Source organism: Lemur catta, chromosome 6, assembly GCF_020740605.2.
Source record: "Lemur catta isolate mLemCat1 chromosome 6, mLemCat1.pri, whole genome shotgun sequence".
Lineage (NCBI taxonomy): Eukaryota > Metazoa > Chordata > Mammalia > Primates > Lemuridae > Lemur > Lemur catta.
In genome coordinates this window covers 73,739,944-73,812,032 of record NC_059133.1, presented here as the reverse complement: position 1 = coordinate 73,812,032, position 72,089 = coordinate 73,739,944, and the positions used below count along the sequence as shown (strand labels likewise).

General features: G+C 37.9%; 1 protein-coding gene across 1 annotated transcript; it reads left to right on the top strand.

The window, feature by feature from the left end:
• The first annotated feature begins 20,768 nt into the window (after positions 1-20,768).
• Positions 20,769-43,198, top strand: LOC123639887 (androglobin-like). Its single transcript, XM_045554099.1, has 9 exons — positions 20,769-20,899; positions 21,379-21,532; positions 25,683-25,870; positions 27,412-27,596; positions 29,060-29,259; positions 34,042-34,153; positions 38,371-38,540; positions 40,429-40,605; positions 41,355-43,198. Exons 1-9 carry the CDS (start codon positions 20,769-20,771, stop codon positions 41,469-41,471), a joined length of 1,434 nt encoding a protein of 477 aa, XP_045410055.1. The 3' UTR covers positions 41,472-43,198.
• The last annotated feature ends 28,891 nt before the right edge of the window (positions 43,199-72,089 follow it).

The following is a 72,089-nucleotide window of genomic DNA, read 5'->3' as shown; positions in this document are numbered from 1 at the left end:
AACAAAGAATGACCTTATGAGAAAAATAGTTGTGAGTTATTTCAAAAAGGGGTTATTTTGAGCCTGTGCATGTACTAGCCTTTGGGTCCTGCAGACCTGTTGTTTATTTCATGGATTTTGGTTGAAGTCATTATGGACACTGTCTCAGGTATTTGCATGAGCAGCTTTGCTGCTGGAAGGTGTCACATCCTGGGAAATGGCAAAGGTTAAGATCCTGGTGGCCTTTGCACCTTGGCCTGGGACCAGCACAGCAGAAGCAGCTGGCCTCCCAGACTGCTGTCCTGGCTCCTTGTCTCTCAAGAGGGTGCAGGTGGCCACTAGGGAGCACAGGGCACTGCAGCTCAGGCTGGCCTCTCTGGTCCTTTCCTGAGTTCTCAAATCCCTCTCGTCTGCCCCCTGCCTCATTTCCTTTCTTCTACCTGCTAAATTAAGTCATTCTCCAGTGGTCTTATTTCGCTTCTCTCTTCTCTCCCTTTTGAGCATCTAAAAAAATCATTCCTGATTTAAGACTTCTAAATGAACATCTCTGACCCTTATCATGCAATTAAGCTCAAGTACAAGTGGACAAATAACATGGATGCGCTCTCCTACTCTCAATTAAATCTGTCCAAATGGAGGTCATCATTTTCTCTCCCAAATGTACAAGCTTCCATGTTGCTCATGTTAGAGAATGTTATTACTGTCTTCCCTGTCACCTTAACTCTAAGGATCAGTCATCTGCCCTCTCCCTCTCCTTTGCCAATCGCATGCAGTTGGTTTCCTTGTTCTTTTATTAATAATTCTCCACCTTGGCTCCACACTCATTTTCTTCCCTGCCCTCCTCTAGGTGAGGCCCTCATTAACTCCAGGTAGAACCACTAAAAAAAAATCTTCCAATTCCCTTGCCTTTAGTCAAGGTTTTTCCTTATGCCATTAACTTTGCATAAAAGTACTGTTCATAATCTTCTTAGCATACCATTTGCAGGTAAGGTGTTCCTGCTTTTTTTTAAAAAAAAAAGGAAGCATGAAAGAAGGAAGGGAGGGAAGGAGTGGGGAGACAGAGACAGAGACAGAGAGAGAGAGAGAGAGAGAGAGAGAGAGCGCACCATCTAGCTCTTAGCAATAAGCTCAGCAACCGGCTTCAGCTCCCTCCTACTCTCTGTATCAGCCAGATACTAACATGCTGTTTACCATTCTTCCCTCTTCTACCTCTGCACATTTTCCCATCCTTTTCTCTATGTTTTATAGTGGCTTTCATGCCACTCCCAATTCCATCTATATCTAAAGGCCTTCTTTTCCATGAAGCCAACATTGACCTTCCAAGTTGGAAGCAATTTCTGCCCCTCTTCTGTGCTAATAATACACTTTGTCTTTAAATTCGTTATCAACCTCTTTGCTTTTGCCTTTGTATCTTAGTTATAGCATGCATTTATTCTCAGTAATTTTAAGTTATTTGAGAATAGAAACTGAATCTTGTTAATGTTTACAGTCACCCAACCAAGCACAATGTTGAACTTTTAAAATGAAATGCTCATTTAAATAATTTTAATAAAACCAAGTAAATAAAAGGTCAACATAACAACTGGCTTTAACTAATTTAAAACATTTTTTTCCAAGATTTACAAGTTGCCTCCCTACATATTTAATTTCTAAAGAGTATAACTCAGAATGCCCCTAACCCAAATTAAGTCAATTGTGTAATTCTATTCATACTCTGATTCCTGCAGGGTGTTAGCTGACACTACTTAAGAAGGCATGCTGATTGCACATTGCATAAATAAACTGCCTCCCACTACGAATAAAATCAGGTCCTTACACTGAACAGCATGCGTTAAGAAAACAATGGCAAAATTCCAGACTCTCATTTTATTGAAATTTTAACATCCCTACAGTGTACCTGCTTCCCTAAAATAATCTAATTAAAACAAATATGTGAATATGTCCGTGTGTATGTGTGTGTGTGTGTGTGTATAAACCAGATTCAGTGGGCTTTTTATTGCATCAAAGTCTGTAATGACTTTATACCTTTGTGCCACCTAAAGTTTTCCTTGAAGGTTTTTAACTCGTGTGCATTTTTTGTTGTATTACATAAACTTGCTAATTGACTTAAGAATTTTTGAAAAAATCATTTTGTCATCTTTGCAAAGTATGTGATTAATAAGTGCTTTTAAGTTTAAAAAAGTAAACTTATTAGTGTTTTATTAATAACAGGATTATAAAATATATTTTAATAAATTTATGAACCACTTTCGTTACGTATAAAGACAGTTTTGACATTTTCTGAACTCCGAATTATTCAGAATATTTAATTACCAAGAATAGATACATATGAAAGACATTATTTATAGACAAAATATGGTTCATTGCATCTGATTAGGTAACCAAATATAAAATAGAATGTAGATTTAAACTTAACTGTATATTAGGAGTTTAGGAATGGTAATATTGCTATTATGAAGTAATGTTTGCAATTTCCTGAATTTGCCTTTTAAAATTCCCAGCCTGTTTTTTTTTTCTCTTCCTTCTTTCCATCTTTTCTTCCGTCCTTCTTTCCTTCGTTTCCTTTTCCCTTCCTCCCTTTCTTTGTTTCTATTTTAAACAGGTTTATTGATAACAAAAAATTGACATGTAGTAAATTGCACATATTTAAAGGGTGCACTTTGATAAGTTTTGACATGCACCTACACACACAAAATCTTCACCATCATCAAAATAATAAAGTGACCTGTCATTCAAAAACTTTTTCTTTGCCCTTGGTGATCCCTTCCTGACCCCAGTCCCCAGCAATCCCTGTTCTGTTTTCTGTCACTTTATTAGTTTGTATTTTCTAGGCTTTATATAAATGAAGTCATAGCTATGTACAGCTTTTGTGTGGCTCCTTGCACTCATAATTATCTTATTTTTATTGATATATAACAATTATATATATTTATGGAGTACATGTGATATTTTGATACATGTATACAATGTGTAATGATCAAGTCAGGGTAATTAGGGTATCTATCATCTCAAATATTTATCTTTTCTTTTTGTAGGGAGCATTTCAAAGCTTCTCTTTCAGTTATTTTGAAATACACAATAAATTATTGTTAAATATAGTCATCCTACTGTGCTATTGAATACTAGAATATATTCCTTCTATCTAACTGTATTTTTATATCCATTAACCAGTCTCTCTTCATCTCCCTCCCCTCCTACCCTTTCCAGACTCTGTTAATCATCATTCTATGCTCTACCTTCATCAAATCAGCTCTTTTAGCTCCCACCTATGAGTGAGAACATGAGATATTTGTCTTTCTTTGCTCTGGTTATTTCACTTAACATAATATTCTCCAGTTCCATACATGTTTCTGCAAATGACAGGATTTCATTAATTTTTGTGGCTGAATAATATTCCATTCTGTATATATACCACATTTTCTTTAATCATTTATCCGTTGGTGGACATTTATGTTGCTTCTATATTTTGGCTATTGTGAACAGTACTGCAGTAAACGTGGGAGTGCAGATATCTCTTCATTATACTGATTGCTTTTCTTTTGGATATATTCCCAGAATTGCTGGATCCTATGGTAGTTCTACTTTAAATTTCCATATTGTTTTCCATAGTGGCTGGACTAATTTATATTCCTACCAACAGTGTACTAGCCTTCCTCTTTCTCTCCATCCTCGCCCCGAGCATTTCAGATTGATTAAATTTTTTAAAAATTCTACTTATCTCTTTTGTTGGCTTTTAGCTGCAGCTATTTCTTTTGTTATTTTGGAGGTTGCTTTGTAGTTAATAGTACACATTTTGAACATAACAGACTCTACCTGCTTATGACATTGTATCAATTCACATACAATATAAAAACATAATAGTATACTTATACATCACCACCAACATTTTGCTATTGTTGTCAAACATCTGATTTTATATATTATAAACTCCATATTACATTATTTATCTGTTTGTATAAGTAGTTATCTCTACTGTAAATATATTTTTAAAATAAAATAACTTGTGTATTTAGCCCTGTAGTTACTACTTCTAATTTTCTATATTTCTTTGTATAGATCTGTATTTCTGCCTGGTATCATTTTTCTTCTGCGTAAAGGACTTCCTTTATTTTTTTATTGTGTTAATATTTTCTCCTGATGAATGCTTTTGGCTTTTTTATGTCAAAAAAGTGCTTATACTCTTTTATTTTTAAAAGACATTCTCAATAGTTGTAGAATTGTAGCTTGACAGATATTTTTCTCTTTCAGTTCTTTAAAGATGTTGCCATTATCTTTTCTCTTGCATTGTTTTTAATGGGAAATTCGCTTTTTTCCATTTCTTTGTTCCTTTGCATGTAATGTTTGTTTTTTTTTTCCCCTCTAACTGCTCTTAAAATCTTTTTTACCACTGCTTTTAAGTTATTTTCTTATGTTGTAACTTGGCATGGTTTTCTTCGTGTTTCTTGAGTTTGGGTTTCATTGAAATTCTTCAATCTGTGGGTTTGTAGTTTTCATCAAAATTTTTAAAATACAGACCATAATTTCATCAAATACATTTTTTCTGTCTTTAATCCCTCCTTTTGTGATACCAGTTACACTTACTTTAGGCTGCTTGAAGCTGTCCCAGAGTTCACCAGTGCTCTGTTTATTTACAATTGTTTTTTTCTTTTGAATTATTTCTTACCTTTTTAAATTTATTAGTCTTCTTCAATTTCTAATCTATCATTAATACCCTTTGTGTATTTCTTCTCTCAGACAGTTTAGTTTCCATTTCAGGTATCCAATCAACTCTTTTGTCTTGTCTCTACTTAACATGTTGAAAACATGGAATACAGCTATAATAACTATACTAATGTGATTATGAATTTTAACATCTGTGTCAGTTATGAGTCTAATTCAATATTTTTCTCTCTCTCCAGTAGCCATATGTTCTTGTTTCTTCTCATGCCTGGTGATTTTTGATTGAATGACAGATACTGTGATATTTTGTAACCCTATAAATATTCTTGAGCTTTGTTCTAGAATATAGATTAATTGCTTAGAAATAACTTGATTCTTTCAAATTTTGCTTTTAAGATTTGTTATGTGCTACCAGAACCATGTTTAATATAGGGCAAATTATTTTCCCTGACTGAGGCAAGATGTTTCTGATTACTTTTCCCAGTTCCCATGGGACTGGTAGCAGTAGAACCAGTTGTGGCCATGTGTGAGTCCTCCAGTTCTTTTGGGTATTTATTTTTCTCCCTCTGGCTTTGGGTAACTTCCTCATGCACATGTGCTGATAAGTACTTTGTTGAATATTCGTGGGTGACTCTCTGAAGATCTCAGGAGTTCTCTCTTTGAAGCTTTCTCTACTTCAGTACACTGTCCTGCAAACTCTAGCTACCTTGGTCTCCCCCAAACACTGATATTCTCCTCTACTCAAGGAATCTTCAGAGATATGCCTGGGCCACCTCTCCCTGAATTTCAGCCTGAAAACTCTCTCAGGGCCATAAGCTGGGGCAATTAGAGGGCTCACATCATTTGTTTCTCATCATTCAAAGATCATTGTCCTTCCTCACTTGATGTCCCTGTCTTTAAAATCAGTTTTATGTATTTTGTCCAGGTTTATTGTTATATCAGGTGGGAGGGTAAATCCAGTCTCTGTGACCCTGAGATGGAAGTGATATCTCTCAGGCTTATTCTTTAAATTTGATACTTTGCTTTTAAATATTAAGAGGATAGCTTTTAAATCTATCCACAAGTAAAACATTGTAGGTATAGATACAATTTTTTTCTTCAAAATAAAATCCCAAATTGGATATAATTGCAATTATATATTATATTTAAAAAAATTTTTTATGATTTGTCAGGGGCACCTTCATACAAGAATTTTGATTGGAAGAGTGTGATTTTTCAGATCTAATGAAAATTATCTTAAATCAAATTTTCTGAATTATCATCATTACTGTGCTCATTTTAAAGTTGTATTTAAACTGCAGTGTTACTTAAGCTTCATATTTTAAACCATGAGTAAATGTTAAAAATAATATATATCTATGAATAAAATGTTATCTCTGTACATTGAGGGGTCAATGCTGACTAGAAAATCAAGTTCTAACTTCTCAGCAGAATCCTTGATGGGGAAGCTGTTTGCCTACCTTCTGTTTTTTTCAACCTAATTTTCTCCTCTCTGCCATATACTGTACTCAGGTGGTACTGAAGAACTCATAGGTCTCTCCACCTCTTCTGCTGTTTCTTGCTTTTGCACTGTCTCTTATGCTGTTCTTTTTTTCCTACTGATGCCCTTTCTCCTTTTTTAACCTGGAAAATTTCTTGTTATCTTTCAAGACATGTCAGATGCTATTTTTTTGTGGGAATTTTCTCCTAATTGCCTCAACACTGGCACAATGTCCCTATTTCTGTCACCTGGGACTACTTTCATCTCTGCACATACCTTGTTATGTTGAAGTTATCTGTCTACCTTTTTGCATTCTAAATAAACTCAACAGCAGAGGTACATGTTTATGTGTTTCTAACCCTATCATCCAGCAGAGTGCTTGTCACAAAGCAGGTGTTTAGTAAATGTTAATTAGAAATAAGTGAACTGTTGGTTGAGTGAGATTCCTTTCTCATTCTGTAATTGTATTTTTCTAAAATGTTTTATTCTCCAGATATATTGCTTGATTTGATCCCAATTTAAAAGTTTTTGCTTTCCTAATTTTCCTTCTACCTATGGGATAGTTTACAATTAGTTCTTGCCTAACATTAGACTTACCCTCTCTGTTCTTTCTTGGTTTGGAAGTTTTACATGTTATTTCTTGGAATATCCTTATTTTTTTTACATGTCTGTTTATTTTTAAATACTTTCCTACAAAGTCTACAGTTATTCAGTATCATTACTGGAAAACAAAAACAGAAACAAACTGGCATGGTAGTGTCCCTTAGAATTCCCTTTCTCATCTCTTTTATTTTTGTTTGCTAGAGTTTTAATTATAGATTTTTAAAGCATAAAGTTATTGCTATTATGTTTGCAAGAAATACTTTTAAAAATTTTAGCAAAATATTATATTGACTCATTTGCTTACCATTGCTACTTATATCCACACACTTTCATTCTGGGGTTATTTTCTGTCTTTCTGAGATAAATCCTTCAGTATTTTTTTTTTTTTTTTGACAAGAGTCTGTTATGGTAAACTCAGTTTTAATATGTTTTTATTTCATTTAAGATAAATGTTTCTATATCATTTTTGAATAAGTATTTATGTGGGTATTGATTTCAAGATTGACAGTTATTTTACCTCAGCTTTGAGGATACCACTTCCTTACTTTCTGGTGTCTACTCTTGCTGTCAATCTGATTGTTTTTCATTTTAAGGTATTTTGACACTTCTCTACATAAATTAATACATCTACATCATTGATCTACCTTTTCATTTGATACATCTAGGTTCAGATTGCCACTGCTCAGCCTGCTATTTATCCTCTGTATTGCTTGATTGGCTTTTTCCAATCTGAAGACACATCTTTTATAAATTCTAAACACTTTTCAGCCATCCTGTTTTCAAGTATACTCCCCACCCCAACATTCTAACAATTTTGTTTTTCTGGATCTCCTGTTAAGCATATGTTTGAGTTTTCCAATCTATTTACTTGTATATTTTATATTTTATAGCTCTTTATCTCTCTATGCAAATACTAGATTTTTAAAATTCTACCTCCTAAATCACTAGCTCTCTTCTTACTTCAGCTGTATTTTATGTACTCTTTATGCTATTTTATCAAGTCTTTATTTCATATCTGAAATTTTCATTACTAAAATCTTTTAAGATTTCTTTTTTCATATCTATTTTTTTTAATATTTTCCTTGTTTAATTGCAAGGTAGAAACTACCCATCCTGTATCTTCTTGAGAATTCAAAATGCACTCATTCTAAAGACTTTTTAAGTTTGTCATATTACTTCTCTTTCCTCGGGTATGAGTTCTTTCTTCTGATATATTTACTGACTGTACCTCATAGTTTTAAGTTTCTTGTTTTGCTTTGTAATTTCAGTTTCTTAGTTCATCTTTTGTAGATGCTCTAAACTCATGCATACTATTCTGTGCCATGGAGTTTGGATGGGCTTCCAGGATGTTCAGCTCCTTACCCATTGCTGAGATGCAGTTGGTATGCACTCCTGAAAAGGACAGGATAGCTGCTACAATATTGAAATATTTTCTCACCAGCTGGCAAATAGCTGCTTTTTTAAGCTTCTGAAAGAGTGTTCCACTCCTTTTAAACTCTGGCCTCTCTCTCTGGGAACCCCAGGACCTACCCATAATTCAGCTAATAAATAGTTAATGGACAAGCAGAGGGCCTCTAGCACTCTATTCCAATACCAGGATAGAGTCCTTTCTGATTAGTGGGTGCATGTACCATAAAAATTAAAATTTCTTTTTATATTACCCTATCCCCACCTTATCCCCACCCAAATCTTAATACTGGGGAGTTGGGGGCTTTTCTACTGTATAGGAAACACTAGCCCTGATACCACACCCATGATGGTGGAGGGCTGCCCTCACCCTCATTCTTTTTCTTTCACCCAGCCTTTCTGTTTCCTCAGGGAACCATGGGCAAGCGACATATTGCCTGTTATACCACAAACTGTAGGGGGGGTTATGCCAGTCTTAGAAGCTAGGTACTTATGAGTAACTCTAGCCACTTGCTCCTTCACAAAACCTATTTCTGGTCTCCTGACATTTACAAAGTAGTTATAGCTTCCTTTCCAGCATAGACTTCCAGACTTTCAAGCTTTGACTGCTGCTGCTCAAATCCATTTCCCAGTAGCTCCTTGTGGGTTACACTGTTTCAGCCCCCAACACACCACTATAGGTTCTTTCTGTAATTAGTCCACCGATATTTTTCAATGGTTTTCAGCCATGAGCATTTGCTTCCTTTATGCTTGCTCTCTTTTCTCCAGGAGCACATTCGTGTTTTATATTTGTACTCTAGGAATCAGCCTCTTGCCTCCTCCCTCCAAACACTGGCGTCCTTTGGAATACCCCATATTAAGTATTGGGAATATTCAGATTTTATGTTATACACATTTCTCATTGATTTTTATTAACTTTTTAAAAAATAATGTTTCCAACATATTTAGACTCACTGTGTGGGGAGGGAGCCTTTGGCCATATACTTTCATATTTATTTTTGAAATATTTTATACAACTTGCAATTTTAATGAATTAAATCACTTACTAGTCTACGGGTATGTTGCTATGTGAATAAAGTGTCTCTGCGAATCACTCTGATTTTTCAGTGTTGCAGGTTTAAATTTTCTAAAATTTGGGAACATTTACTTCCCAGTATTACCAGTTCCTAATTCTTCCTGCATCACTTTTGTGTTTAAAAATTATCTTGCTTTCATAATTGATGAGGACAGGAATAAGGTGCTTTGAATACTTAAAGGATCCCAACTATGCTAGAGCAGTAGGTACGTTCTGCTAGTGAACTTCAAATCCATATTGTGCTGAGAGTTTCAAAGCAACATTTTAGAGGTTCATTTTAAATCTCTCTTATATTTGACCTTGAGCTGCATTTGAGCATTGTTTATATCGCATGTGTAGCACTATAAATGATCTATCGGGCTGGTATAAGACACTGCTAATGAGACTCTTTTAAAGTAATATTGAATATAGATGGAAATAGATTTTATGCGTTACAAGGAAAGTAGGCCAATTAGAGATAAAGCTTAATAGCTTAAGGGCGGGAGCTAGAACATTTACTTACACTTGACAGAATGAACAGGGAAGAAAAACAATCTTAGCAGAGCCTTATTTTTAAAGTTATACCTTCCTTTTAAAAAATAGATTTTAAGATTTTGAGCTTCTTGAATGAGGTAATTTTATCGTGGTTTTGATGTACACAAAATCAGCATTTTTTTTATCTGTGGGCTTGTACCAATGCTCAATAAAACAAATATAATGTGCTGATTTATGCCTTGATTTTTCTATTAATAATATGAAAAAGGCTTCATTTTTCCCTGAAAACTATTCTAGTCATCCTTACCTCTTTTATACTCTTACATGCTACTTAGGAACACTCTTTAACGATGTACAAATTCTCAAATTTTCTTTTCCAGCAAGATGGTGAATTGAGATTTTAAAAGAATGATAATACCTATAAATGTCTGTATAAAGAATAAAAGCCAGGCATGGTGGGCACACACCTGTACTCTTAGCTACTTGAGAGATTGAGGTAGTAAGATCGCTCTAACCCAGGAATTCAAGGCCGGCCTGGGGAACATAGTGAGACTCTGTCTCTTAAGGCAAAAAAAAAAAGAATAAAAATTGTCAGGATTCAGAAATAAGGAGAGGACTGTGGATCAGAGTGTCATGGTTCTGAGGGAAGTCTTGTAAGTCTTATAAAACTGTAATCTTTTGTTTTAACATATATGGGACAAGGCCTTGAGTGCAAATGAGGAAAGGAAGTGCTCCAACCTTAGATAATGACTTGGTTTTCCAAGAGTTTAATTCTCTTTAAAAAGGTGAATGAGAAAAATCCACCTAAGCTCAGGAAGATTATAAGAAAGCTACCATTTTTCTCTGCCTGATGTTGGGCTGAAAAAAAGTCTTTCTGGAGAAATGGAAAAACTCTTTTCCCAGGTTTGAGATCTAGCTATATTCATTGGGGTTTCTCACAGAATAAAACTCAATATAATGTTGAAAGTATATTCTCTCAACACAGGGTTGCCTCAGGGGAAGGGGACTGGAGGAGGAGAAAACCCTGATAGGCATAAGCACATAATCAAAGAATACACAAAAGATAGGCAGAAGTCACAACAAGAGAATCAAGTATTACAAATGTAAGATAATAGAAAAATAATCTGTAAGTAATATAGCATGTATTTACTTACAATGACTAAAGATATAAGCAAGAAGATTCAAATCCAAAGAAAGGAAGTACACTCTTTAGTCAATGCTACAATATCAAATAACCCCCAAATCTCAGTGACTTAAACAACAAAGGATATTTCTCATCATACCAAAGTCTGGACAGGCAGGTGGGTATAGAGTGGTGGCTTGGAATGTGCTGAATAAGGGGTCTTGGCTCATTTCTTCTTGATGTATCACCATTTTGTGAGGTGTCTTCATAGAACTTAGCCATACACTGAGCAGGAAGAGAGTGAGAAGTATCTCACAGAATTTTTTATGAACCTTAAGGTGAATACTGTTATTTACCCACATTCTGTTGTCCAAGCCGCCATCCTGTAAAGCTAGTCAAACATCAAAAGAAATGGGAACAGGATTGGTAAGCATCTGGTCAATCTCTACCTATATACAACAATTTAGAACAGTTCCAATTAGAATTATTAGAAATATAAATAAAGACATCCATTCTTTTGTTTCACATAAATAGATGATAGATAAACGGATTTCCTACTTTGTCCAGCTACTGTTCCAATTGCTGGAGATGGAGGAAATGAACAAAAAAAATCAATGTTCCTGTCCCTGTGGAACTACACATCCTACCCATGGAGATGCACAGTAGGCACATAGACAAAGGATTAGTGAGAGCGTTGTCAGGTGCTATAGAATTGAAGCAATATGAAAAGATGCAGAGAGGTGAACGTTGCTATAATAGGTAGAATATTCAGGAAAGCAGTTCCTCCAGTCCTCACTCCCCAGAGGTGATATTCGAGAGAGACTTTAATCTTCTTGTTGCTAAATTCAACATTTAGTTGTTTTCACTTCATCTTGACCTATTAGCCACATTTGGGCCTATTGCTCATGCCCTCATTTTTTAAGAAAATTGCTTCACTTGGTTTCCAAGGTATCACCTTCTACTGTGTTTGTCCTGCCTCACTGTATTATTTTCTTATTGCTGCTGTAAGAAAATACCAGAAACTTAGTGGCCTAAAACCACACAAATTTATTGTCTTAGAATTGTAGGGGTCAGAAGTCCAACCCGGGACTGAGCTGACAATAGGTTTCAACAGGGCTGCTTTCCTTTCCGCAGGCTCTAAGGAGAGACTCCAGTTCCTTGGCTTTTCCAGCTTTTAGAACTCACCTACCTTCCTTGGCTGTGGACTCCTTTCTCGGTTTTCAAAACCAGCAAGTTTACCTTTATCCATTCTTCATTTGTCACTTTTCCCTCTCAACTCTTCTGTCTCCCTCTTCCACTTTTAAGGACCCTGGGAGTTACACTGGGCCCACCCAGATAATCCAGGATAATTTCCCCATCTCACAATACTTAATCACATCTACAAACTCCCTTTGGTCATGGAAGGTAACATGTTCATGTTTTTCGGGGACTAAGGTGTATATATATTTGGGGTGGGGAAGATTATTCTGTCTATAACATTCAATGACTACTTTTTTCTCAGTTTTCTTAGTCATTTCCTCCTTATCTCTCTGACCTTTAAATATACAGTACCAGGGCATAAATGCAGCTGTGTTGCTTATTAGAGTATTGAAATACGTTTTTATTTATTACAAGTACTTTGCCAATACCTCTGAGTCCCAGACATGTCTACCTTTTGCCCTGGGTCCCTGACCTACCCTGATGGCTTTACATCCCTGCCCCCACAACAAAAATAAAGAATAAATATCTGGCCTAGCCAGAGGCTTTGAAGACACTGACCCAGCATTGTGGTCAGGCTCTGTTCAGTTTGGTTAATCCTCCGTGCATACCAGTTGTTAGGTGTTTTGAATAGCATCCCTGGGAGTGCCTCTTTCTCAGGTAGTCATTTTCTTGGTGATTTCATCTAGTCTTCAGACTTTAAATACCATCTAAATGCCAATGACCCTCAAAATTTCACTTTTAGCCCATTTTCTTCTCATACACTTCAGAATCTTAAATCAAACTACACATTCAACACCTCTGAGGATGGATTTTGGACATTTAAAACACAACTCATGTATCCATGAACTACTGCTTTAATCCCCCTGCTGCAATTTTGCCCCATAGTGCGGTCTTCTGTCTATCAAAAAATATCGACTCTATTGACTTTGTTTACCTTATAAATATACACAGAATCTGATTATTTCTTGCCTTCCTTACAGTAACTAACTCAGTCCAAATCCACATTAGCGCTCACCTGTTATTCCGAAGCTGCCTACATTGTCTCCCTTGGCTCCTTTGGTCTTTTCTCAACATAGCATCAAGAGTGATCATCAAATTTCAGTCACATCATTTTGTGTTCCAAGCCCTCCTTTGGCATCCTGTCTCACCCACATAAAGACCAATGCCTTTGCCCTGACTTGGATCATCTCAGCAATCTTCACATCTCCTGTTATCTCTCTGCAATCATCTTCCTTTACTTCTCCTTCCACTCAGCTGACCTCCATATTATTCTTAAAGTAAGCAGGTTGCTGTTTGCCTCTGGAACACTCTTTGCTGTTGGGACCTGCTGTTTCCTGCATCTGGAGCATTCTTTTCATGGATATTCACATGGCTTGCTTCCTCACTTTCTTTCACTATTTAAATGTTACCTTATTAGAGCCATTTTCCTTAACTCCATTTATAGAAATTAAATACCTTGACTCTTCCATACCCCTGTCCTGTTTTATACTTCCTCTTGACATTTTTCACTTTCAATTACAGTCATGCACTGAGTAACGACACTTCAGTCAGGGATGAACGGCATATACGGAGGTGGTCGTTTAATAAGATAAAGTTAATTTATTATTGAAGAAAGAATTTTTTTTTTTTATAAATTTAGTGTAGCCTAAGTGTACAGTATTTATAAAGCCTACATTAGTGTACAGTAATGTCCTAGGTCTTCAGTTCACTTACCACCCGCTCACTGACTCACGTGGAGCAACTTCCAGTCCTGCAAGCTCCATTCATGGTAAGTGCCCTTATACAAGTCCCATTTTGTTTTATCTCTTATGCCATAGTTTTCCTTTACCTTCTCTATGTTTAAATATGTTTAGATATGCAAATACTTACCATTGTGTTACAATTGCCGATAGTATTCAGTCCAGTAAGTGCTGTACAGGTTTATTGACTAGGAGCAATTGGCCATACCTATAGCCTAGGGGTGTAGTAAGCTGTACCATCTAGTTTTGTGTAAGTACGCTCTGTGTCCACAGAACAATGAAATCACCTAATTGATGCATTTCTTAGAATATATCCTCATCATTAAGCAAGGAATGACTGTATACTATATATATTACTTAATTTATTCTCTTTATTTTGTTTTGAGAACCCACTAGAATATGAATTTTATAAGCCTTGAGATTTTAATCTGTTGTTTTCCCAACTGCTTATCCCAAGGTCTAGAACAGGGTTCTAGCCTCACTAGTAGTTAAAAATTTGAAAATTAAACAAGATTCTAATTTTAGACTTTACCATTTATAAAAATGAACAAAAAGTAATATCCAGGGTTCAAAGATATAAAAACTGTAATATATATATGATGAAAGTAGAAAACAGTCCCAACTTTTCTGTAGAAAATTGGTCAAAATATGTATATACTTTGGTAGAGTAAGACTCCTTATTAAAATTTATTCCAGGAAAATTGAGAATGTATGCAAAGATTTAACAACAGTAACAACCACCATAGTCTTGTTTATGAAAGTGAAAAAATTTAAAACTCAAAACCTCCATTCCAAATATAGAAGCCTCGTTAAATGAAATATGGTATATTTATACAATGAATATAATACAATCATTAAATTAGTATTCAGGCAAATATTTAGAACACGAGAAATATTAACAAATTACTAGTAAGTGAAATAAAGCAGTCTATAAAATGTATCTGTAGAATGATTTAATTTTTGAAGAAAAAAATGTATATCCTGTATATCAACCCGGGAGGTTAGATAGTTGTTAACAATGTAGTGTCTAGAGTGAGGTGGGTAGCTTTTTCTTATTTATCGGATTTGTATTTTATGGTTTTCTTTTAAAATAATGATCACATAATACTTTTATACTGGGAAAAAAATCAAAATTATATTTGTATTGATAGTCCAAAAACTATTACTATTATAAGTGCAAAGGATTTTCTTTACATGTGAATTGTGTATATTCTTATGTGTTTATGATATTTGATAATACTGTTTGTATTTAGTTTTTAATATCTTACATCGGTAAGTAGGAACTAATGCTCAAAATTTGCAGATGGAGTAATCTCCTTGGGTCATTTTAGTCTTTAGAACCCAGACGTGTGAATGCTGTCTGCCCACAGATATGACTGTATTGAAAAATGTATTTAACATGACTCTGATGATAAGATAATTAAAATTATGTCACACAATTAATCCAATATTTTATCTCAGAGATTTTAATTAAAACTAACCTTTTCTCTCTTTCCCTCTCTCTCTCCATCTCTCTCTAGTTTCTCCCTTTTTGGCAGCAGTGCACAATCCAGTTTTATTGAACAAAAGAAGGGGAAATTCCCCATCTGGCCAGAGTGGAGTGAAGCTGATATAAATGCAGAAAAGTGGGATGCAGGCAGAGGTGGAAAAGAAAAGGACAAAACAGGAAAAAGCCCTGTATTGGTAAGTAGACCTGAACGCGACTAGATTTCATTTTGGTTTTTAATCTTACAATGGAATACGATTTGTTAACATGAGAGCATACCCATTCTTCTCCACAATCTCCATTCAAAAGAGAAATCTTGTCTTTGTCTACCTGCCCTCCCCACCAGCCAATGCTTTATCTTTCCCAGCTTTAGTCCTGAGTTTTGGTGAATCACATTTGAGTAAGAGGAAAGAAAGAGCTATGATCATGGAGTCATAGTGAAACAAGGGGGAAATTAGGAGGTAGAAGAGGTTAGCCAATGGATTTTGGACAAAGCTGGGAAGCAGGCATTTAGAAGGTGGTTTAGAGAATGAAAGTCCACAGCAGACCTGTGATCTCTTACCTAGTGGTTGTAAGAAACGGAATTTTTAAAAGCGATGTTACTGTGAGGTAAAATCTATATTCCTCTTAGTATCTTTCCAAGCTATGTGGATAAAGATCTGAGCTGCTCTTTGTTTACTTTTTGTCCTGTAAACATGATATGTCCCAGAGATTGGAGCTAAGTGGAGTTCCTACATTTTCCAATTATTTTAGGTTCTTTTGCCTATTTTAAAATGTTTACTCTGACTGGATTCATTGGCTCACACCTATAATCCTAGCACTTTGGAGGCTGAGACAGGAGGATCACTTGAGGCCAGGAGTTCCAGGCCCACGTGAGCAACATAGTGAGATCCCCGTCTCTACAAAAACTTTAAAAATTAGCTGGGTGTTCTGGTGTGCACCTGTAGTCTCATCTGCTTGGGAAGCTGAGGGAGGAGGATCTCTTGAGCTTAGGAGTTTGAGGCTGCAATGACCTATGATTAGCCACTGCACTCCAGCCCGGGCAACAAAACCACACCCTGTGTCAAACAAAACAAATATAAAAAGGTTTACTCTATTGTAAAGACTTTTTTCAGCCTATGGGGCTGGGTTGCACTTAAAATATGACCTACTTATTTGGTGCAGTAATTCATTTAAAAATATTTATAGAACACAGTGTAATTTTCAAAACACAAACAAAATTGCCAGGATTGCTAGGTTGAACTCTGCTATCTCTGTTTGCATAGAGCATTCTGAAATGGTAAATATCAGCATTTAAATTTTTTTCAAAAAATATAGTGTCACAAACTGCATGATTCATATCAGTGATTTATTCACAAAAGATATTCAATAAAGGGAGCTAATTTCCAGCTCTGTTAGCACTTGAAAAATTTCCAAATTAGCAAAGTGTAAGGGAACACATTCTTTGTACCATATCTAGAGTGATTATGGAACTTTTAGATACAAAGAGCTTTTGAACCCTCAGGGTTCAAATGAAAGTGGGCATATTCTGTGCATTTTTAGCAGCAATTCAAAACGTATGGAGACTGTGTGTGTGCCTGTGTGTGTGTGTGTGTGTGTGTGTGTGTGTGTGTAGCTTTCAGAATTTATACCAGGAGAATAGATTGCGCAAATTCTCGGTTGAGCAGTTAAGTTCTGGAGAAGACCTAGAGATGAGTCACTCCAAAGTGTGGAGAAACAACAGGGAGGGAAAGGGCAAAATTGCTTGGGTTTTTGAAATAGGATATAAAAAATAACTCTTTAGGGAGCTTGGAGTGCAAGCATGCTTTTGTGAGGGGACTGTGAAAACATCTTACAGATCTCTGCAAGGTTGGGTATCAAATTCTGGGATTGATCAGTGTTATTAAGCAAGGGCAAGTGTGTTGGAAGAACATTTATTGGAAGAAAACCAGGGAGATTGGAGCAGTAGCAAGTGTGCTGGTCACCTGATGTCCGTTTTACTTGATGGCAGCAAATAGGAATCAGGTTGGCTGAACATCAGACCCCCCAATGTAGATATTGTGGCCCTTGGATTAAGGAGCCTATACAGCTGCATGGTTAGGGAAACACGAAGTCAACTCTTGCTGTGAACAGGGGCCATCCAATGGTGTGTGACACTTGAGAACCTTAACCTACATCCTGTTCTGCCACTGTAGCTTTCAAAGGTCAGAGAGCACTAGCTCAAACTATAGTGCAAAGTGGTAACATCTGGGCTAGAACCTGACTCCCCACCCCGGTTCTGTCCCACAGCCTCAGCGTTCTCGGCTCACAAAGCAATACCCCCTCCACTGGGGTGAGTGGTAGACAGTGTCCAAGCCTTGTGATTGCATCTCTGTGATGGGGTAGCATGGTAGCTCTTAGCCATGATTTGCAACATCCATATTTTACCAAGATTCATTGCCTTAAGTTTACAATGATAGCAGCTGTCCTTGGAGATTTGTTGATACTGAACTATAGCTTCGTATGATGTTACCATTGGAGAAATAAGAAAGGGAATACAGGAACTCTGTATTATTTCACATGTCTTTATGTACAGCATCTATAATTATCTCAAAAGAACAAGATTTAAAAATTCATAAATGAAAGTCAGTTGGATCAAAGGTCCAGGTTTTATTTACATTTAATCCTGTTTGTGATTCTAACAATTGAAAATTAAGTAAATATTTCTCAATCTTCTCGACTCAGTTAAAAAAATTTTTTTTCAATAGAAAATATGGCTATATATGGCCTATCCAAAATAGTTTTCCCACCTTACCTAATTTACATTCCAAAGCATCTCATGCTTGTTTGGGCTGCCTCCTCTACAATTAAAATACTACTCAACAATCCACCTTCTGCTAATGATATGCACTATTGTTAAATTCAGTATTCTCCAAATACTCCATGAATTGGGTCTAAAGACAAGCACTCAAAGTGCTCCACACATGCTTATTGATTGATCAGATTTATGCACAGATTTGTTTTTATTAAGATTGAGCTATGTTTATTTTAATATACCCATATGGAAAAAAAGGTTAATTTATTTTTTATATAGCATTTTTTTGAAGACCCTGAAGGAAAGATTGAGTTACCACCATCATTGAAAATTTATTCCTGGAAACGTCCACAGGATATTTTAATTAATCGGGTAAGAAATTTTGTTTACTAGTAAGCAAAATACTTATTAATTATGAGGATGTCATACCCTAGTGATAAAAATATGCATTTTTGAAATGATTTAGAGTAATTTTTTCTTGTGATATTCAGCAAGAAAAAGTAATTGCTTTTTGTCATTTAAATCAGAAATAAATGTTTACCAGTATAGTTAAATAGTTCTTGTACTAGTTTCCAACAGATTGTATTGAATTTTTGTTCAGAGTCTTAAGTTTTCTTCTTCTTCTCTCCAAAATGTTGAATTATAGCCTAAAATGTTACGTGAAATTATTCCTTAATTTCTGACTGACATACTTTCTCCTTTCTGCTTCTTAGTACAAACTTATATGACATGGAGGTCTATTTCCTCTAGTGTTTATAGCATCACTTTTCCAACCCAAGAGGTCTGATCTCTCTATTTCAGGGATTATTGAGGCATTTTCCAGAGGTCACCTTCATATCTGGACTCCATGTCCAACCCTTTGAAGCATACTGACTGGGACGTCTCTCAAGAAACCTTCATTTTAAATAGCACTTATATAGATTAAAACTTAAGACACACTGGTCTATAGCTTCTTAACAGCTATGTTAGTTTGAGCATATTTGTTTTTTCCAAGGGTCTAATTATCACTAAGGTCTTTTTTCCTTTGTTGTATATCCTAGAACTTTCATTTAATGCATAGAAAACCAGTAGACTAAATTATTTAGAACTAGTCAAGTGGTTGTAGTGGAGCTGATTCTTTTGTACATTTGTGGAATCTATTAAAGCTCTGTCTCTACATAAAGTGATTTTATTCCTAAAAGTTTTAGCCTTCATCACCACTTCCACTAATGCAAGAAAATATAATATATCCATCATATGTTCCAACTACTATTACTAGTGGAGAAAATCAGATAAACCTGAATTCAAAAAGATTTACTGAAATGAGAAAATAAAACGGTATGTTTCTGCCCACCAGGGTATTTTTGAATGCCCATTTGTAAGGCATTTGTAAGGCAAATAAAATAAATCAAATATACGCAATCCATACTTTTAAATGACTTATAATGTTAGGTAACATTAACATAAAGAATATAAACTCTGTGAGGTTAATATAATGTATAATAAATCCCACCCTTATTTTACAATGGTGGCAGGTCCCATTGCATACAATTCCTTCTGTGAACTGCTTAATTCCTGTGTTGGCACAGCCATTTGTAAATGTGTAGATTTGGCCAGCTCTAACACAGAGGTTCTCTGCACTAACAGACACATTGTAGTTCGTAGCTAAGGTGACCATGTATTGATCATCCAAACTGGGACACTTTGACAAGGAAAGATGGAGAACTATTCATAGTTATACCAGGACTATAAACCACTACTATCCTGGGCAAACTGGGATATATGGTCGCCCTATTCTTGGTTCTTGTCATCATTTTCAAAGGCCTTTTAGATCCCCTTCAAGTATTACCCTGTTAATTTCCTCCTACTGACAAAGACCAATGATCAAATGGAGCATGTGAATTCTATCCTCTGTAAGGGCCTCCATGGCTTGTCTTCCCACTGACAATCAGTGAGACCATCTGCCTTCTGGAAGACAAGAACACCTCCAGCTCTGTCTAGACCTCTGGCAGAGAATGGTTCTCTATGGCCATAATGGCTTCCATCTGGCTAATGCCTTCATTGTATAAAGGACCTCATAGTCCTGGTGTTACTAAGACTAGATCCAGTTTCTGGCTGAGTAGGAGGGATAAGACCTGGAAGATCCATCACACCATCATTTCCATCATGTTTTGGAATATGCCACAACCTTCCAGTGGGCAAACACGGAGAAATCTCAGCCCACAATCATTTTAACCATAGCATGCTCCACTCCCTCATGCACCAGAAATCTTGCAGAAGGAAAACTGTAGCCATCTCCCCTTCTTCATGCTCTCGGTTTTGTTAAATCTATTTTTCCAAACCTGTTTCTAACTTTAAACTCCATTCTCATCTCTACTCTATATCTCAGTTCCAGACCATTCAGTGACTCTCACCCAGTTTTATTGCTGGTTTGCCTGCTTCTAGTTTTCTTATCCTTATAGTTTGAACTTTGGTTCTGATTTCCCACCTATAAACTTTGATAACTCCCTTGATCATGAATTACATTCTCCTTTAACTAAGAGCTTCAGGTAACCTTGAGCACCTTTGAGAGACATCTGTTATGGTTGACCTAGAATGGGTTCCCCTGCTTTGGCACCAGGTACCATGGGCCACACAACCCCCCCGCCACGTTGATCAAGAACTCAATCCAGCAAACAATGTCCTATAATACTTTATATTATCTTTTGCCTATTTCTTTTTTGTAAATAGAGTTTATTTTAAAAGTGGCTATTGCCATTGATACTTAATATATTTTGACACTTCTAGACTAATGTTTAAAAGCAAGTGCAAGTCTATGGAATCTTATCCATGCTATCAAGATGAAGATACTAAGATTGCTTTTGCTGACTATACTGTGACCTATCAAGATCAGCCACCAAATACTTGGTTTATAGTATTCAGGTAAGTCTGTATACTGGCAGTATTCATATCTATAGAGTTTTATTTATGATAGTAGTAACAGTCTTGGCTTCTAGGTTGCTTTCATGACTTCGTTAAAATTCTTCCAAAGTTGCTACCCTTGAATGAGATATTATAGAAATTTTTATTTATGTTTCTTTCATCAAAATATGAAGAATGTTAATTATTATATGCATGAAAAAATAATATAACACATTAATATGCTTTTAGTATAGAAAGATATTCTTTTATTTCTAAGCAACAGCATATTTGGTAAAAGTCACAAATATAAAATGGAATTTATTAGTGGAGTTCTCATTTACATGAAAATAGCATATAATAGTAATTTTTAAAAGAAAATAATATGTATACCTTATACTTATTTGGAATTTTAGACTTTTTTAAAATTTCTTGGCATTAAGCCTAATTTCAGACTTTCTTTAAGATCCATGTCAAGGGAAAGTTTGCTTTTGTATTTACAGGGAAACATTTTTGGTTCCTCAAGATATGATTTTGCTTCCCAAAGTATATACTACACTTCCAGTCTGCATGCTACATGTTGTTAATAATGACACAATGGAACAAGTGCCAAAGGTGTTCCAAAAGCTGGTGCCTTATCTTTATACCAGGAATAAGGTAGGTTTAAAGTTTGTTTTCCCCATCTAATAGAATGGCAGTGAAAATCCTTCAGTTTATAGAGGAGCCAGGAGAAGGTAGGGCGGAGGTATTTTCAATCTACTTAACAAGGAAAGGGCCCTGGTCTTTCCTTATAGACGTCCCATTTATTTGACAACATGAGATACTTAATGTGAATGCTAGAGCATTCATTACCTCTCAGCTCTCTTTTTTTCCCCTCCTCCCCAAAGAAAATATGACAAAAAGAAAGCATTAGAAGTTCTAATTATTGAAATCATAAAATCATATAAATCCTTAAGACATAAATGGATCTAAAGAGCTCATTTAGTCGTATGTCTAAACCAAATGACTGTCTCTTTTTCCCACTGGGTTTTTATTCTACTGCTCTGTATTTCAGAAAATTGAGATTACACAGCCACCCACCCCCTCCCACACCCATAGTCTTTTCTAGGGCTATATAAATTCCTTCAGGGGCCAGAAGCACTTGGCATGTTACTCCTGTGGAATGATAGACCCTGATCGCTGACCTTCACTCAAACCACATTGCCTCTCTGTTCATTTAAATCCCATACTCGTGTTTTAGGGATTCATGACAAAGGATGGTGTGTGCCTGGACTGGAAACCAAGAGATCTGTTTTAGCTCTGATTTTCTATTCTTCAGCTATATAGCTTTGAACTTCATTTTTCTCTTTGCGTTGTGGTTGGACTTGACTTCTGAGGCTCATTTCAACCTTTGGTTCTATGCATTATTTTGAATGAATTAAGACACACTTATTTAGTGGATACTGGTTTTGTAGGAATGAAAAATAAGTTAAAAACGTGTTAACTATATAAAAAAACCTAAAACACTTTTGAGCTGTTTTAGAGATTTTGTGAAACTTTTTAAAAATGAAAGCAATTACATTCTTGATGAAATTGTTTAATCTAATTGATATGTATACATATGTATATACATACATATGTATATACACATTAGTAGTTTCAAAATTTTATTTTACTAATTTTTTTTAATAATTTTTAAAACATATATGTTTTATTAAACTCTTAGCATTTTTTTCTATTGGTTTTCATGAGATAAATTTTCTTGATATTGCAGTCAGATTTTACCAAATTTCAAGATATTATCAAATTGTAACAGGCTTAAATTGTTTTTACTCTCTATTAGATTTGGTAAGTTTCACATTTACATTTTATGAGAAAAATCTGATGAACATTAATATTTTTGTGTGTAGGTATTTATACTTGGAATTATACACTTAAACATAATTTTAAATACTCATTTGATTAAAGTCAATGTATTGATGTTTTTATTTATAATTATGATATTTTTATTTATACTTACTTTCCTTAATTGTTTTTGAAAGGGTATTCATACTTCTCTTAAAAACAGAGCAATTTGCTAATACAAATCAATTTCTGCACATCAAACATATATTACCATCTTTGGCTCATACAATTTCCTTTTACACTATACTTATTCTCCTCTATGTACTAATTAATTATATTTTATTGAAAATTGCAGTTTTGTGAAATTTATCTTTTTACAGCAGAAAACCTTGGGTTAAACCAGACACTACAGGGGAGAACTAGTTCTTCAACAACAGACTAGTCTTCACACCAGTGTATTATTTTTTGAATGTTTGTTTTTCTCAGTTTGACCTAGATTTCTTTTTTGAATAGAAATAATTTATTTAATTGTGATTAGAAATAAAAAGTCTCAAAGATCAAGATCAAAAAGATGATTTCATTTAAAGGGAGACTATCAAGACCATAGATGTCATCAAAATCGAGAAATGAGGTTTACTTCACTAGATAAAGTATATTAATATTAGTCATGGATGCTTAATTTTGGAAAGGACCTTTAGCATTTGGTTGACTCAAATAGGAATCTGATTAGTATTTACATCTAGCATACTTTGGTTGGTTGGGTTGGGTTTGTTTTTTATTTTAGTAACTCCACTAAAGACTTATTTCTTTAGACTAAGCTTGAATTTTTTTTTTTTTTGGATACTTCTAAATGATGCATTTTGAGTTAATATGCAGAACATTCCATCTCTACTTAACTATTATTTTAAAATTGTAAATTGGATCACACCAAACACACTTATTTCCTCTCTCCTGTCTTTTCTATTCTACCCTTTTACTCTAGATAGCTCTGTTTAGGGAAAAAAAAAAAAAAAACAGAGAGATTTGGGAGGAGGATATAAAATTGTGTGACTAGAAGCAGTGGTCACTTTTGTGGTGCAGTTTTCCTCACTTCTTGATTCTTGATCTTTGAACATTTCTCCAAATTTTCAACATTGCTGCTAAAATGTGGTTCCCAGAACTGAACGCTGCCTCTGAAGGGAATTCTGGCACACTTAAACGTAAAAAGGATCATTACTCCATTGTTTTGTATCTTATGATTGCATTCGTGTTGGGCACCTGCAAGGCATGTTGACATTGTGGTCTCAAGAGACAACTGAATGTTTTTGGCTGGGTAGGTAGTGCCTAACTGGTAACCCTAGGCAGGAACTTTGTGGCTAACTCATCAAGAGGCATCCCGGCCCATATGAAATTCACGAGAGGCCTTGACGTACGCCTTCCCGAAATCCATAACACCATGCCTGCAATATTTGCCTGATTTTGTGTCTTCTAATCTTATTTTTAAAAATGAAGTTTTTGTTCCCAATAAACTCACATTGGCTTTTAAGAATGTTTTGTTCTTTTGGGTTCTCTCATGAGACATCTTTTTTATGATCTGCTGTAGAACCTTGATAAAGACCACTATTAAATTTACTAGTTTGTGGTTGCAGAGTACATATTCTTCTTCAATTTGAAAAATCAAAATTGTTCACTCTGTTTTTCTCATAATTCCCTGAAGACCACATAATGTCTTTGTAATGTAATGTAATTCAGAATACTCATCTATGAGATCTCTCAGTACTCAGTACTGTATATGTAATTCTTTTACTCTGAGAGTCTTGAATCTATTTATAATAACCAGGTTCTATCTTAAAATCCTATCACTGGTTTAGCTATAGATTTTCACTTACTGATATCTATCCCACTATTTTACAAATATTTTTTCTCTTACAATTATTCTGTGAGTCTGGACAAACACAAAGTAGGAGTCCTGTAATTTTGTTTTGCTTCTTTAATGCATTAGTACCATAAGCTTGGATAATAATAAAAAAGCAACAAATCTGTGCATTACACTTTGCAAGTAAAAATGCTTTAGCATATATGATTTATCTTCCTTTTTTTACTCACCCCAAACATAATGTCAAAAGGTCCTTCTTGGTGTTGCCAATTATCATTTCATTATGAGTTAATATTCCTAGATGTCTATTGATTTTTTTTTATTCATTCTGGCTTGTATGTATCTAATCTTTGTTTCTGGAAATCTAAATATGTCAGAGAACTTCCTCTTTAACAGAGAACAATTGGAAGACAAATCTGCCTTTTTATTCTTTATTAGGGGCATCTGAAATTATAAACTCAGAATTACTTTGAGGCTTTGCATCTTATTATGATATCATGCTCTTGGTTCATGGACTTATTGCCCAGATATCCAGTTGTGTTGAACAAAGCTGCTCCTTACCATAAACTAGGCACTTTCCCAGGTTCTTTAGCTGCTGCTTTTCTCCACCTTAGGGTGGAGCTCATTTCCAACCATACATCTGGGTTCCGAGGAATCAAATCAGCTGTTAATTCCATAGCTTTACCTGTCATCTCAAGGGAACTACATTTCTATGAACCCTTATGCTTTTCTCACTTCAGTATTTTAGAAAGATGAATCTGAGAGACAGGAAAATCAAATCAGAACCTATTGGACCACTCCAGGATGATGCGATGATAAAAATTTACCTTTGGAACCATTAGAAGAATTAGGAAAAAAACAGTTATCATCTACTACAGTTAAGCACTTTAAATACAGTCAAAGAACTACACAAAGAAAAATGTTAGAATCATTTTCCTGACAACATGTAAGATGGCACTTTCGAAGAGTAATTTCAAAACATTATGCTAGGGATTCTACTGTTCATTGAGAGATCTTGGGATTTGTATGTGTATCAGGATAATAAAACATTTAGTACTGTGACATATTGTACATTTAAGAGGCTAGTAACAATATTACTCATTTCTGCATAATTTCTCTTTCTTATAGAAGGGATACACATTTGTGGCTGAAGTATTTACGGGTGATACATATGTATCAGCCTCACGATGGAAACTGCGCCTCATTGGCTCTTACACTCCACTCCCATGCCTCTCTCGGGACTCTCCATACAATGCTTTCACCATAAAGGAAATCAGAGATCACTACATACCCAATGATAAGAAAATTTTATTCAGGTACAAGTATATGGCCGAAGGGAAAATGCATTTTTTTTAAAATGTTAATATTTTAGGATAAAAATCAATTCTGCAGTAAAATCGTGAGTCAGTTTTTAATTTGAATTTCTATGCTCTTTTGGAAACAATTAATTTAGAGCAATGTGATTATATGGGCATTATATAGGATTAACCTTAGACGGTTGCATATAATGGTAATGATATTTTCTTTGTCATCATCCTATTTGACTTTAAATATTCTTTGAGACTTTAAACATTCTTTGTGACTTTAAACATTCTTCAGCAGAAATAATATAGTATTGCAATTCCCAATCCTCATTAAAAAAAATCTGTTTTCTTCCTTCAACGTTTTCTTAGTCTTCTTTGACATGATGGGCTGTTAGGCAGACAGTATTAAAAAATACTGTTGAGCTGTGCAACTATTCACAAATTCCACTTCAGACAGAAACACAGTGCACCATTGTCAAAAGCTGATAACAAACTTGTATACTCGACCCCCATAAACTCTTGCCAACCAGCCTCATGCAGCAGTGGCTCCAGTCAGGCGGGGGAGGTTAGAACTAAAATCATGAGCATAGCAGCCATCAATTTAGCCCTTATGGCTTACTAGCTAGTGTTCTAATTGTGCTGGTCAATGTGGGAAGATTTCTAATTGTGCTGGTCAGTCTGGGAGGATTATTTTGTGGAAATTTATTTTATTCTTTGGTATTTTAAATACATTCATTTAAAAAATAAAATAAAAATATAAAAGACAAACAAAAATGTATTAATAAAAATAAAAGGATTTGTTCTATAAAATTTGGATTCAGTCAGAAGGCCACACTTAAGGACCTAGAAGGCCACATGTGGCCTTAAGGTTGCAGGTTCTGCACTCCTGGGTCAGATGCATGTTTCCAATCTTTTTTGCAAGAGGTTTCCCACCTGTTGGTAAAAGACGAGGATGGAGGCTATGGGTACTACTTTAATTTTTCTGCATTTTTGTGAATCAAGGAAAACGCTGTTATCAGGGAAGCTTCCAAGGGCACTGCTTCTGCCAGTTGTGCTCTTTATGTAATGGAAAAGGTTAGTGTGACAGTAGTTTGCAGATCTGTTACAGGGTTTAGTGACTTTTAAGTCTATTAAGTTTTATTGGTGCATGGGGGAAGGGGATGGAGGTATAACTACATGATGAGTGCAATGCGCACTGTCTGGGGAATGGACATGCTTGAAGTTCTGATTCGGAGGGATGGGCAGGACATGGGCAATATATATAACCTGAAATTTTGTACCCCCATAATAAGCTGAAATAAAAAATAAAATAAAAAAGGCACATTTTTAAATTTGGGATTTGATAATAAAAGTCCTATAACACCCTTTGTTTTATTGTACAATGTTAGGATCTTTTGCCAACATCTATAATAACTAATATTTCCAGGATGTTAGCAGACTTTACAAGGTGGTTTCACTTTTAGGTTTATCATGTCTGAAAATTATACCATTTCCTTTACTGACTTGAGGGAGAGAGTAATATACTTGATTATAAAGTTAATGTTTTTTGACAGGTATTCAGCTAAAGTGGCAGTACCACAACTTGTTACGATACAAGTACGCACGTCCAAACCAGATGCTTTCATCAAGCTGCAGGTCCTAGAAAATGAAGAAATTTTGGTGAGCTGCATTGGAAAAGGCCAAGCTATAATCCCAGCATTCAACTTCTTGAGAAGTGATAAAACTCTGAGCTCCCAATGTAAGTGTGCCTTTTTGAACTGCATATTTGCTTTCATAAATAGACATTTATGTTTGCATGACATCATAAAAATGAAGATAAGATAGCAAGTAACCACTTAAATATGTAAAACTTGATATTATAGTAAAAATTAAAATGCCACTATTGCATTTACATGTGAAATTTGGCTCTGAAAATCAATAGTTTGGTTATATGTGTACTTTAAAGACTTTTCACCTTGGAGAAAAATTTATTTTCTTATTACATGAGCTTTCTTAATAAGAAGTAGAATTTTTATTATTTTGAAAGAATCTTTTACTTTTATTTCATTCCCAATTCATGATTTTTAGAAAATATTCTGCATATTAAAGTTAACAGAAACTTTAAAGTTATTACTTTCAATGTAATATTCTTAAAGAGTTATTAAATAAATAAAATAAATTTTTCTGAAATAATGCTTGACAATGATACTTTGAGGTGTATTATTCATTCAGTCACTTTAGTAACTTGATTCAGACTGTAAAAAATCACATATGTCCCAATGCAGAAAATTTGGAAAAATAAATAATTGTAAACAAGGAAATAAGAAATTCTCTATAATCATGCTACCCAGAAAAAAATATTGTTAATATTTTAGCTTTTTTGACAGAACACACTGTAAATAGTTTAGCTTTTATGCCTCCATTCTCCATTTTTGCATTTACATTGTAAAAAAAAATCAGGATCTTACCTATTTTGCCAATTGATATTTCTTCTTAAAACCATAACGTTTTTCATTTTTTTATGGCAGCGGTTGGGACCTCCAAGCCAGAGGTAAATACAAGTGGTCACAATCCTGAGATATATATTGTCCAAGTGACTGAACACACTTTATACATTTTGTCCAATTTTATCATTTTTTATGGTGGGAGAATAAGTATAATGCTCGTTACTCTGTTATGGCTGGAATTGAAATTTCCCTGTGTTATTCACTTAGGTTCTCTCAGTACATGTTTGATAAATTAATTAATAATATCCAACATATTTCTCTTTTTATTCCTACCAAGGGTACTTACATTATCTGTTAATTACAAAATAATAAAAATATAAATTAAAAATTAAAGTGAAAGTCTTTTAAAGTGTGACGACATACACAATGGTGTTAAACTTTAAGAAAGTCAGAGTCAGTGAGGTTATTAATAGCTTAGAGTCATTTGAGTGGTACAAAAATAAAGGAGAAAATGTTGAAGTGTTGTATATTCTTTTAGCAATCAATAGTTGTTCAGAATATGTACTACCCTGTGCAGGTAACATACTATTATAGCAGATTTCTCTATTATCAGAATGTTTCCAAGGAGCCAGTCATGTTGGGTTTTATCTCATTAAAACAAAAAGAATTGACCTATTCCTTTGAGTATTTTATGAAGAGATCTAACCCATGTAGTTAATAAAAATTATATATATATAACATGTTTTAAATTAAACTTAAAATTTCTCCTATTCAGCTAGCAAACAAGTTCTTTTATTTCACGCTGCATCCAAGAAAGAACAAGAAGTATATGTTAAGAAGAAATCTGCCCTGGGAAGTCAGAAATCCTATAAGGGTAAACCTGGAAATATAATACAAGACACTGGTCTGCCTCTTTTGGAGGAGGAAACTACCAGTACACCCACCACAGAAGAAATTGCTAGTGTGCCACAGCAGGTATATTTACATTAAAAAGAAGTATTCAGGACTGCTCCTAAAAATCTAATGTAACATAAAAACAATCCACTTCCTGAAAGTTGTCAATATATAATATGCAAGGTCACCAGTGCATAAGCAGAATTGAAGAATAAATCATTCTTGACTGTTTCTCTGTGCCAAGATCTTTAAATACATGGCAAATTTCATCTGTACGCTAACTCAATAATGTAGATGTAATTATCTAACTTTACAGTTATGAGTCTATATAACTTTGAAGGTCACATAGTATTAATAATAAAGGTCACATATGAAAGGTCACATATTAATAAAAACTAATCTGTATGTGGTTAAAACTACAGGAAAAAAAGGACAATGCATGTATTTTAAAGTAGCAGGAAAAAAAAAGACCTGTGCATTGGAAACCAAAAACGAAAAAAGTAAAAGGAATTTAAAAGAAAATACAGTGTCAGAATTAAATCCTAATACGATAGTAATTACAATAAATTCAAACAGATTAAATTAATCGATTAAAAGACTAAAATTTTAAAGATATATAACTATAAGTAGTCCAAAATGACACTTTTAAACAAAATGTCAAAGAAAGATTAAAAATACAAAGAAAAATATACCTGGCAAATACGAAATGAGACCTGTGATGATAGTTTTAACACATCAAGACATATAATTTATAAAGGATAGTATATAAAAATAAAAGGAAGATAAATCAAGTAGATATGAGCATACTAACATATAGGCACCTAACTACCCAAACACAATAAATAAAAAGAAAAAAACTTTTAGAACTATGGAGAAAAAAAAAAAAGGAAAGTCAACAATTAACAACTGAATATTTTAATACGGTGGTCCCCAATCCCAGGGCCACAAAGCAGTACCGGTCTGTGGCCTGTTAGGAACCGGGCGGCACAGCAGGAGGTGAGAGGAGGCAAGCCAGTGAAGCTTCCTCTGTATTTATAGCCACTCTCCATGGCTGACATCACCGCCTGAGCTGCGCCTCTTGTCAGATCATTGGTGGCATCAGATGCTCACAGGAGTACGAACCCTACTGTAAACTGCACATGTCAGGGATCTAGACTACATACTCGTTATGAGAATCTAAGGCCGGATGATCTGAGGTGGAGCTGAGGCAATGATGCTAGCACTGGACAGCGGCTGCAAATACAGATTATCTTTGCTAAGGCAGAGAGGTTTGACTGCACAGAGAACATAATACATCAAATCAGTGAGTGGCAGGTGACAATGTAATAATAATAGAAATAAAGTGCACAATAAATGTAATGCGCTTGAATCATCCCCAAACCAGCCGCCCCTCTCTTTCCCACCCCACCGCAAAGCCCCGTGGAAAAGTTGTCCCCATAAAACTGGTCCCTGGTGCTGAAAGTGTTGGGGACCACTGTTTTAACACATTCCTTTCAGAAACTGGAAAGATCAAGCTGAAAAACAAAATAAATATGATTGTGAGGATTTGAAAAATCTAAGTATAAACTTAATAGCTTAGGCATCTATATAAAGCACTTTACCTAGTAAATGAAGAACATATTTTTCTTGGCACGTACAGAATATTTTTTAAAAACTATCCTGTAATAGGCAATAAATGGAAGCCTCAATAAAATCCATACTATCTATATCATATAGATATGTTATCTGGACATAATGCAATAAACTAGAATAATTAACAGAGTTTCAAATCCCATAAATGTGAAAACTGAAAGTATATTAAATAATCCTTTAGCTAAAAAAGAATATCAAAAAAGGAAATTATGAAATACATAAGATTCAATAAAAGTAAAAAAACTATAAATCAAAATTCGTAAGCAACATCTAAAATAGCATTTAGTGGAATGCTAATTTTAGATTAATTCATTAGGAAGCATGAATAATCAAAAACAAATGAGATAAGCTATTGTAATAAAAGGGAAAAAACAAAATAGTAACTCGAAGATAAAAGAAAATGGATTTTAATAGAAAATAGACATCAGTGAAATGGGGAACAAAAAATAAATTAGATTAATAAATTCTAAGCTACTTCTTTTAAAGATTAATGAAGTAGACATACTTCTAGTAAGACCAATCAAGAAAAAGAGAGAGAAAGATACATAAATTAACAAAATACAGAAGAAAAAATAGGGTGGAGGTGAAATTACAGACAACAGGTTTAAAAAATATTAAGTGTTATAAACAACTCTGCCAACAAATTCAAAACCTATGGGGACCAAGCATGGGCTGCCCTTGGGGAAAGAGGATCTGGGATCCAGCTGATGCAGTTTTATGGCTTGTCCCTATGTATATATTTTTAAATTATTATTTAAATAGATAATATAGTCATGTAGATTAAAAGGAAACCTCAAAAGATACAAAAAGATGTGTCTCATTTTTAATTAAAAAGATACTGTATCAGCAACAACAACAACAAAAAAACCTATGGGGGAGGGGGAACACGTAAGTTCCCGGGGGCATCGGAGAATCGGCAAAGCTGATTCACAAGAAAATAGAAAATCTAAATAAAACAAGAAAGAATAATAAAATTGAAATGATAATCCAAAGTCTTCTAAGTCTTCATTTTCCAAAAATCCATAGGCCCAGCTCTAACAGACTTTCAAGGAGTAAATTGTTCTAGGAAACAAAAAAATTATACAAATTTTCAAAGGCTTTTTAAGAGGTTAATGTAATCCTGATTCCAAAACCAGATAAAAGTAACACAAAAAAGTGAATAAAATTCATTTATAAACATGAGTGAAAAATTACAAAGAACATAATAGGTAACAATTCCACCAGTGCAGAAAGTGATCAGGGAGCATTCATCTCAGGAATTCAAAAGTGTTTTGCTGTTAAAAAATGTATCAGTCTTAGTCACCACAGTAATTTTGACTAGATGAAAATATATGACCCTGAAACATGTAAGTTCAATACTTATTATGGATTTCTCAAAAGTGCTCTTAGCAAACTAGCATAGGAGAAAACTTTTCAACTGTAAATGTTACATATCAAAAATCTTAAACTTAATGGAGAACTATTATATACAAAAACATCACATTAATGTAGATAATTTAGGTATATTCCTATTAAAATTCAAATAAGAAAGAATGTCCACTATCGTTGCACAGACCAATAATGCAAGAGAAAAAATAAATAAAAGAGTATTCGAAATAATCACCGAGTTATTTACAGATGATATAATAGCAAGATTGTCAGAGACATTAATAATAGCAAATACTTATTTATTTCCTTACTCATCATCTACTATGCACCTGGTACTGTGTATACACATAGATCTTTAATTCTCCCATCAACTCTTTTTTTTTAATTTTTTTATTTCAGCATATTATGGGGGTACAAATGTTTAGGTTACATATGTTGCCTTTGCCCTACTCAAGTCAGTGCTTCAAGAGTGTCCATCCCCCAGACGGTGCACAGTGCACCCATTAGGTGTGTATATACCCGTCCCCTTCTCCCCCCTCCCATCTGCCCAACACCCCACGAATATTACCACTATATGTGCAACTCTTGAAGTATTCTATCCTTGTTTAACAAAGAACCTGGAGCACAGAGAGCTTAAATGACTTGCTCAAGGCCAAACAGCTGGTTTGTAATGAAGTAGGACTTGAAAGCAGACAGCTCCAGCCCCTGAGGCCATACTCTTAATCACCACACTGCAGGTTCTAAAACTTACAATAACTGGTAGCCTTTCTTTACAGTAGCACTATGTACTAGACATTAGAATAGGATCCCTTTCATAATAGCAACGAAATTGTAAAATATCTAGGAATTAACCAGTAATGCATCAATTGTCTATAGAAAAACTTAACACTTCAATAAAGGACATAGAAGATGATCCAACCAACTGGAGAACTTAGATGATTTGAATAAATAGAGAAGTATTTCATGTTTTTCACAGAGGTGACACAATGGTATAAAGACACCAGTTATCTCCAATTTACTTTTAAATTCAATGCAATATCAATCAAAATTCCAACTGTATTTGTCGGAAATTTTCTAAACTTACTCTAACATTCACAAGACTTAATAACAATTCGCAAATAGTTAAGTCAACTTTGAAAAAGAAGAGCAAAGTATATCTTAATATTTCTAAATATTGAGACGGTAAAAAGCCATAGAAGTAAAAATAGTATTAATTAGTGCAAAAATAGGAAAATGAAGCAATGGAAGAAAGTAAAATATGAATATATCACGTTTGCATGGAAATTTAATATGTAATTAAAGGCAACACCATAAATCACCAGAGAAAACATGGACTGTTGAGTGGATAGTGCTGGGAATATTACCTTTCCATGGAGAAAAATAAAACTAGACCATTAGCTAACAGCATGAATAAAGGCAACTTCCAGATGTATTGGAGATTTCATTGTAAAATTTTAATCCATAAACATAATAAAATAATAGATGATGTAGGGACCATTTTTTGTGCCCTCAGCACAAAAAGAGAAAACCCTAAAGACCAACAGCTTTGAAAAAAATACTGAAACTCTTTGGTTACCTGAGAAATGCAAAATATAATAGCAGTGAGATTCCACTTTATACCAATTGCACTGGCAAAAATTAGAAAGTTAGGTAGTAGCAGGTGTTGGTGGGGATGTGAGGATATTAAACTTTTATAAATTGTAGTGTTCCAAAATTTTGGAGAATAGCTGGGATTATTTAAATTATGATCATATGATCCAGAAAATTATACATTTATCATGTGGCTAGAATAATAAATTATATTAGACACATACTGTGTCTATTCCTATTGTTTGTTCTTAAACACTGCATTTTATTTCACAGAATTACAAGTATATTATAAAGTGTTTGGTGTTATATAACAGTTGGCCTCTCACTGAAAATCAGCTGACGTTTGTTCAAGCACTAAAAGACTTAGAGAAAAGTGATACCAAAGGTATGTCACTCTAAATGTTCACACATGCACTTACATTTTATGTAACTATTTAATAGTAAATTGATCATGTAATTATTAAAACATATTGCTTATCATTTGTATTCTATATATTGTGGCATTTCCTTTTGTTAATTGATTACATATTTCAACATTTTTACTGCATGGTTTATGAGAAATAAAAATATATGTTTAATTTAATTTAATTTAAGCACATTTTCTCTAGCAGGTAAAAATTTTACTCTGAAGAATCAGTCTTAAATGTCATGTTTATAAATGTTTAGGCAATTTGATTAAATTAAAAATAGCAATATGTCAGCTGCTATGCATCAATTATATTTACAACTCAACCTATGTGCTCTAATTTTAAGTATATGATATATTTTAGAAAAATTCAATTATTAATGTCTTCAAATTATTAATTTAGTTTGCTTTTAAAATATAAATACTTTATATAAAGAAATTGGTCAGGTGCTTTTTTATTAATAATTACTATGTTGGTGACCTAATTTAAATTTTATATTCATTCAGAAGTCATTGTTGCTCCACTTACTCATTTAAACTCAACTTTTAATTTCTATGAGAAATATCACATAGAATTTGATTTTTTTTCAAAAACTTCACATCTTTATAACCCATGATAAAAAATAAGGCCTGAAATATGGCTATGTACTACCTAGGATATTTCCGTTATAAATTTTTAGCAAGCTTGGTCTCTGGTTAACATGAGGCAACAGTGCCACCTTTAGTATATTTCAGTACCTAAGTTTTAGTAAAAATTGCTTACTGAGATGGCTCACTTTCACTTAAGAACACAGAAGACTGGAGCATCTTGAGCAAGTAGCACTTAGTGATGTCATTCGCCTTCATATATAATTAGTGGTGATGTGATCTTAAATTCCTTTTGCCAATATGTTACACTTTTATGTTGCTGACCTGTGCCTTTGAAGTTCTAATCCCTTTACAAAAACAAAAATAAACTTTGTCATTCTCAAAAATATTAGGTTTTAAGTCCCACCCAATTTTATTAGCAGAATTATAACATTTCCTTTACTTAATTCCTTCTTTAGCTCAATGAATGCCTGGTGTACCCAATTCAAGGTCTTTGAAGAAACCAAACATTATTAAACATACATATATGTATCTTTATATATACTTATGTATAAAAAGGGATTTTTCTGTTTATATTTACCAAGTATGATTGTACTTGACAAATGTACATTTTGTTCTAATTCTAGTTTAGAAATATGTAAATGTTCAAATCCCAACCAGATTTGATTCCTGAATATATAAAAAATCTAAGCACTGAATTTTAATCATAAAAACAAAATTGCATTTTTAACTTTTTATAAGTTTTATTATCTACTGAAGATTTCTTTCTACTATATTCTGGATATGTGTAAGGCAATATAAGAGGAGACCTAAAAGCATGATGTTAAAGGCTTTTTAAATTCATTTTATCAACAGATACTCCTTGAGCACTTCCTCTCTGAAAGGGGTATATTAATTTATTCCAATAATCATTTCCTCTAGAGGTCTCCTAATTACATGAATATATAACATGAAGTCATATTTTTAATAATTTTTTAACAGTAAGATGTTTTTTCTTGCATCTTACTGCTACATATGCTCTCAACATGTACAGATTTTCTTGTTTTTTGTCCCCACAGTATCCTTTTGTCAACTTTATGGTCTTAACAAACCAGAGTTTTACAGAAGAGACTCACAGAGGCTGTGCGACTTTCCCAACATCATGTGGCTAATTATTTGCCTATCTGGGGTTTGCCCCTAGGCTTCCAAACTTTGGACTCAGTGTTTTTTCTATCAGAGATAGAATTATTTTGAATATTTTTTTTGAGAAACATTGGTTGGACAAGTATAAATTACTACAAATTCCAAATTAATGACTTTATAATTGTATCAGAGACTGGTATATGAGAAATACAGTTCTTTTTTATTAAGATTGTCTTAAATGGACAAATCATAACTGTATATAATTATGAGGTACAATGTGGTGTTTTGATATATGTATATGACGTGGAATGAAAGCTTTACATATTAAACAATCTGATGAGTACATATTATCAGTTCAACATTATATTAGCTGAAATTAGCGATTTAAAATGAGGGATATCATGATATTCTGGCCTTGAAGAACTTATAACAAAGGAGAAAAGGTTACCCTCCATTATGCTATTTATTAAAGAATATGGAAATTATTATATTCTCTATATTAATGATGTAAAGAGAGAGGATGGCACACACTGCTGTGTGCCTGACACTTCAGTAGGTGCTTTGTGAATGTAAACTTGAGTATTATAATATGCTAATTTCAGTGGAATCAAATACACCTAAATGTATGACTCAAACACTGAGAACTGTGGGTAGTAGAAAAGAAAGTTGCAGAAATACTTCATGGGGAAGCTTGAGATTCAATTTCAGCTGACCTTTGTTAAGCATCTTAAAACCCCAGAATGTGTGATACTAGGTATGAGCTTGTTTTAAATGCTCTATATTGATTATTTGAAGTGCCGTGGCCATGGTCTTAGTACCTCCATTTATACAGAGGAGGAAACTTAGGCTCAAAAGATGTAATAAACCTACCAAAGCTAACCTGTCCAGTGGTTGGTCCAGGATTTACCTCCAAGTCATTTGATTGTTTGACCAAAGGATTTTCCCCAGAACAACACTTCTCAGAAGCTGGCATTATTGGCAAAAGGGCAAGTTCCCTCCTTGTAAAAGGGTGGTGCTCACAGTTTCTTTGCAGTCTTTGAGGGTGATCTTCCCCCCAATCTGAACATACCTAATAGCTGGGCACCAAGTAATCAATAAGATCTGGGTTCTTTACACTTACTATTTTACTTTGTTAATGGGGTGACTTAACAAGACTCCAATTTTGAAAGAAACTGACAGGTTCTTTGAACTTGTATTTGATTTTTTTTACATTCCTTAAAAAATATTTGCATATATTCATAGGGTATAAGTGCAATTTGCTATGAATTTGTATTTGAATGCTGATTCAACTCTTATCCATTGGGGTACCTGAGTAAATTATATAACCTCTCAGAATCTGCCCTGCTAGGAAGCTTTGAGAATTAAAAAAGAAAGACACATAGTAAGGATTCAACAAATATTATTTGCCCTCCCCACCACCACTTTGATATTTAGTTGTTAGAAATAGAACATAAGGCGAATGCCCTTCATGTTGGCAAAAGGGAAATACACTCTCCTAAAAATAAACCAGTGTTTCTCAAAGTATGGTCCTGGGGCCAGCAGCCTCAGCACCATCTGTGAACTTGTGAAAAGCTTAACTTTTGGGGCCTCACCAGAGATCTTCCAAATCAGAAATTTTAAAGGTGGTGCCTAGAAATCTGTTTGACAACAAGCCCTTCAAGTGATTCTGATACAGTCTAAGGTTTGAGAACCACTCTTGTGAAGGCACCTTCAGCTTCTTTGAATTCTAAATCATCAGTTTTCTTCCCTTCAGCAGTACTTATTTCTAACACAAGGGAAAAATGCATAGATTTCTTAAATCAGTGTTTTTCAAAATGCAATCCATAGGCCAGTTGTATCAGAATCACTTGAGGTGATTTTCAAAATGGTAGATTCCTGGGTCCCACACCAAACTACATAGTTGGAATCTCTGAAGGGTAAGCCTCAAGATAATGCATTTTACAGGCTCTCTGGATGATTTGCACATTCATCAAAATTGTGAATTGTTCTGTTGCAATAAACACAGCATTACCAGTAACAGAGTTGTGTGACAGTCGACACAGCATTACTGGTAACAGAGTTGATTAACAGCACAAGGTGAAAGTGGTGAGTTCTTCTACCCCAGGAAGGGAATAATAATGATTAGAGCAGAGATAAATGAGTTCAATATTATATTGGCAGTACTCACCAGGGCAATTATGCAAGAAATGAAATAAAAGACATCCAGATAGGAAACAAATTATTAATAGCTAGTGGTGATGACTGCATAACCTTATGACTATACCAAAGCCCACCGATTTATCCACTTCAGTGGTGCATTTATGGTGTATGAATTATATCTCAATGTTATAAAAAGGAGTCAACCAGACCTTTATAGAAGGTGTTTGCTTAAAAACACAAAACTCTTAGATTAACCATTTTTCCCTGACTTACTTCCCTTGTCCTTATGTGAAATGGTTTTATTGTTATATCATTAATCACTGGTTTCCATTTTTATGTCTCTCTAGCTCATACTGAGAAACACGAGGAATCAGTTACCTTGGGAAGCCCAGATTTCCATACAATTAGTGAGGGGCAAAAATCTTCAGGAACTTCTAAAACAAGGAAAGGCAAAGAAAAATCTTCTGAGAAGGAAAAGACAGCTAAAGAAAAACAGGCACCTCGCTTTGAGCCTCAGGTGGGTGTGGTATTTTTTAAAATTTGAGTCACTTAATGAATTTAGGTCCATTGGATGCTTACTTGTCTGTCTCTCCTGAAGACAAAACTGTGAAAAATTCTGTCTCCCTGATTACAGCAGCCATCCAAATACTCTGAGAACATTCCTTGGACATTTTCCCAGGCTTCCTTTTCCAGTTCAGTATCAAAAAGCATTCATTGAACTTTTAGTGTATAGAATACTTTTCTTGGGACTTGGGCCTCTAAGATTAACATGATCCAGTCCCTACCCTAAAAGAACTCACAGTCTAATGGAGGAGATTAAAGATAAACAAAGAGTTTTAATGTTAGATGTCATAGGTACAGTGGTAGAAAGCATAGGTTCTAATCCAGCCTCTGCCACAGTGAGTGTTAAAGAGCAAAAAGTATATTTCCCAGGTTTCCAGCAGGATTAACTGAGTAGGATGTTGATATCATTGGTAAAATGGGCAATGAAGGAAAATTATTAATAGCAAATAAGGAGAAGTGACGATGATTCAGTCATTCCAGACTACAGAAAGGTCCACTTGCATTTGAAAGGTTTTATTTCCCCGCTGAAGTCTACCCTTGGAAGTGAAGTAAATAAGTTTAACTCAACCCATGTATTCCTACAAGACACGTGGCCCTCCTGTAGTATCTTCACAGTGCTCCCTTCCCTCATCAAAACTGGATCCTAGAATAGTTTCTGATAAACTCATTTATCAAGCAATTTAAAAATGATAAAAGCCAATACACTGTGTTTTAAAAGGAAGAAATAAAAAATTTCCAGTTGTGAGATTTGGTTCTTACCAGAATATTAGGGGAATATTGCAGTTCGGTCCTTACAAGAATATTAGGGGAATACTGTAGGATGTAAGGTCTTTTTGGTAACACTGAAACCAAACTGCACACGAAAACTTTATTCAGTGGCTGTGCCAATTCCCCCTTCCCCAGCCACATTATTTGACATGGATAATGGACACAGTCTCAGCCTTATGTAAAGTGAAGTGTAACCACATCACTTTCAAGCCTCTCTTCCAACCCAGTTGCCACCAATGAGCCCCACCTATGCAGAAATTGTCAAGCCCTATATCAACCTGTTCCCAGTCTATGGTCCACTCAAGTGACCCTAGGAGACATCAAAATGTGGTTAGATTTCATAATGGATATAGAGCAAGTATATGCAGACCTGGAAATGAGCAATTATCCTTCTCTCATTTTTGTGACAAGATTCTATAAGTGGGCATAAGTATAATTTAGAACAAAAAATTTAGAACTAAAAAAATTTAAAACAATTTTTGTTCTAAATTATACTTATGTATAATTTTAAGTAAAATTTGTATACAATGAAGTGCACAAATCTTAATTGTACAATTCAATGAGTTTTGACAAGTGTATTCACCATGTAATTCATGTGCCTATCAAGATATATAGATCATTTCCACAAGCTCAGAAATACCTTCAAACTTCCCTGCAGTCATCCCCCTGCCGCATCTCCCAGTAAGCACTGATCTTTCAGTCACTATATATTACTTTTGCTTGTTGTGGGATTTTATATAAATGAATCATACAAGATGTACTCTTTTGTCCTCAACAACTTCTCAGTAATCAGTAGTTTATTACTTTTTAATGTTAAGTAGTACCCAGTTATATAAATATACTATAATTTGTTTATCCATCCCTCAGTTGGTAGGCATTTATGTGTTTTTCTTTTGGTGTTATTATGAATAAGACTGCAATGAACATTCTTGTTCAAGTCTTTTGTGAATATAAGTTTTCATATCTCTTGAGTAAAATACCTAACAGTGAAATTATGAATCATAAGGTAATATCCAGACCCTTATGAAAGGAGGAAAACCTCCTACCCAAAGACTTTTATTTTATTTTATCAGACATCCATTATGCACTCTCAGCAAGAAGACCCAAATAAACCGTACTGGATTTTGAGGTTGGTCACTGAACACAGTGAATCAGAATTATTTGAAGTGAGAAAAGATACAGAACGAGCAGATGAAATCCGAGCCATGAAGCAAGCCTGGGAGACAACTGAGCCAGGAAGAGCAATCAAGGTTACCTGACTTTGAAAAGCTGTCATTTTTTTACTTTTCATCCTTAGGCAAGGTCTGAAAAAAAAGTCATGCAGGTCAAACCACAGTCTTTCCTTTAGAAATGGTATCTAGAATTTTATCAGACATTGATTAACCAGATATTAAGATCACATTGGGACACATTGTGAAATGTTACTCTCTTGGTAATCAAAGCAAAGCACACGCTGATGCCACTTACAGACCCAAACTATGAGTTACCTCATTCGTTTACATAGCCCTGCCTGTGTCCGCGTCTGCCCTTAACACTCCCACGTAAGAAAGCAGAAAAATGTTTCCCACGTGCTTCCCAAAGCTTAGAACAGCCTTAGATAGATAAAAAGCACGCTGCCCCCTAGTGGAACATGCACACCTCGTCTCTCGCCCCTGTGTTTGATAAGAGTCATCGCCGTAGTGAAACACTGCTACTTAAATAAGCGCTTCGTGTTTCAACTCAGCGGCACTGGAGCAGATGGAAAGATTCAGGAGCAAATGAATCTAAGATAGCATGCCCCGCTTGTTAGTTTTAGGACTGCTTCTTCATTCATTCTCAAATACAACTGTGACAAAATTATGGCTGGTTCAGAATTTGAGTTTATTTGGTAATGAAGAAGAGCTGGCCTGGTTCAAACCGCCCTACTCAACTCACACGTCCCTGGTTCGAGACTATGTCGCCGCCTGTACTGGTTGCTGATTTTCAAGAGCTTAAAAGGCCGCTTGTGTTTGTTCCTCAGGCTTCGCAGGCTCGTTTGTATTACCTCCTCCAGTTCATTCAGAAACCCTGCGAAGCTGAGAGCGCCAGTGGGCCTGCGGCTGAAAGCCAGGCCAAACCCATGGAAGAAGGTCAGTGAATCCACCCCAGCTGCCTCAGAGCACACAGCTGTTACTTGCACCTCTTAAAAAATAGTCAGTGGGTCATGCTTGGTAAAAAGGACCCATTTCAGAATCTCTTTTCTTTAGGAAGTGGAAAAAGTCACGCAATTTCAGCTGTGTGAACAGCACTTCAATTATCAAATCGCTTTCACTCATTTTCTCATTTAGGTCCTACATTTCCTCCCCCTCCCCCCAGCACACACACACAAGTAAATAAGAAGCCAGAGATAAGAGTGCAGCCTAATTGGAAGGTAGCTGTATGGAACTTGAAGGCAGGCCTGCTACCATAATTCTGTCGCCTTTCTGATAACAACAATAGCAAATAATAACATGAAGAATTACAATAATAAAGCTAACTTAGTTTATTGAGTGATTGCCTTGGGCCAGGCACTGTGCTTTATATTAATTATTTCATTTAATGCTCACATCAATCCACTGAAGTATATAATATTATTTCCAGTTTATCAAGAAAGACAGCAGCACAGAGAGTGTCAATAATTTTTTAAGTTCACAAGATCCCCAGAGACAGAGCCAGCCTGCAGATGGGGCCCTCTCGGACCCTAGCATCTTCTAACAGCCACTTGACTGCTCCCTCTATCACAACACTGGTCTGTCCACGGAGGCTGAGGACATCCACATCCCAAATCATGCTTCTCCATTTTTATATCTTCAGGAATGTAATTCAATAATTGTTACACAAATAATGTCTCTTAACTTTTCATAGGAACAGTGTGAACAGCAAGCATCACCCTAACCCTACGATCCTGGGATGGGCACTGTGCCAAGCATTTTATACTCATTATCTCACTTTAACCTGTAGCAACTCTAAAGCAGATGTTACTATTCCCATTTCACAGATAAAGAGACTGAAGTTCAGAGGGTCACCTTTATCTAGGAAGTGACAAATTTGGGATTTGAAATATTTCTAACTTCTAAAGTACTCACTCCTCTAATAGTTAGAGTGTAGTGTAATGTTAGCAAAAATATAGGTGAATAAGATTAAGTTTTTATCTTTTTGGCTATAGTGTTTATTTTTTTAATTTGTATTAACATAGATGTAAAGAAAATTACACTGGACACATTAAAAATGACCAAAAAACTTTATTGAAGACTACTGAAACAGGGAAGAGAGACTGAACTCAACTTGGAATACAACAGGGACAAGTGGGGATTGATAGCCAATAAGGCCAGGAGAGGTAGTGGATGGGAAATTACCAAGAGGAACTTGATTGCATATCGAGGGTGGGTAGACTCTGGGTAAATTGGCTTCACAGGATTCTTTGCTAAAATGGAGTGAGCAGGCCAAAGACAGGGCCTAGTGAAGACCAGGATTCAGAGGCGCCTGACTTTGTCCGTAACATACACACAGTGAAGGCACAAATCTTAACTGTACAGCTCAATTATCTTTCGCATATGTGCACACTCAGTAGCCACTGTTCAGATCAAGGTATAAAACACCATGTCCCACAAGTCCTCCTCATTCGCCTCCCAGTCACTTCCTCCCTCAAGGCAACCACTAGTCTAACGTCTGTCACCATCAATTAATTTTGCCTATTCTTGAACTTCATCAGTTTAGACTCATATGTACTTTATATGTCTCATGATTTGGTTTTTCTGTTTCTTCCTGTGTCGGCAGTAGGAAACTGTGTTTTACAAGAAATTTATCCATTTTACCTAGGTCCAACTTACTGGAGTAAATTTTATCTTTAACTCTTTTTTTTTTTTTTCCTCAATCAGTCTTGCTCTAGGGAGTGCGTCAATTTTAATAATGTTTTTCAAGAACCAACTTTTGACTATTGAATGTCTTTTATTTTTCTATTTCTTCATACTCTTAAGCATTACCTTATCCACTGCCTTTCATTCAATGCAGATTATAACATGAATTTGATTACCTGAAATTGATAAGTAGGGAAAAAATGTCTGTATAATGCGGAAGTCGTGGTAGGTTTTATACAGTTTTTCCTGGGCCTAGGAATCAGGAACAATGGGAAGAGAATATGGCGTTAAAGAAAAACCTCCCAGCTTTACAACTTTACAAGCAAGAGCCCTTTTCAGCTTTGTTTTAGTGCGATTTCGAACAAGTGCCTGCACACAGGGCTCCCTCCCTGGGAAGGATACCCCATTCCTGCACAAGCACAGTTTTCAGCATAGGGCCGGTTGCCTTTTTTCCAGGGCCCATATTAATGGCAGCCCCAATAGTTCAAAGATATCATTTCCTTTTCTATAGTCTCAGCTCCTAAAAGCCTCTTTTTTTAATGTTAAGTTTTAATATCTTGAAGCAGCTGCCAGACACACTACTCGTCTGGGCCATCCACATCATCCTCTGAGGTACCAATGGTTGTTTTTCTGTGCTCTGGTAAGAAGTGGCAAAGCTTTTGAGTCATCTGCTCCAAATCTGTGCTTTTATAAGCAAGCCCTGTTACTTGTTGCATGTGATTTCATAGAATGCAAGCTTTCTTAGTAATGCACATGTCATGTTGTAGTAGAAAAGCCTGCAAGTGCTGTAAAAGAGCCAGAGGGAAAGAATTCCGTGGGTTCAGAGAGCAAAGAGATGGCAGGGAATGTGGTGTGGAAGAGGTGGCAAATGACCAAGGGCTTGAGGTATCTGGCAAAATCCATGAGCAGTGAAAGTGAAGGAGCGCCCTCGTCAGGGAAGGAAGAGTGGAAGGAAGAGAGCAAGCAGATCGTGCAGAAGGAATATAGAAGTAAGTATTGCACCTGTTGGTAAGATAAATATGTATTTTCAAATAAACACTCTGGAGAAGATTGTTGCTTAAACACATGTGATGGCTAGGGCTATAAAAGTAGAAAAATATGTTCTTTAGATTCATAGGTCTTCATTTTACTTATCAGGGTTGGTAATTTGCTCAAGGACCTGATTATTAAATACTTAATTGCAAGATAAAAGTGGGCAAAAAAAAAATTAGCAGGTATATTTTTCCGTTTGTAGGTTTTCTTGGTCTACAGATGCTAAAAATGTCAGCCTCCACATGTACAATTGTCATTAGCACAGATCCTTTTTGATTTACCTATGGTATGCTATGTGATAGATTTTCTTTATAACAAATCTTAAGGAGTTAGTGTCTAAAATGTTGAAAAAGACCAATTTTCAGTGGTTAACAAGTCAGACTGACTTGATTCACTTCTGTATGGATTTGTATTTGTTCATGAAAATGAACCTAAATCTTTGATGGAAGGGAAATGCCTTTTCATACTCCACGAGGAAGAATTATCCCTAAGCAACTCCTGGACTCTTTCTGTCCCAAAGGGGACTAAGTGTCTTCTCTGACTGATACATTTGGAAAGAATGACTTGGGCTGCCCTTGGGAGCTTGAGTCCCCTGCTCCTGCCTGAGCGACGAGCACTACCTGTGCCTGCGCTGGAAGAGTTGGTTAGCTCCAGGTTTCTGTGATCAGTGTTCATTCGTTGTCTCTCACATCAAGCTACGTCCTCCAATTACACTGTACCAATAGCAAAATTTTCCTCGTTATTTCTCTGCTAGTTCTGAACCCAGGCAGGAAAGAAGGATGTTTTGGAAAGAAGCATTCTCAAAAACACCGACAAGGATTCTCTTCTCAAAATTGCTAAATCATTCTGAGAATTTTAAAATGAAGAAATGTTTAAGACTAAATCATGTTCTTGAATGATTTCCGTAGTAAGAGTAAAATTTCAAAATTCGAAAAACTCTTTCACTATACTAACAAGTGATTCTGATACTTTTGAACTGATTGTGAAAGTAAGTGTCGATTTAATAGGTAATGACTCACATGGCATTACCACTAAAACCTATTAGAACATCTTTCATCTAATATTAATATTTAATCTGTAGAGTGATTTTGCAAGTTTTAGTACTTGAGCTTCTATGAATTAGAGAAAGCATATACTGTTATCTCCACGTCATAAATGAGGGAATTGATAAATGATTCACCCAAGGGCAGGAAGCTGATGCAATTTGGATAGAACCAGGACTCAAATCTGGTTCTTTGGACTCCATATATTGTGATCTCTAACTGAACACAAATATTTCCCCATACTTAGTTAATTTAAAGATCTGTAAAATTTTTTAAAAATGTAAATAAAACGCTTGGGACTCTGACTCGGGGGAATGGGCGGGACATGGACAATGTATATGACCTGAACTTATGTACCCCCATGATGAGCTGAAATAAAAAAAAAAAAAAGTAAAACAGTGCAATTTAAATTCCGCGATATCAAATTATTTATTTGGTGACAAGGTAATCTTTTTTAAAAGAAGTTTCATTTTTAATTGACAATTTCATATATTTATGGGGTAAAATGTGATATTTTATTGCATGTATACATGGTGGAATGATCAAATCAGGGCAATTAGCATATTGATCACATCAAATACTATTTCTTTGTGGGGAAAACATTTAATTTCCATTCTTTTAGTTATTTTGAAACATACAATACACTATTATTAACTATAGTCACCAAGCTGTGCAATAGATCACCAGAACCTGTTCCTCTTATCTCACTGAAACTTTGTACCCTTGACCAACATTTCCCCTTTCCCTGTCCACTGCCCTCCACCCACACAACCTCCAGTTTCTGGTAACCACCATTTTATTTTCTAGTTCTATGAGTTTAACTTTTTAGATTGCACATATAAGTGAGATCATGCAGTATTTGTTTCTCTGTACCTGGCTTATTTCACTTAGCATAATGTCCTCCAGGTTGATCCCTATTGTTACAAATGACAGAATTTTCTACCTTTTTAAGGCTGAATAGTGTTCCACTATGTGTATATATACACCACATTTTTGTCATCCATTCATCCATGGATGGACACTTTAGTTCCATATCTTGGCTATTATGAATAATGCTGAAGGGAACATGGAACTGCAGACATCTCTTTGACATACTGATTTCAGTTCCTTTGGATATATAGCCAGAAATATGATTGCTACATGATATGGTAATTCTACTTTTAGTTTTTTGAAGAACCTCCATACTGTTTTCCAAATGGCTATACTAATTTACAATACCACCAACAGTGTACATGGGTACCCTTTTCTCCACATCCTTGCCAAAGCTTGTTATCTTTCAAATTTTTGATAATAGCCAATCTAACAGGTATAAGGCGATATCTCATTGTGGTTTTTATTTGCATTTCTCTGATAATTAGAGATGTTCAGCATTTTATTCATATATCTGTGGGTAATTTGTATGTCTTCTTTTGAGAAATGTCTATTTAGGTCCTTTGTCCATTTTTTAATCCAGTTGTCTTCTTGTTATTCAGTAGTTTAAATTCCTTTTATAATTTTTATATTAGCTCCTTACCTGATACATGATTTGTAAATATCTTCTCTCAATCTGTGAGTTTTTTCTTCACTATGTTAATTATTTACTTTGTTGTGCAGAGGTTTTTAGTTTGATACAGTCCCATTTGTCTATTTTTGCTTTTGTTGTTTGTGCTTTTAGGGTCATATCCAAGAAATCATTGCCAAGACCAATGTCATGGAACATTTCCCCTATGTTTTCTTCTAGTAGTTTTACAGTTTCAGGTCTTATGTTTAAGTATTTAATCCATTTTGAGTTGATTCTTGTTAAAGTGTAAGATAAAGGTCCATTTTCATTCTTACATACATGGATCTTCAGTTTTCCCAAGACCATTTATTGAAGAGACTATCTTTTCCTGTTGTGTGTTCTTGACATCTTTGTTGAAAATGAGTAGATTATAGGTATGCGTGTTTATTTCTGGGCTTTCTGTCCTATTCTTTTGGTTGATGTGTCTGTTTTGATGCCAGTACCATGCTTTTTTGATTATTATATCTTTGTAATATAGTTTGAAATCCTATAGTGTGATACCTCCACACATGATCTTTTTGGTCAAGATTTATTTGACCATTTGGGGTCTTTTGTGGTTCCATACAAATTTTAGGAGTATCTTTTCTGTTTCTCTGAAGAATGACATTGGAATTTGGATAGGGATTACCTTGAATCTATAGATTTCTTTGGCTAGTTTGGACATTTTATTATAACAATATTAATTCTTCCAGTCTATGAATATGGGATATCTATCCATTTATTTGTGTCATCTTCAATTTCTCCTATCAGTGTTTTGTCCAAGGCCACACCAACCTCCACCCATCAGGCCCCATTGTACTCTGAAGCTAACAAGGTAATCTTTAAATTGAGAAAACTGAATGTAATCATGATTCTTAACTTTACACCAGCCTGAGGGCAGTCACAGTGTAGACTTCATTTTTCTCCCAGAGCCACAGACCAGTGCTGTGAGGCACAGCAGTTTGTACCCCAGTTCCAGCTCCCGTACTCCCCATTTCTTCACATCATTGGCCATCAGAGTCTTAAGACATTTTCATTAAAGTCAATGTAATTGTGAAGGGGTGTACTTTTGGGTGGGGAGGAGGAATAAGGACAGGGAAGAAAGGTAAAAGTCAGCAGGAAAGGAGGACCCTAGCCAAAGAAGCCTGTCATCAAGCAAAAAAAGTCTTCAAAATATTTCTCATTTAAAAACATTTATTATCATTTTAATTAAATGCATTAAATGAGAAATTTAATTGTGTACCATCAAGGAAAACTGACTTTCTTTCCCTTCAAGGAGAGGTATGCTGTTGCGTGATTCCATTACTGAAACACTGCCATGTACCACAGAAGCTATGGTTGTAGAGGAACCCGGATCAGAACCATGGGTTCAGGTGTCCAGCTGTTCTTGGGGACTCTGCATGTCAGCCCTTGTGTGCTGTTCATATACCCCCCACCCCTGGGCACTCACTCCAGAAGAAGCATCACTCATAAGAGATTGTAGATTCTCCGAGAGTTTTCTGTGGTTTGGCCTCTACATTCCCATAGATAATTGTAACTCCTTTATGCTTGCAACTTCCTATTTTCATATATTACATAATGTATAATAGAACAGTTTCCCTCATAGTGTCAGAGGACATGTCAGCCATGCCATTATGGATCTCACTCCTGAGCATTCTTCTCCAACTGTGAGCGTCATCAAGATCAAACATCCAGCCATTGCGTTTACTTCCCCTTTCATTTCTGGGTATCTTGGAAAGTACTTCTTCCAGAGATGGGAAGTGATCTTTGTCTGTATCTCCAAATCTCTTTTTCCCTGGCTTGGCATTCAAAATATTTCTCATCATATTTTTTAAACATTGACTCTCACACTATGTATGACGAAAGCAGTTTTTTTCCACCAGTCTGTTGCAAACCAAATCTTTTGTAAAATATAATAAAAATGACCCAGAAGTTTCTAGTTGCCACACAAAATATTTCTAAATGCATTCTCTCACTTTTAGAACTTATCCCACAGTGGACAAGTTTGGAGATAGAGGATGGTACACATGTGCACACACACACTCACTTCGATAGTATTGTTCTAGAGGTCCAAGACTATCATACCAGACTCATACCCTATTCCTCCGTGTGTGTGTGTGTGTGTGTGTGTGTGTGTGTGCACGCGCGCGCACTTGTGCGCGTATAATTTGGCAAAATGTAAGAAAAACCAAACATCTAATTGATCAGGAAATATTTTCTTTCTAGTCAGAGTGAGCAGAGTTGGTGTCTTTTAGAAAGAATCCAAGTTTGAAATTCCAAAAATATATGCAATATAAGTAGATTCATGAGAAAAGCAAATGAATTTTAGAAATCTAAGATATCATAGTAATCATGATGAAAAAAGAAAAGCATTCCTCCTGGAGGCTGTAGGGAAGGATCTGTTTCGTTTGGCAGCTTCTAGGGCCACCTGACTCTTTGGCTGTGGCCTCTTCCTCATAGTCACAGCCAGCAGGAGAGCATCTTCACATCTCTCTCCCTCATTCACAATATCATCAATAATAAAAGTTTGGAAATAAATTTTTATATTGAAAACTACGAAACATCACCAAAGGAAATTTTATAAGATCTACATAAAGAATCCACGCTTTGGACTAGAAGACTCAGTATTGTTCAGATAGTAATCTTTCTCCCATTGATCTATAAATTCAGTATAATTTCCATCAAAATCATAATAGACATTTTATAGATTTGATAAGCTGATTCCAAAACTTATGTGTAAATGCAAAGGACCCAGAATGTCCAAAATAATTTTGAAAAAGAAAAAACAAATGGGAAGAGAACTTCCTCAACATGATAAAGAATATCAACAAAAAAACTGCAGCTAACATCATATTTGATGGTGAGGAACTGGAAGCTTTCTCACCAAGATCAGAAACAAGCCAAAGATGTCCTTTCTCACCACTCAGTTTCAACATTGTACTGAAAGTCCTAGCAAATGCAATAAGACAAGAAAAAGAAATTTAAAGATGTACTGACTGGGAAGGAAGAAATAAAACCGGCTTTGTTTGTAGATGGTGTGACTGTGTAACAAATGTCCCACTCTGATGGGGGGAGTCTATGTATGTGTTTCTTCAGACAAAGTCCTCCTCCCATTAGAGTGTATGTGGCTGTGGAAGGGAGCCTGTGAGTCTGCTATGAGCTCCCATGTCCCTGAACTCTTCCCAGAAAATGCGCAGGGAGCTTCTCTGCCAGCTACAGAAGTTTGGCTCCTGGGAAGAGGCGATAGGTTTCTGGATTCATTTAAATGGTGTAGTATGAGTGCACAAAGCCAACCGTACAGGAACTGCTGATGTGTCTCTTGCTTATACCCTCCAGGGCTATATCCCTGAGGCTGACCAGAAGACAAGACTGACTTTCGTAGGCCCAAGCTTGCCACAAGGCATAGTCAGTGGCACTGAGGTCACACAGTTACAAAAGCGTAACCTTGGGACTTGCCTCTCACTCCAAATCCTGTACTCTACAACATAGCAGGGTTTAGTAACTATTTAGATTGTAATGGTCACCAAGTCTAAGGAGTCATAGCATATGTTGCTAAATCTTCTGAATAAGAATTTATATGTTAAACTAAATGACATAGGACAGGTCATGGAACGCATGGAAGAAGTGTAGCAGGAGATTCATAAGTATTCTGTCTGGGCATCAGAAACATGAAACAGTTTGCAGCACGCCCAGGAGGAAGGATAACCCGGGCGTTTGTGTTAAGTTGTATTGCTGACGTGTGCCGGAAACCCTGCCAAGGGCCCGCAGCATGAAACAGGCAGTTGAAGAGAAATGGATCCATTCAATGGGATCTCAAAACCTTAGCTGGTTTACAGGGTGTTTTTGTCTGGACACATGCATGATGAATTCCATGAAACGTTTATTTCCATGAGTGGGATTTCATTTACTTCCACACATTCATTTACCCATTGGGTCTAAAGACTGAAACAGGATCTGCACTATTCACCCTTCCTTTCAGAATCATTTGATTCATCAGCTAGGAATGGCGATTCCTTCTCCAGACCAATCCAAGGCTAGGCCAAAGTAACTCGATCTTTCCAAGAGGTGTGTGGCACAACTTTTCAAAGAACCGAAGGTGGAGAACTATTTGGTATTTTCCCAGAGCACTTTTCACCGTAATTGTCATAAGGTTGGTTTCTGCATCCTAAAGCATACGAGAGATTTCACAGACGAAAGCAGGCTGAGACCCAGTAAACTTGGCATTTCCAACAGTTGGTCCTAGAGACTACAAAGAAAGTGTTCTTTTAAGTATTATTCAACTGTGGTTTCACCATTGTTTTCAGAAACCGAGTAGGTTTCTCGCCTTAGCATAAGAATCCTGCCTGGTAGTTGAGATTTCTGGGTGGGGTGTAAGTGCGGGGCTTCTGTCAGCCCTGCCTTTAATTTGTTTACCTCCAGAATTGGTAAGTGCATATTTGCGTGAGATGGGAAAAGTGTGGATCGTGCTTCAGATTTCATCCTGACAGTTTGGAAATCACCAGTATGTTGGTAATTATTTGCCATTTCCATAGAGTTTTCCACCGTAATAGTCATGAGGTCGGTTTCTGCATCCTGAAGCGTATGATGCTTTTTGCAGAGACACCTATGTTGAGGCCCAGGTAGCTTGCTATTTCCCATAAGTGGCACCGGAGCCTTGGAAGATAGGATTATTTTCAGTATTACCAGAGCATGCTTTCACCACTGTTTCAATAACGGGAGCCCTTTTCAACCGTTAGCGGAAGAATCCTTCTTTGGAGATGAGATATTTTTCTGGGGTGGCAAGTGCAGGGCCTCTGTCTGTCCTGGGTTTGATGGACAAGCGCCAGACATGAGAAGCGCGCCATTGTGGGACAGGTTAATAGTGCGGATCCTGTTTCAGTTTAAAGACTGAAACAGGATCTGCACTTTTCACTGTTCCTTTCAAAATCATTTGATTAATGAGCTAGGAATGGCGATTCCTTCTCCAGAGCAATCCAAGGCTAGGACAAAGTAACTCAATCTTTCCAAGAGGTGTGTGGCAGAACTTTTCAAAGAACCGCTAGGTGGAGAATTATTTCGTATTTTTCCGTAGCACACTTCACCGTAATTGTCCTAAGGTTGGTCTCTGCATCCTTAAGCATACCAGAGTTTTCACAGACGAAAGCAGACTGAGGACCAGTAATCTTGGCATTTCCAATAGTTGGTCCTAGAGATTCCCAAGAAAGTGTTCTTTTAAGTATTATTCCACTGTGGTTTCAGCATTATTTTCAGAACCCGAGCAAGGTTCTCGCATTATCATAAGAATGCTGCCTGGTAGTTTAGATTTCTGAGTGGAGTGTAAGTGCGGGGCTTCTATCACCCTGCCTTTGATTTGTTTACCTCCAGAGTTGCCACGTGCATATATGCGTGAGATGGGAAAAGTGTGGATCGTGCTTCAGATTTCATCCTGACACTTTTGAAATCACCAGTATGTTGGTAATAATTTGTCATTTCCATAAGGTTTTGCACCGTAAGAGTCATGAGGTCGGTCTCTGCATCCTGAAGTCTATGATGCTTTTTGCAGAGAAACCTCTACTGAGGCCCAGGTAACTTGCTATTTCCCATAGCTGGCACTGGAGCCTTGGAAGATAGGATTGTTTTCAGTTTTATTTCACCATTTTTTCACCACAGTTTCAAGAACGGGAGCCCTTTTCAACCGTTAGCAGAAGAATCCTCCTTTGGAGATGAGATATTTTTCTGGGGTGGCAAGTGCAGGGGCTGTGTCTGTCCTGGGTTTGTTGGACTAGCGCCAGACATGAGAAGTGCGCCTTTGTGGGACAGGTGAATAGTGCGGATCCTGTTTCAGTCTAAAGACTTAAACAGGATCTGCACTTTTCACCGTTCGTTTCAAAATCATTTGATTAATCAGCTAGGAATGGCGATTCCTTCTCCAGAGCAATCCAAGGCTAGGACAAAGTAACTCGATCTTTCCAAGAGGTGTGTGGCAGAACTTTTGAAAGAACCGCTAGGTGGAGAACTATTTGGTATTTTTCCGTAGCACTCTTCACCTTAATTGTCCTAAGGTTGGTCTCTGCATCCTTAAGCATAGGAGAGTTTTCACAGACGAAACAGGCTGAGGCCCAGTAATCTTGGCATTTCCAATAGTTGGTCCTAGAGACTACCAAGAAAGTGTTCTTTTAAGTATTATTCCACTGTGGTTTCAACATTATTTTCAGAACCGGAGCAGGGTTCTCGCATTAGCATAACAATCCTGCCTGATAGTTGAGATTTCTGGGTAGGGTGTAAGTGCTGGGCTTCTGTTAGCCCTGCCTTTGATTTGTATACCTCCAGAGGTGGTAAGTGGATATTTGCATGAGATGGGAAAAGTGTGGTTCGTGCTGCAAATTTCATCCTGACACTTTTGTAATCACCAGTGTGTTGGTAATTATTTGCTATTTCCATAGCGTTTTGCACCGTAATAGTCATGAGGTCGGTTTCTGCATCCTGAAGCGTATGATGCGTTTCCCAGAGAAACCTCTGCTGAGGCCCAGGTAACTTGCTATTTCCCATAGCTGGGACTAGAGCCTTGGAAGATAGGATTGTTTTCCTTATTATTTCACCATCCTTTCACCAGTGTTTCAAGAACGGGAGCCCTTTTCAACCGTTAGCGGAAGAATCCTTCTTTGGAGATGAGATATTTTTCTGGGGTGGCAAGTGCAGGGCCTCTGTCAGTCCTGGGTTTGTTGGACTACCGCCAGACATGAGAAGTGCGCCTTTGTGGGACAGGAGAATAGTGCGGATCCTGTTTCAGTCTAAAGACTGAAACAGGATCCGCACTTTTCACCATTCCTTTCAGAATCATTTGATTCATCAGCTAGGAATGGCGATTGCTTCTCCAGACCAATTGAAGGCTACGCCAAAGTAACTCCTTCTTTCCAAGAGGTGTGTGGCCCAACTTTTGAAAGAACCGCTAAGTGGAGAACTATTAGGTATTTTTCCATAGCACTTTTCACCGTAATTGTCATGAGGCTGGTCTCTGCATCCTTAAGCATACGAGAGTTTTCACAGACGAAGCAGGCTTAGACCCAGTAATCTTGGCATTACAATAGTTGGTTCTAGAGACTACCAAGAAAGTGTTCTTTTAAGTATTATTCCGCTGTGGTTTCAGCATTATTTTCAGAACCCGAGCAGCGTTCTCGCATTAGCATAAGTATCCTGACTGGTAGTTGAGATTTCTGGGTGGGGTGTAAGTGCGGGGCTTCTGTCAGCCCTGCCTTTGATTTGCTTACCTCCAGAGGTGGTAAGGGCATATTTGCGTGACATGGGAAAAGTGTGGATCATGCTTCAGATTTCATCCTGACACTTTTGAAATCACCAGTGTGTTGTTAATTATTTTCCATTTCCATAGCTTTTTGCACCGTAATAGTCATGAGGTCGGTCTCTGCATCCTGAAGTGTATGATGCTTTTCGCAGAGAAACCTCTGCTGAGGCCCAGGTAACTGGCTATTACCCATAGATGGCACCGGAGCCTTGGAAGATAGGATTGTTTTCAGTATTATTCGACCCTCCTTTCACCACTGTTTCAAGAAGGGGAGCCCTTTCCAACCGTTAGCGGAAGAATCCTCTTTGGAGATGAGATATTTTTCCGGGGTGGCAAGTGCAGGGCCTCTGCCTGTCCTAGGTTTGTTGGACTAACGCCAGACATGAGAAGTGCGTCTTTGTGGGACAGGTGAATAGTGCGGATCCTGTTTCAGTCTAAATACTGAAACAGGATCCGCACTTTTCTCCATTCCTTTCAAAATCATTTGATTCATCAGCTAGGAATGGCGATTCCTTCTCCAAACCAATCCAAGGCTAGGACAAAGTAACGCGATCTTTCCAAGAGGTGTTTGGCAGAACTTTTGAAAGAACTGCTAGGTGGAGAACTATTTGATATTTTTCCGTAGCACTCTTCACCGTAATTGTCCTAAGGTTGGTCTCTGCATCCTTAAGCATACGAGTGTTTTCACAGACGGAAACAGGCTGAGGCCCACTAAACTTGGCATTTCCAATAGTTGGTCCTAGAGACTACAAAGAAAGTGTTCTTTTAAGTATTATTCCACTGTGGTTTTACCATTATTTACAGAACCCGAGCAGGGTTCTCGCATTAGCCTAAGAATCCTGCCTGGTAATTGAGATTTCTGGGTGGGGTGTAAGTGCGGGTCTTCTGTCAGCCCTGCCTTTGATTTGTTTACCTCCAGAGTTGGTAAGTGCATATTTGCGTGAGATGGGAAAAGTGTAAATCGTGCTTCAGATTTCATCCTGACAGTTTTGAAATCACCAGTATGTTGGCAATTATTTCCCATTTCCATGGCGTTTTGCACCGTAATAGTCATGAGGTCTGTCTCTGCATCCGGAAGCCTATGATGCTTTTCGCAGAGAAACCTTTGCTCAGGCCCAGGTAACTTGCTATTTCCCATAGCTGGCACCGGAGCCTATTACGATAGGAGTGTTTTCAGTGTTATTTCACCATCCTTTCACCACTGTTTCAAGAACGGGAGCCCTTTTCAACCGTTAGTGAAAGAATCCTTCTTTGGAGATGCGATATTTTTCTGGGGTGGCAAGTGCAGGGCCTCTGTCAGTCCTGGGTTTGTTGGACTAGCGCCAGACATGAGAAGTGCGCCTTGTGGGACAGGTGAATAGTGCGGATCCTGTTTCAGTCTAAAGACTGAAACAGGATCCGCACTTTTCACCGTTCCTTTCAGAATCATTTGATTCATCAGCTCGGAATGGCGATTCCTTCTCCAGACCAATCGAAGGCTAGGCCAAAGTAACTCGATCTTTCCAAGAGTCGTGTGGCACAACTTTAGAAAGAACCGCTAGGTGGAGAACTATTTGGTATTTTTCCATAGCACTTCTGACTGTAATTGTCTTAAGGTTGGTCGATGCATCCTTAAGCCTAGGAGAGTTTTCACAGACGAAAGCAGGCTGTGGCAGAGTAAACTTGACATTTCCAATTGTTGGTCCTGGAGACTACCAAGAAAGTGTTCTTTTTTTTTTTTTTTATTTCAGCTCATCATGGGGGTACATAAGTTCAGGTCATATACATTGTCTCTGTCCCGCCCATCCCCCTGAGTCAGAGTCCCAAGCGCGTCCGCTCCCACTCTCCAGACAGTGAGCCTGGCACTCACCATGTATTCATACCTCGATCCCCTCCCCCCCCACCTCCCCAGCTCTGCATCCTGAAGCATGACCATTCCCCAGAGGGTGCGCAACGCACTCGTCATGTAGGCATACACCCGTCCCTTCCCCCCACCCCCCCTTCCCAGTCTGATATCCAATTGGTATCCTTCCCCGATGTACATTTAGGTGATGATCAGGGAAACCAGTTTTCTGGTGAGTACATGTGATGCTTGTTTTTCCATTCTTTTTATACTTCACTTAGTATAATGGGTTCCAGCTCTCTCCAGGAGAACCAAAGAGATGTCGTATCATCGTTATTTCTTATAGCTGAGTAGTAATGCATGGTATACATATACCACAGTTTACTAATCCATTCGTGGATTGATGGGCACTTGGGTTGTTTCCACATCTTTGCGATTGTGAATTGTGCTGCTATAAACATTTGGGTACAGGTGTCTTTGTTAAAGAATGACTTTTGTTCTTCTGGGTATATGCCCAATAATGGAATTGCTGGATCAAATGGTAGGTCTACTTGAATTTGTTTAAGGTATCTCCATATTGCTTTCCATAGGGGTTGCACTAATTTGCATTCCCACCAGCAGTGTATGAGTGTTCCTGTCTCTCCGCATCCACGCCAACATGTGTTGTTTTGGGATTTTTTGATAAAGGCCATTCTCACCGGAGTTAAGTGGTATCTCATTGTGGTTTTGATTTGCATTTCCCTGATGATTAGGGATGTTGAGTATTTTTTGATACATTTTTTGGCCATTCTTATGTCTTCTTTTGAAAAATTTCTATTCATGTCCTTTGCCCATTTTTTGATAGGATTGTTTGATTTTTTCTTGCTGATTTTCCTGAGTTCTAAATAGATTCTTGTTATCAGTCTTTTATCTGATGTGTAGTATGCGAAAATTTTTTCCCATTCTGTAGGCTGTCTGTTTATTTTCGTGACTGTTTCTTTGGCTGTGCAGAAGCTTTTTAATTTAATCAGGTCCCATTCGTTTATTTTTGTTGTTGCTGCAATTGCCTTAGGGGTTTTCTTCATAAATTCTTTGCCTAGACCAATGTCTGTGAGAGTCTTTCCTACATTTTCTTCTAGAATTCTAATCGTTTCCCATTTAAGGTTTAAATCTGTTATCCACCGTGATTTGATTTTTGTGAGAGGTGAAATCTGTGGGTCCTGTTTCAGTCTTCTACATGTGGCTATCCAGTTTTCCCAGCACCATTTATTGAATAGGGACTCTTGTCCCCAGAGTATGTTTTGTCTATTTTGTCAAAGATTAGATGGTTATATGAGGATGGTTTTATATTTGGGTTTTCTGTTCTGTTCCACTGGTCTGTGTCCCTGCCCTTGTGCCAATACCAAGCAGTTTTAAGCACCACAGCTTTGTAGTATAGTTTGAAGTCTGGCAAATCAATACCTCCCATTTTGTTTTTATTGCTTAAGATTGCTTTTGCTATACGGGGTCTTCTCTGTTTCCATACAAAGTGTATAATTATTTTTTCTAAATCTGTGAAAAATGATGTTGGTAATTTAATAGGAATTGCATTGAATCTATAGATTACTTTGGGTAGTATAGACATTTTAACGATGTTAATTCTTCCAATCCATGAGCATGGTATGGATTTCCACTTATTTACGTGTTCTGCAATTTCCTTCCTTAGCGTTTCAAAGTTCTCTTTATAGAGGTCCTTTACCTCTTTAGTTAAATATATTCCTAGATATTTTATTTTCTTTGTTGCTATTTTGAAAGGTATTGAGTCCTTAATTTGGTTCTCCGATTGAATGGTATTGGCATATATGAATGCCTCTGATTTGTGTGTATTGACTTTGTAACCTGAGACATTACTGAATTCGTTAATTAATTCCAGGAGTCTCTTGGTTGAGTCCTTGGGGTTTTCCAGATACAACATCATATCATCAGCGAAGAGTGAGAGTTTGATCTCTTCTGTCCGTATTTGGACACCTTTGATTCTGCTCTCTTCTCTGATAGCTCTCGCAAGGACTTCCAATACAATGTTGAAAAGTAATGGGGACAGTGGGCAGCCATGTCTGGTTCCAGTTCTGAGTGGGATTGCTTTCAATTTTTCCCCATTCAGTATGATGTTGGCTGTGGGTTTGTCATATATGGCTTGTATTATTTTTAGGTAGGTCCCATTTATGCCTATGTTGTTTAGTGTTTTTATCATAAAAGGGTGTTGAATTTTGTCAAATGCTTTCTATGCATCTATTGAGAGGATCATATGGTCTTTATTTTTGCATCTATTTATGTGGTTAATTACATTTATAGATTTTCGTATGTTGAACCACCCCTGCATCTCTGGGATGAAGCCTACTTGGTCGTGATGAATTATTTTTTTAATCAGCACTTGGATACGATTTGCTAGGATTTTATTGAGAATTTTTGCATCTACGTTCATGAGAGAAATTGGTCTGTAGTTTTCTTTTTTGTTCCATCCTTTCCTGGTTTTGGTATCAATGTTATATTGGCTTGGTAGAATGTGTTGGGGAGAAAGTGTTCTTTTAAATATTAATCCACTGTGGTTTCACCATTGTTTTCAGAAACGGAACAGGTTTCTCGCCTTAGCATAAGAATCCTGCCTGGTAGTAGAGATTTCTGGGTGGGGTGTAAGTGCTGGGCTTCTGTCAGCCCTGCCTTTGATTTGTTTACCTCCAGAGTTGGTAAGTGCATATTTGGGTGAGATGGGAAAAGTGTGGATCGTGCTTCAGATTTCATCCTTGCACTTTTGAAATCACTAGTATGTTGGTAATTGTTTGCCATTTCCATAGAGTTTTGCACCGTAATAGTCATGAGGTCCGTCTCTGCATCCTGAAGCCTATGATGCTTTTTGGAGAGAAACCTCTGCTGAGGTGTAAGTAACTTGCTATTTCCCATAGCTGCACTGGAGTCTTGGAAGATAGGATTGTTTTCAGTATTATTAGACCATCCTTTCACCACTGTTTCAAGAATGGGAGCCCTTTTCAACCGTTAGCGTAAGAATCCTTCTTTGTAGATGAGATATTTTTCTGGGGTGGAAAGTGCAGGGCCTCTGTCAGTAATGGGTTTGTTGGACTATCGCCAGACATGAGAAGTGCGCCTTTGTGGGACAGGTGAATAGTGCGAATCCTGTTTCTGTCTAAAGACTGAAACAGGATCCGCGCTTTTGACCGTTCCTTTCAGAATCATTTGATTCATCAGCTAGGAATGGCGATTCCTTCTCCAGACCAATCGAAGGCTAGGCCAAAGTAACTCGATCTTTCCGAGAGGTGTGTGGCACAAGTTTTCAAAGAACCGCTAGATGGAGAACTATTTGGTATTTTCCGTAGCACTTTTCACCGTAATTGTCGTAAGGTTGGTCTCTGCATCCTGAAGCATACCAGAGTTTTCACAGACTAAAGCAGGCTGCGGCCCAGTAAACTTGGCATTTCCAGTAGTTGGTCCTAGACACTAGCAAGAAAGTGTTCTTTTAAGTATTATTCCACTGTGGTTTCACCATTATTTTCAGAACCCAGGTAGTGTTCTCGCATTAGCATAAGAATCCTGCCTGGTAGTTGACATTTCTGGGAGGTCTGTAAGTGCAGTGCTTCTGTCAGCCCTGCCTTTGATTTGTTTACCTCCAGAGTTGGTAAGTGCATATTTGCGTGAGATGGGAAAAGTGTGGATGGTGCTTCAGATTTCATCCTGACACTTTTGAAATCACCAGTATGTTGGTAATTATTTGCCATTTCCATAGCGTTTTGCACCGTAATAATCATGAGGTCAGTCTTTGCATCATGAAGCCTATGATGCTTTTCGCAGAGAAAGCTCTGCTGAGGCCCAGGTAACTTGCTATTTCCCATAGCTGGCACCGGAGCCTAGGAAGATAGGATTGTTTTCAGTGTTATTTCACCATCCTTTCACCACTGTTTCAAGAACGGGAGCCCTTTTCAACAGTTAGTGAAAGAATCCTTCTTTGGAGATGAGATTTTTTTTTGGGGTGGCAAGTGCAGGGCCTCTATCAGTCCTGGGTTTGTTGGACTAGTGCCACACATGAGAAGTGTGCCTTTGTGGGACACGTGAATAGTGCGGATCCTGTTTCAGTCTAAAGACTGAAACAGGATCTGCACTTTTCACCGTTAATTTCAGAATCATTTGATTCATCAGCTCGGAATGGCGATTCCTTCTCCAGACCAATCGAAGGCTAGGCCAAAGTAACTCTATCTTTCCAAGAGGCGTGTGGCACAACGTTAGAAAGAACCGATAGGTGGAGAACTATTTGGTATTTTTCCATAGCACTTCTGACTGTAATTGTCTTAAGGTTGGTCGATGCATTCTTAAGGCTACGAGAGTTTTCACAGACCAAAGCAGGCTGAGGCCCAGTAAACTTGGCATTTCCAATAGTTGGCCCTAGAGACTACAAAGAAAGTGTTTTCTTAAGTATTATTCCACTCTGATTTCACCATTGTTTTAAGAACCCGAGTAGGGTTCTCGCATTAGCATAAGAATCCTGCCTGGTAGTTGAGATTTCTGAGTGGAGTGTAAGTGCGAGGCTTCTGTCAGCACTGCCTTTGATTTGTTTACCTCCAGAGTTGGTAAGTGCATATTGGCGTGAGATGTTAAAAGTGTGGATCGTGCTTCAGATTTCATCCTGACACTTTTGAAAAACCAGTATGTTGGTAATTATTTTCCATATCCATAGCGTTTTGCACCGTAATATTCATGAGGTCGGTCTCTGCATCCTGAAGCCTATGATGCTTTTTGCAGAGAAACCTCTGCTGAAGCCCAGGTAACTTGCTATTTCCCATAGCTGGCACAGGAGCCTTGGAAGATAGGATTGTTTTCAGTATTATTAGACCATCCTTTCACCACTGTTTCAAGAACGGGAGCACTTTTCCACCGTTAGCCTAAAAATCCTTCTTCGGAGATGAGATATATCTCTGGGGTGGCAAGTGCAGGGCCTCTGTCAGTCCTGGGTTTGTTGGACTATCGACAGACATGAGAAGTGCGCCTTTGTTGGACAGGTGAGTAGTGCGAATCCTGTTTGTGTCTAAAGACTGAAACAGGATCCGCACTTTTCATCGTTCCTTTCAGAATCATTTGATTCATCAGCTAGGAATGGCGATTGCTTCTCCAGACCAACCAAAGGCTAGGCCAAGGTAACTCAATCTTTCCGAGAGGTGTGTGGCACAAGTTTTGAAAGAACCGCTATGTGGAGAACTACTTGGTATTTTCCGTAGCACTTTTCACCGTAACTGTAGTAAGGATGTTCTCTGCATCCTTAAGCATACCAGAGTTTTCACAGACTAAAGCAGGCTGATGCCCAGTAAACTTTGCATTTCCAATAGTTGGTCCTAGAGACTAGCAAGAAAGTGTTCTTTTACGTATTATTCCACTGTGGTTTCACCATTATTTTCAGAACCCAGGCAGGGTTCTCGCATTAGCATAAGAATCCTGCCTGGTATTTGAGCATTCTGGGTGGGGTGTAAGTTAGGGCTTCTGTCAGCCCTGCCTTTGATTTGTTCACCTCCAGAGTTGGTAAGTGCATATTTGCGTGAGATGGGAAAAGTGTGGATCGTTCTTCAGATTTCATCCTGACACTTTTGAAATCACCAGTATGTTGGTAATTATTTGCCATTTCCATGGCATTTTGCACCGTGATAGTCATGAGGTCAGTTTCTGCATCCTGAAGCCTATGATGCTTTTCGCAGAGAAACCTCTGCTGAGGCCCAGGTAACTAGCTATTTCCCATAGCTGGCACCGGAGCCTAGGAAGAAAAGTTTGTTTTCAGTGTTATTTCACCATCCTTTCACCACTGTTTCAAGAACGGCAGCACTTTTCAACCGTTAGTGTAAGAATCCTTCTTTGGAGATGAGATATTTTTCTGGAGTGGCAAGTGCAGAGCCTCTGTCAGTCCTGGGTTTGTTGGACTAGCGACAGACATGAGAGGTGCGCCTTCGTGGAACAGGTGAATAGTCCGGATCCTGTTTCAGTCTAAAGGCTGAAACAGGATCCGTACTTTTCACCGTTCCTTTCAGAATCATTTGATTCATCAGCTAGGAATGGCGATTCATTCCCCAGACAAATCGAAGGCTAGGCCTAAGTAACTCCAACTTTACAAGATGTGTGTGGCACATCTTTTGGAAGAACCGCTTGGTGGAGAACTATTTGGTATTTTTCCGTAGCGCTTTTAACCATAATTGTCCGAAGGATGGTCTCTGCATCCTTAAGCATACGAGAATTTTCACAGACGAAACAGGCTGAGGCCCAGAATACTTGTGATTTGCAATAGTTGGTTATAGTGACTACAAAGAAAGTGTTCTTTTAAGTAGTATTCCACTGTGGTTTCACCATTGTTTTCACAACCCGAGACTGTTTCTCTCCTTAGCATAAGAATTCTGCCTTGTAGTTGAGATTTCTGGGTGGGGTGTAAGTGCGGGGCTTCTTTCAGCCCTGCCTTTGATTTGTTTACCTCCAGAGTTGGTAAGTGCATATTTGCGTGAGATGGGAAAAGTGTGGATCGTGCTTCAGATTTCATCCTGACACTTTTGAAATCACCAGTATGTTGGTAATTCTTTGCCATTTCCAAAGAGTTTTGCACCGTAATACTCATGAGGTCAGTCTCTGCATCCTGAAGCCTATGATGCTTTTTGCAGAGAAACCTCTGCTGAGGCCCAGGTAACTTGCTATTTCCCATAGCTGGCACAGGAGCCTTGGAAGATAGGATTGTTTTCAGTATTATTTCACCATCCTTTCACCACTGTTTCAAGAACGGGAGGCCTTTTCATCCGTTAGCGGAAGAATCCTTCTTTGGAGAAGAGATAATTTTCTGGGGTGGCAAGTGCAGGGCCTATGTCAGTCCTGGGTTTGTTGGACTAGCGCCAGACATGAAACGTGCGCCTTTGTGGGACAGGTGAATAGTGCGGATCCTGCTTCAGTCTAAAGACTGAAACAGGATCCGCACTTTTCACCGTTTCTTTCAGAATCATTTGATTCATCCAGCTAGGAATGGCGATTGCTTCTCCAGATCAATCGAAGGCTAGGCCAAAGTAACTCGATGTTTCCAAGAGGTGTGTGGCCCAACTTTTGAAAGAACCGCTAAGCGGAGAACTATTTGGTATTTTTCCGAAGCACTTTTCACCGTAATTGTCATAAGGTTGGTCTCTGCATCCTTAAGCATACCAGAGTCTTCACAGACGAAACAGGCTGAGGCCCAGTAGTCTTGGCATTTCCAATAGTTGGTCCTAGAGACTACCAAGAAAGCAGTCTTTTAAGTATTATTCCTTTGTGGTTTCAGCATTATTTTCAGCATCCGAGCAGGGTTCTCGCATTAGCATAAGAATCCTGCCTGGTAGTTGAGATTTCTGGGTGGGGTGTAAGCCCAGGGCTTCTGTAGGCCCTGCCTTTGATTTGTTTACCTCCAGAGTTGGTAAGTGCGTATTTGCGTGAGATGGGAAAAGTGTGGATCGTGCTTCAGATTTCATCCTGACACTTTGAAATGACCAGTGTGTTGGTAATTATTTGCCATTTCCATGGTGTTTGGCACCGTAATATTCATGAGATCGGTCTCTGCATCCTGAAGCCTATGATGCTTTTTGAAGAGAAACCTCTGCTGAGGCCCAGGTAACTTGCTATTTCCCATAGCTGGCACAGGAGCCTTGAAAGATAGGATTGTTTTCAGAATTATTTCATAATCCTTTCACCACTGTTTCAAGAACGGGAGCCCTTTTCAACCATTAGTGGAAGAATCCTTCTGTGGAGATGAGATATTTTTCTGGGGTGGCAAGTGTAGGGCCTCTGTCAGTCCTGGGTTTGTAGGACTAGCGCCAGACATGAGAAGTGCGCCTTTGTGGGACAGGCTAATAGTGCGGATCCTGTTTCAGTCTAAAGACTGAAACAGGATCCGCACTTTTCACCGTTCCTTTCAGAAACATATGATTCATCAGCTAGGAATGGCGATTGCTTCTCCAGACCAATCGAAGGCTAGGCCAAAGTAACTCGATATTTCCAAGAGGTGTGTGGCCCAACTTTTGAAAGAACCGCTAAGTGGAGAACTATTTGGTATTTTTCCGAAGAACTTTTCACCGTATTTGTCATAAGGTTGGTCTCTGCATCCTTAAGCATACCAGAGTCTTCACAGACGAAACAGGCTGAGGCCCAGTAGTTTTGGCATTTCCAATAGTTGGTATTAGAGACTACCAAGAAAGCAGTCTTTTAAGTATTATTCCCTTGTGGTTTCAGCATTATTTTCAGCATCCGAGCAGGGTTCTCGCATTAGCATAAGAATCTTGCCTGGTAGTTGAGATTTCTGGGTGGGGTGTAAGCGCGGGGCTTCTGTAGGCCCTGCCTTTGATTTGTTTACCTCCAGAGTTTTTAAGAGCATATTTGCGTGAGATGGGAAATGTGTGGATCGTGCTTCAGATTTCATCCTGACACTTTGAAATGACCAGTGTGTTGGTAATTATTTGCATTTCCATGGCGTTTGGCACAGAAATAGTCATGAGGTCGGTATCTGCATCCTGAAGCCTATGATGCTTTTTGCAGAGAAACCTCTGCTGAGGCCCAGGTAACTTGCTATTTCCCATAGCTGGCACAGGAGCCTTGGACGATAGGATTGTTTTCAGCATTATTTCACCATCCTTTCACCACTGTTTCAAGAACGGGAGCCCTTTTCAACCGTTAGTGGAAGAATCCTTCTTTGGAGATGAGATATTTTTCTGGGGTGGCAAGTGCAGGGCCTCTGTCAGTCCTGGGTTTGTTGGACTAGCGCCAGTCATGAGAAGTGCGCCTTTGTGGGACAGGTGAATAGTGCGGATCCTGTTTCAGTCTAAAGACTGAAACAGGATCCGCACTTTTCACCGTTCCTTTCAGAATCATTTGATTCATCAGCTAGGAATAGCGATTGCTTCACCAGACCAACCGAAGGCTAGGCCAAAGTAACTCGATGTTTCCAAGAGGTGTGTGGCCCAACTATTGAAAGAACCGCTAAGTGGAGAACTATTTGGTATTTTTCCGAAGCACTTTTCACCGTAATTGTCAGAAGGTTGGTCTCTGCATCCTTAAGCATACCAGAGTCTTCACAGACGAAACAGGCTGAGGCCCAGTAATCTTGGCATTTCCAATAGTTGGTCCTAGAGACTACCAAGAAAGTGTTCTTTTAAGTATTATTCCGTTGTGGTTTCAGCATTATTTTCAGACCCCGAGCAGGGTTCTCACATTAGCATAAGAATCCTGCCTGGTAGTTGAGATTTCTGGGTGGGGTGTACGTGGAGGACTTCTGTCAGCCCTGCCTTTGATTTGTTTACCTCCAGAGTTGGAAAGTGCATATTTGCGTGAGATGGGAAAAGTGTGGATCGTGCTTCAGATTTCATCCTGACACTTTGAAATGACCAGTGTGTTGGTAATTATTTGCATTTCCATGGCGTTTAGCACAGAAATAGTCATGAGGTCGGTCTCTGCATCCTGAAGCCTATGATGCTTTTTGCAAGGAAACCTCTGCTGAGGCCCAGGTAACTTGCTATTTCCCATAGCTGGCACAGGAGCCTTGGAAGATAGGATTGTTTTCAGTATTATTTCACCATCCTTTCACCACTGTTTCAAGAACGGGAGCCCTTTTCAACCGTTAGTGGAAGAATCCTTCTTTGGAGATGAGGTATTTTTCTGGGGTGGCAAGTGCAGGGCCTCTGTCTGTCCTGGGTTTGTTGGACTAGCGCCAGACATGAGAAGTGCGCCTTTGTGGGACAGGTGAATAGTGCGGATCCTGTTTCAGTCTAAAGACTGAAACAGGATCCGCACTTTTCACCGTTCCTTTCAGAATCATTTGATTCATCAGCTAGGAATGGCGATTGCTTCACCAGACCAATCGAAGGCTAGGCCAAAGTAACTCGATGTTTCCAAGTGGTGTGTGGCCCAACTATTGAAAGAACCGCTAAGAGGAGAACTATTTGGTATTTTTCCGAAGCACTTTTCAGCGTAATTGTCATAAGGTTGGTCTCTGCATCCTTGAGCATACCAGAGTCTTCACAGACGAAACAGGCTGAGGCCCAGTAATCTTGGCATTTCCAATAGTTGGTCCTAGAGACTACCAAGAAAGTGTTCTTTTAAGTATTATTCTGTTGTGGTTTCAGCATTATTTTCAGAACACGAGCAGGGTTCTCGCATTAGCATAAGAATCCTGCCTGGTAGTTGAGATTTCTGGGTGGGGTGTAAGTGCGGGTCTTCTGTCAGCCCTGCCTTTGATTTGTTTACCTCCAGAGTTGGAAAGTGCATATTTGCGTGAGATGGGAAAAGTGTGGATCGTGCTTCAGATTTCATCCTGACACTTTGAAATGACCAGTGTGTTGGTAATTATTTGCATTTCCATGGCGTTTGGCACAGAAATAGTCATGAGGTCGGTCTCTGCATCCTGAAGCCTATGATGCTTTTTGCAGAGAAACCTCTGCTGAGGCCCAGGTAACTTGCTATTTCCCATAGCTGGCACAGGAGCCTTGGAAGATAGGATTGTTTTCAGTATTATTTCACCATCCTTTCACCACTGTTTCAAGAACGGGAGCCCTTTTCAACCGTTAGTGGAAGAATCCTTCTTTGGAGATGAGGTATTTTTCTGGGGTGGCAAGTGCAGGGCCTCTGTCAGTCCTGGGTTTGTTGGACTAGCGCCAGACATGGGAAGTGCGCCTTTGTGGGACAGGTGAATAGTGCGGATCCTGTTTCAGTCTAAAGACTGAAACAGGATCCGCACTTTTCACCGTTCCTTTCAGAATCATTTGATACATCAGCTAGGAATGGCGATTGCTTCACCAGACCAATCGAAGGCTAGGCCAAAGTAACTCGATGTTTCCAAGAGGTGTGTGGCCCAACTATTGAAAGAACCGCTAAGAGGAGAACTATTTGGTATTTTTCCGAAGCACTTTTCACCGTAATTGTCATAAGGTTGGTCTCTGCATCCTTGAGCATACCAGAGTCTTCACAGACGAAACAGGCTGAGGCCCAGTAATCTTGGCATTTCCAATAGTTGGTCCTAGAGACTACCAAGAAAGTGTTCTTTTAAGTATTATTCTGTTGTGGTTTCAGCATTATTTTCAGAACCCGAGCAGGGTTCTCGCATTAGCATAAGAATCCTGCCTGGTAGTTGAGATTTCTGGGTGGGGTGTAAGTGCGGGGGCTTCTGTCAGCCCTGCCTTTGATTTGTTTACCTCGAGAGTTGGAAAGTGCATATTTGCGTGAGATGGGAAAAGTGTGGATCGTGCTTCAGATTTCATCCTGACACTTTGAAATGACCAGTGTGTTGGTAATTATTTGCATTTCCATGGCGTTTGGCACAGAAATAGTCATGAGGTCGGTATCTGCATCCTGAAGCCTATGATGCTTTTTGCAGAGAAACCTCTGCTGAGGCCCAGGTAACTTGCTATTTCCCATAGCTGGCACAGGAGCCTTGGACGATAGGATTGTTTTCAGCATTATTTCACCATCCTTTCACCACTGTTTCAAGAACGGGAGCCCTTTTCAACCGTTAGTGGAAGAATCCTTCTTTGGAGATGAGATATTTTTCTGGGGTGGCAAGTGCAGGGCCTCTGTGAGTCCTGGGTTTGTTGGACTAGCGCCAGACATGAGAAGTGCGCCTTTGTGGGACAGGTGAATAGTGCGGATCCTGTTTCAGTCTAAAGACTGAAACAGGATCCGCACTTTTCACCGTTCCTTTCAGAATCATTTGATTCATCAGCTAGGAATGGCGATTGCTTCACCAGACCAACCGAAGGCTAGGCCAAAGTAACTCGATGTTTCCAAGAGGTGTGTGGCCCAACTTTTGAAAGAACCGCTAAGTGGAGAACTATTTGGTATTTTTCCGAAGCACTTTTCACCGTAATTGTCAGAAGGTTGGTCTCTGCATCCTTAAGCATACCAGAGTCTTCACAGACGAAACAGGCTGAGGCCCAGTAATCTTGGCATTTCCAATAGTTGGTCCTAGAGACTACCAAGAAAGTGTTCTTTTAAGTATTATTCCGTTGTGGTTTCAGCATTATTTTCAGACCCCGAGCAGGGTTCTCACATTAGCATAAGAATCCTGCCTGGTAGTTGAGATTTCTGGGTGGGGTGTACGTGGAGGACTTCTGTCAGCCCTGCCTTTGATTTGTTTACCTCCAGAGTTGGAAAGTGCATATTTGCGTGAGATGGGAAAAGTGTGGATCGTGCTTCAGATTTCATCCTGACACTTTGAAATGACCAGTGTGTTGGTAATTATTTGCATTTCCATGGCGTTTAGCACAGAAATAGTCATGAGGTCGGTCTCTGCATCCTGAAGCCTATGATGCTTTTTGCAGAGAAACCTCTGCTGAGGCCCAGGTAACTTGCTATTTCCCATAGCTGGCACAGGAGCCTTGGAAGATAGGATTGTTTTCAGTATTATTTCACCATCCTTTCACCACTGTTTCAAGAACGGGAGCCCTTTTCAACCGTTAGTGGAAGAATCCTTCTTTGGAGATGAGGTATTTTTCTGGGGTGGCAAGTGCAGGGCCTCTGTCAGTCCTGGGTTTGTTGGACTAGCGCCAGACATGAGAAGTGCGCCTTTGTGGGACAGGTGAATAGTGCGGATCCTGTTTCAGTCTAAAGACTGAAACAGGATCCGCACTTTTCACCGTTCCTTTCAGAATCATTTGATTCATCAGCTAGGAATGGCGATTGCTTCACCAGACCAACCGAAGGCTAGGCCAAAGTAACTCGATGTTTCCAAGAGGTGTGTGGCCCAACTATTGAAAGAACCGCTAAGTGGAGAACTATTTGGTATTTTTCCGAAGCACTATTCACCGTAATTGTCAGAAGGTTGGTCTCTGCATCCTTGAGCATACCAGAGTCTTCACAGACGAAACAGGCTGAGGCCCAGTAATCTTGGCATTTCCAGTAGTTGGTCCTAGAGACTACCAAGAAAGTGTTCTTTTAAGTATTATTCTGTTGTGGTTTCAGCATTATTTTCAGAACCCCAGCAGGGTTCTCGCATTAGCATAAGAATCCTGCCTGGTAGTTGAGATTTCTGGGTGGGGTGTAAGTGCGGGTTCTCTGTCAGCCCTGCCTTTGATTTGTTTACCTCGAGAGTTGGAAAGTGCATATTTGCGTGAGATGGGAAAAGTGTGGATCGTGCTTCAGATTTCATCCTGACACTTTGAAATGACCAGTGTGTTGGTAATTATTTGCATTTCCATGGCGTTTGGCACAGAAATAGTCATGAGGTCGGTATCTGCATCCTGAAGCCTGCGATGCTTTTTGCAGAGAAACCTCTGCTGAGGCCCAGGTAACTTGCTATTTCCCATAGCTGGCACAGGAGCCTTGGACGATAGGATTGTTTTCAGCATTATTTCACCATCCTTTCACCACTGTTTCAAGAACGGGAGCCCTTTTCAACCGTTAGTGGAAGAATCCTTCTTTGGAGATGAGATATTTTTCTGGGGTGGCAAGTGCAGGGCCTCTGTCAGTCCTGGGTTTGTTGGACTAGCGCCAGACATGAGAAGTGCGCCTTTGTGGGACAGGTGAATAGTGCGGATCCTGTTTCAGTCTAAAGACTGAAACAGGATCCGCACTTTTCACCGTTCCTTTCAGAATCATTTGATTCATCAGCTAGGAATGGCGATTGCTTCACCAGACCAACCGAAGGCTAGGCCAAAGTAACTCCATGTTTCCAAGAGGTGTGTGGCCCAACTTTTGAAAGAACCGCTAAGTGGAGAACTATTTGGTATTTTTCCGAAGCACTTTTCACCGTAATTGTCAGAAGGTTGGTCTCTGCATCCTTAAGCATACCAGAGTCTTCACAGACGAAACAGGCTGAGGCCCAGTAATCTTGGCATTTCCAATAGTTGGTCCTAGAGACTACCAAGAAAGTGTTCTTTTAAGTATTATTCCGTTGTGGTTTCAGCATTATTTTCAGACCCCGAGCAGGGTTCTCACATTAGCATAAGAATCCTGCCTGGTAGTTGAGATTTCTGGGTGGGGTGTACGTGGAGGACTTCTGTCAGCCCTGCCTTTGATTTGTTTACCTCCAGAGTTGGAAAGTGCATATTTGCGTGAGATGGGAAAAGTGTGGATCGTGCTTCAGATTTCATCCTGACACTTTGAAATGACCAGTGTGTTGGTAATTATTTGCATTTCCATGGCGTTTAGCACAGAAATAGTCATGAGGTCGGTCTCTGCATCCTGAAGCCTATGATGCTTTTTGCAGAGAAACCTCTGCTGAGGCCCAGGTAACTTGCTATTTCCCATAGCTGGCACAGGATCCTTGGAAGATAGGATTGTTTTCAGTATTATTTCACCATCCTTTCACCACTGTTTCAAGAACGGGAGCCCTTTTCAACCGTTAGTGGAAGAATCCTTCTTTGGAGATGAGGTATTTTTCTGGGGTGGCAAGTGCAGGGCCTCTGTCAGTCCTGGGTTTGTTGGACTAGCGCCAGACATGAGAAGTGCGCCTTTGTGGGACAGGTGAATAGTGCGGATCCTGTTTCAGTCTAAAGACTGAAACAGGATCCGCACTTTTCACCGTTCCTTTCAGAATCATTTGATTCATCAGCTAGGAATGGCGATTGCTTCACCAGACCAACCGAAGGCTAGGCCAAAGTAACTCGATGTTTCCAAGAGGTGTGTGGCCCAACTATTGAAAGAACCGCTAAGTGGAGAACTATTTGGTATTTTTCCGAAGCACTATTCACCGTAATTGTCAGAAGGTTGGTCTCTGCATCCTTGAGCATACCAGAGTCTTCACAGACGAAACAGGCTGAGGCCCAGTAATCTTGGCATTTCCAGTAGTTGGTCCTAGAGACTACCAAGAAAGTGTTCTTTTAAGTATTATTCTGTTGTGGTTTCAGCATTATTTTCAGAACCCCAGCAGGGTTCTCGCATTAGCATAAGAATCCTGCCTGGTAGTTGAGATTTCTGGGTGGGGTGTAAGTGCGGGTTCTCTGTCAGCCCTGCCTTTGATTTGTTTACCTCGAGAGTTGGAAAGTGCATATTTGCGTGAGATGGGAAAAGTGTGGATCGTGCTTCAGATTTCATCCTGACACTTTGAAATGACCAGTGTGTTGGTAATTATTTGCATTTCCATGGCGTTTGGCACAGAAATAGTCATGAGGTCGGTATCTGCATCCTGAAGCCTGCGATGCTTTTTGCAGAGAAACCTCTGCTGAGGCCCAGGTAACTTGCTATTTCCCATAGCTGGCACAGGAGCCTTGGAAGATAGGATTGTTTTCAGTATTATTTCACCATCCTTTCACCACTGTTTCAAGAACGGGAGCCCTTTTCAACCGTTAGTGGAAGAATCCTTCTTTGGAGATGAGGTATTTTTCTGGGGTGGCAAGTGCAGGGCCTCTGTCAGTCCTGGGTTTGTTGGACTAGCGCCAGACATGAGAAGTGCGCCTTTGTGGGACAGGTGAATAGTGCGGATCCTGTTTCAGTCTAAAGACTGAAACAGGATCCGCACTTTTCACCGTTCCTTTCAGAATCATTTGATTCATCAGCTAGGAATAGCGATTGCTTCACCAGACCAACCGAAGGCTAGGCCAAAGTAACTCGATGTTTCCAAGAGGTGTGTGGCCCAACTATTGAAAGAATCGCTAAGTGGAGAACTATTTGGTATTTTTCCGAAGCACTATTCACCGTAATTGTCAGAAGGTTGGTCTCTGCATCCTTGAGCATACCAGAGTCTTCACAGACGAAACAGGCTGAGGCCCAGTAATCTTGGCATTTCCAGTAGTTGGTCCTATAGACTACCAAGAAAGTGTTCTTTTAAGTATTATTCCGTTGTGGTTTCAGCATTATTTTCAGAACCCCAGCAGGGTTCTCGCATTAGCATAAGAATCCTGCCTGGTAGTTGAGATTTCTGGTTGGGGTGTACCTGGAGGACTTCTGTCAGCCCTGCCTTTGATTTGTTTACCTCCAGAGTTGGAAAGTGCATTTTGCGTGAGATGGGAAAAGTGTGGATCGTGCTTCAGATTTCATCCTGACACTTTGAAATGACCAGTGTGTTGGTAATTATTTGCATTTCCATGGCGTTTGGCACAGAAATAGTCATGAGGTCGGTCTCTGCATCCTGAAGCCTGCGATGCTTTTTGCAGGGAAACCTCTGCTGAGGCCCAGGTAACTTGCTATTTCCCATAGCTGGCACAGGAGCCTTGGACGATAGGATTGTTTTCAGTATTATTTCACCATCCTTTC

What these genes read in the sequence shown, in the direction of transcription:
- LOC123639887 (XM_045554099.1), top strand. Translation starts at nt 20,769, where the DNA reads ATGTTTAAAAGCAAGTGCAAGTCTATGGAATCTTATCCATGCTATCAA. An exon ending in ATCTTTATACCAGGAATAAG is followed by an intron (nt 21,533 to 25,682) that starts GTAGGTTTAAAG and finishes TCTTTCTTATAG; the next exon opens with AAGGGATACACATTTGTGGC. An exon ending in AGCCAGGAAGAGCAATCAAG is followed by an intron (nt 40,606 to 41,354) that starts GTTACCTGACTT and finishes TTTGTTCCTCAG; the next exon opens with GCTTCGCAGGCTCGTTTGTA.